The sequence below is a fragment of the Pelophylax lessonae genome (assembly GCF_965119305.1).
Source record: "Pelophylax lessonae genome assembly, chromosome: 11".
Lineage (NCBI taxonomy): Eukaryota > Metazoa > Chordata > Amphibia > Anura > Ranidae > Pelophylax > Pelophylax lessonae.
The window spans coordinates 231,448,264-231,502,967 of NC_138778.1; the positions used below are offsets into that span (position 1 = coordinate 231,448,264).

At 47.9% G+C, this 54,704-nt stretch overlaps 1 protein-coding gene across 1 annotated transcript; it reads right to left on the minus strand.

Annotated features, from left to right (window-relative positions):
* Positions 1 to 19,466: 19,466 nt before the first annotated feature.
* DDX5 (DEAD-box helicase 5) lies at positions 19,467 to 34,500 on the minus strand. Its single transcript, XM_082271888.1, has 13 exons — positions 34,348 to 34,500; positions 28,120 to 28,282; positions 27,211 to 27,307; positions 26,989 to 27,122; positions 26,652 to 26,717; positions 25,400 to 25,541; positions 25,150 to 25,310; positions 24,898 to 25,070; positions 24,437 to 24,547; positions 24,217 to 24,278; positions 22,964 to 23,023; positions 21,644 to 21,865; positions 19,467 to 20,166 (listed from the first exon to the last, which is right to left on the minus strand). Exons 1-13 carry the CDS (start codon positions 34,374 to 34,376, stop codon positions 19,781 to 19,783), a joined length of 1,806 nt encoding a protein of 601 aa, XP_082128014.1. The 5' UTR covers positions 34,377 to 34,500; the 3' UTR covers positions 19,467 to 19,780.
* Positions 34,501 to 54,704: the final 20,204 nt, after the last annotated feature.

The window sequence follows — 54,704 nt, forward strand, 5'->3', positions numbered from 1 at the left end:
ATTGCCACTGTCGCCTTCTGCTAGATGCAGCGTGTCAATTGCCACTGTCGCCTTCTGCCAGATGCAGCGTGTCACTTTCCACCATTGCCTGTCCCCAGATGTAGCGTGTCACTTGCCATCGTCACCTTCTGCCAGATGCAGCGTGTCACTTGCCACTGTCGCCTTCTGCCAGATGCAGCGTGTCACTTGCCAAGGTCGCCTTCTGCCAGATGCAGCATGTCACTTGCCACCATTGCCTGTCCCCAGATGCAGCGTGTCATTTGCCACTGTCGCCTTCTTTCAGATGCAGCGTGTCACTTGCCACCGTCGCCTGCCATCAGATGCAGCCTGTCACTTGTCAATGTCGCATTCTGCCAGATGCAGCGTGTCACTTGCCACCATTGCCTGTCCCCAGATGCAGCGTGTCACTTGCCACCATTGCCTGTCCCCAGATGCAGCATGTCACTTGCCACCATTGCCTGTCCCCAGATGCAGCATGTCACTTGCCACTGTCGCCTTCTGCCAGATGCAGTGTGTCACTTGCCACTGTCACCTTCTGCCAGATGCAGCGTGTCACTTGCCACCCGCAGCTGGCTACCAGATGCAATGTGTCACTTGCCACCCAAAGCCTGCCACCAGATGCAGTGTGCCACTGGCCACCCTCAGCCTGCCACCAGATGCAGCATGTCACTTGCCACCATTGCCTGTTCCCAGATGCAGCGTGTCACTTGCCACTGTCACCTTCTGCTAGATGCAGCATGTCACTTGCCACCATTGCCCGTCCCCAGATGCAGCGTGTCACTTGCCACTGTCACCTTCTGCCATATGCAACGTGTCACTTGCCACCCGCAGCTGGCCACCAGATGCAGTGTGTCACTTGCCACCCGAAGCCTGCCACCAGATGCAGTGTGCCACTGGCCACCATTGCCTGTCCCCAGATGCAGCGTGTCACTTGCCATCATCACCTTCTGCCAGATGCAGCATGTCACTTGCCATCATCACCTTCTGCCAGATGCAGCATGTCACTTGCCATCATCACCTTCTGCCAGATGCAGCATGTCACTTGCCACCGGCAGTGTGCTACTTGCCACCCTCTCTGTCCTTTCTCTTCAGCTGGTCATGCTGGGGCTGCAGTTTCCCCCAGTCCTCGGGACAACATGTCCCACCATCCTCTCTGCTTCTTTTTTTTTTCCACTTGACAATAGGAGAGGAAAGATATATAGTGAGTGGCTGTTCTAGCAAGCGCCGCTCCCAAGAACACAGCAGCAGCAGGAGGAGGAGGAGGGGTGGGGGGAGAAGAGCTTCTTCTCCTCCTCCTCCTCGTGCTGCTGTGTTCTCGGGAGCAGCGCTTGCCAGAACAGTGTAAGACACAGTCGCCCCGATTCTCTGCATTCTCTTCCCCACTGCTGACAGGAGGGAGAATGGGCAGGAAACAGAGCCCTCTTCTGACAGTGGTGGTTTGGGGGGGGGGGGGGGGGCAGCACAGTTTTTCCTTTTTGAAAGGGCAGTCCTGCAGCTGCTAAAGGGAACAGCATTCCTGCTATGGAAAAAGTACAGGAACGCCGTTCCCATGCATTCCTGCAGGACTCGAGCCCTGCCTGTACCCCTCTATTGATGATCCTGATCCAGAGGGTGGCCTGGAGTATTGGTAGAATGGAGGATGGCCTGTGATATTGTCCAAATATACTGGAGAATGAAGTGAAGTGTAAATGGCCATAATTGGGTGGTAGTCTGGGGTATCAGCAGATACTGGGGGGTGACTTGTAGCAAAGACATTGTTAATAGATTAGACTTTACCTCCGACCGGTGCAGCTGATTAGTTTTGATCCTCAGAGCTTCCAGTGGTGTCTTGGCCTTGGATCTGTTCATGGTGACCGGTCTTCTCTGAGCCCCGGATTCTGCCTTTCGGGACTCCTCTTCTCCTTCCTGTGATCATTCCTATTCTTCCACCTTCATTGGCTGTGCCCTTTTATTCTGCCCTTCCACAAACAACTATCTTTACCAGAAACAAGATGGAAGACAAAGAAACAACTCTGTAATAAAACATAAAAGTAGGCCAATGGGATGAGTGGCAGTAGAGATGGGATGGGATGAGTGGCAGTAGGGATGGGATGGGTCAGCAGGGATGGGATGGGATGAGTGGCAGTAGGGATGGGATGGGATGAGTGGCAGTAGGGATGGGATGAGTCAGCAGGGAGAAATTGGGTTCAAAACTGCTCTGCCTAATTTCTTACAGTCAGGACAGTGCTACATGAATAACAAGATACCATCCTAATCTTTGCCAGCTTTTTTACTTCTATCTAAAAGTTTAAAGATAGAAGTAGAAAAGCTGACAAAGATCAGGATTGTATTTGTTTATTCATGTCTAGTGGCTGCATAAAAAAAAACAATTTTTTAGAGACATTTTTGTTTTAACCTCCATGTTGCTCTCTGCCCCAGAATAACCACGCGATCGATCATCCCTAAGGACAGCTGCACCGCCCCCACCTCCCAGTCACAGGCAGGATCCCCCCTTGGCTGGCCACGCCCCCTCACGAGTCCCGACCAGTGACACTGAAGGAGGCGGGCCAGCTCCTCTGCATCAATCAGAGCCCAAACTGCTAAACAGCTCTGCTGCTGGGAGAGCCAGAGGAGGGATCTGTCACTGCATTAGATTGTTCCCATCACGTGCCCCTGCACGATACCCCCTGTAGGGGACATTCCCTCTCACGCTGGACCTCCGGTACACTCCTGCAGACCGGCCACACGGTCGGCGGCCCTAGACCGGAGGTGACATCCATCTGGGGGTGAGGAAGCGACAGGCCATGGCTGCGCTCTAGGCGGCTGCCTAGTTCGCCTAGCGGTAGCGCCGGCCCTGAGGCCAATTACATCCATTTTTCAAGTGAAAGAAAATTGAACCACTTTACATCAGGTGTCTCCATGAGAGTACCCCATAAATCGGGAACCCCAATCAGAGTAACTTTATATATCAGTTGCCACCGCATATCAGATGCCCCCATCAGAATATTACCTTAGATCAGTTACCCCAATCAAGGTACCCCTTTATATCAGGTGTCCCCTTAAGACTGGCCCACTTTTATCCAGTGTCCCCATAACAGTGCCCCCTTACATCAGGTGTCCCCATAACAGTGCCCCCTTACATCAGGTGTCCCCATAACAGTTCTCTCTTACATCAGGTGTCCCCATAACAGTGCCCCCTTACATCAGGTGTTCCCATAAAAGTTCCCTCTTACATCAGGTGTCCCCATACCAGTGCCCCCTTACATCAGGTGTCCCCATAACAGTGCCCCCTTACATCAGATGTCCCCATAACAGTGCCCCCTTACATCAGGTGTTCCCATAACAGTGTCCCCTTACATCAGGTGTTCCCATAACAGTGCACCCTTACATCAGGTGTTCCCATAACAGTGCCCCCTTACATCAGGTGTTCCCATAACAGTGCCCCCTTACATCAGGTGTTCTCATAACAGTGCCCCCTTACATCAGGTGTTCTCATAACAGTGCCCCCTTACATTAGGTGTTCCCATAACAGTGCCCCCTTACATTAGGTGTTCCCATAACAGTGCCCTCTTACATCAGGTGTCCTCATCAAAGTACCCCTAGAAATCCAAAACCCCAAGCAGAATACCTTCATATATCAGTTGCCCCTTTCAATGCGCCCCCATATATCAATACCTCATAAGGGTACCCCCATAATACAACCTCTTCATAGACTAACTGCCCCATTAGACTGCCCCTTACATAAGGTGTTCCCATCTTAAGTACCACCGTAAATTAGGAGCCCCATCAGAATACCTTCATTGGTTATCCCAAACAGAGCATCCCCATAGATCAGTAACCCCCATCAGTGTGCCCCCTTACATCAGGTCTTCTTCTTCACAGTGCCCCCTTAATCAGGAACCCCAATCAAAATACCCTCATATAATATTTCCCCAATCAGAGTATGCCCATAGATCAGTTGCCCCATTAGGGTACGCCCATAGATCAGTTGCCCCATTAGGGTACGCCCATAGATCAGTTGCCCCATTAGGGTACGCCCATAGATCAGTTGTCCCATCAAAATACTCCCATAGATCATTTTCCCCATCAGAGTGCTTCCACAAATTACTTGCCCCATCATAGTGCTCCCATAGATCAGTTACCCCCATCAAAATGTCCCCTTAGGTTAGTTGCAGCCATAAATTATCCATAATATACACTATATTGTCAAAAGTATCGGGACACCTGCCTTTACACACACACATGAAATTTAATGGCATCCCAGTCTTAGTCCGTAGGGTTCAATATTGAGTTGGCCCACCCTTTGCAGCTATAACAGCTTCACCTCTTCTGGGAAGGCTGTCCACAAGGTTTAGGAGTGTGTCTATGGGAGTGTTTGACCATTCTTCCACAAGAGCATTTGTGAGGTCAGGCGCTAATGTTGGATGAAAAGGCCCTGGCTCACAGTTTCCGCTCCAATTCATCCCAAAGGTGTTCTATAGGGTTGAGGTCAGGACTCTGTGCAGACCAGTCAAGTTCCTCCACCCCAAACTTGGTCATCCAAAGACTGGGATGACATTAAAGTTCATATGTGTGTAAAGTCACGAGTCCCAAAATGTTTGACAATAAAGTATATATAGATTAGTTGCCCTCATCACAGTGCCCCAATAATGTTAGGTTGTCCCCACAAATCAGTTGCCCCTATCACAATACCCCCATGAATTTGTTGCCCCATCAGAGTCTCCCCATAGATTAGTTGCCCCAATCACATTGCCCCCATAGAGTAGTTGCTCTCATCACAGTGTAACCATAGATCAGTTGCCCTATCATAATGCCCCATGAAAGTTTCCCCCCTAGATTAGTTGCCTCATCATAGTGTCCATGTAGATCAGTTGCCGCCCATCAGAGTACCTCCATAGATGAGTTGCCCCCCATCACAGTGTCCCGATAGATTAGTTGCCCCCATCCGAGTACCCCCATAGATCAGTTGCCCCATCACAGTGCTTAGTGTACCCTATAGCCTGGCAGGCAGGAGGTAGGAACTAGCAGGAGAAACGTGCTGCAGGGCACACAGCACGCATGTGAAGTCATTGGTTGCTAAGGACGCTGGCATCCCTAGCAACCAATGACTGCTACTCACTGGACCGGGAATTGTGGGTGGTCCACCGAGTTAGTGAAGGCTCTATGAACTGATGAGCCTGTGCAGGAGGTGGAGCCAGGGACTTTATGTGGGAGGAAACTCCTCTAATCTCTCGGCCTATGAAAGAAGATAGGAGAAATCAGACTAAGGAGTGGGTGGAGCAGAATAGTTAGGGGAGGGGCAGAGGAGTATGATGTAATTCCTCTACTGTAGTGTTGTGAGGGAGGTGATAGGAGCGAGGGCCTGCAACTGTCCCCTGTGCCCTGCCCCCGAGCATAGTGCCCAGGTGATGTGACCCTTCTCCCCCCTTGTCTTGGCCCTGCTTCCAGTTATATACTCTATTCATCTACTGCAGGGGTGGGGGACCTTTTTTCTGCCAAGGGCCATTTGGATATTTATAACATCATTCGGGGGCCGTACAAAATTATCAACTTATAAATTAGCCTGTTATATTTGGTCAAACATTGAATTAACTCACCCCTAATGTGATGGCTGGAGGTGTGTGATGTTAGCTGGTATTGATGATGTTGCTACTTGCAACTGGATTTCCAGGTTTGCGTTGGTCAGTCGGGAGCGCAGTTGACTCTTTGCTATGGTAAGTTTTAAAAAGAACTGCTGGTAGGTACTGCTGGCTAGTACTGCTGGTGTGTACAGCGGGCTGGCACTGCTAGTGGGTACAGCTGGTGAGTGCAGCTGGCGGGGACTGCTTGTGGATACTGCTGGCAGGTACTGCTGGCTGGTACTGCTGGCTCAGGCTGGTACTGTGGGTACTGCTGGATAGTACTACTGGCTGGTACTGCTGACTCAGGCTGATACTGCTGGCTGGTACTGCTGTGGGTACTGCTTGCTCAGGCAGATACTGCTGTCTGATACTGTGCTGTAGGTACTGCTGTGGGTACTTTTGGCTCAGGCTGATACTGCTGTGGGTACTGCTGGTTGGTATTGTGCTGTGGGTACTGCTGGCTGGTACTGCTGACCGCGCAATTATCATTCAAAGAGTGACAGTGCTGAAAGCTGGCCTGGACAGGAAAGGGGTAAAGTGCCCAGTAAGGAAGTGGTTAAAGCTTTGCCTATACAGAATTGTAAGTAGCGTAGTTTGCCGCCATTTTGACGGGTGGACACAATTAAAGCGGGACATGTTAGGTATCTATTTACAAGGCGTAACATCATTTTTTATATAAAAATGAGGTATTATTTTGTGTTTGTGTGCAATAAAATAAAAGTGTATTTTTTCCCCAAAAGTTGCATTCGAAAAAAACGCTGCTCAAATACCGTGTGACATAAAATATTGTAACACCCGTCATTTTATTCTATAGGGGCCTCTGCTATAATGTTTGAGGTCCTAAACATTTTCTAGCCAAAAAAAAAGTCTATTTTTTCATGTAGGAGAGAAGTGTCAGAATTGGCCCAGTTGGTTAAAATAACGGAAAAAAAAAAGCTTTTCCTGAAAAATCTGCAGCTTCATTCCAGAGACAATACTTTTTCCTGCCACTAGATGTCCTCAGACTGATGTCCAGCATCAATAAATCCAGGACAGTAAACCCCCGTTATATCGCAGTTCAGTTTTCCTGGTCCCGGTATTTTGCGTTTTTTTCTGTAAGATCTATTAATATTGTTTTATTAAATAAATCTTTGTTAATTCAATATTTTTGTGTTTCCCATTGCTCTTGCTCTGTCTCTCAATATCTTTAATGTGTTTAAATGAGTTTCCATTGTTTTTAAAAGTGCGTTTAAAGACCTTAAAATGCTTTTAAAAGTACTGTAAAAGTTATAAAAACCTGCCTAGGGTGTATTTAAATAGGGGATTTCTATTTTGCGGATTTTCACTTATTGCGGGGGGGGTCTGGAATGTAACCCCCGCAATGGAGGGGGGTTTACTGTACCCATGAGTGCAGGTTGTCTTGAATCTGCCCCCAGCAACAGTGAAATGAGAAGCAACACGGGGGTGAGTTCATCTCTCTGTCACTATGCTCTCTCCTCCTATCAGCATGCCATTGTCAGTACATAAACTGATTGGCTGCTTGTGCTGCTTCTTTCTTCTCCAGCCGTGCTGTACAGAGGATGACACCAGGTCACATTCATGTACTTACACTGCTTGCATGTAAAAAAATAAATGTAATCATGTATCAATGATTAGGATTCTTTCTGTGTTTATAACTGCTTAACCACTTAACCCCCGGAGGATTTGGCTGCTCAATGACCAGGGCCTATTTTGCGATTCGGCACTGCGTAAATCTAACGGACAATTGCGCGGTCATACAATGCTGTACCCAAATAAAATTGATGTCCTTTTTTTCCCACAAACAGAGCTTTATTTTGGTGGTATTTGATCATCTGTGCGATTTTTATTTTTTGCGCTATAAACAAAAAAAAGTGTCAATTTCGAAAAAATAACAATATTTTTCACATTTTTTTATATGAAATCCCCCCCCCCCAAAAAAAAAGTAAAAATCTAATTTTTTTAACATTTTAGGCCAATTTGTTTTCTGCTACATATTTTTGGTAAAAAATAAAATCGCAATAAGCGTATTTTGATTGGTTTGGGCAAAAGTTATTGTGTTTACTAACTACGGGAAAGATTTATGTCATTTTTATTGTTTTTTTTTTAACTAGTAATGGCGGCGATCTGCAATTTATTTTGCGGGACTGCGACATTTGCGGCAGACAGATCGGACCCTTGACTGACATTTTTGGGGGTACCAGTGACATTACTACAGTAATTTGTGCTATACATATGCACTGTTACTGTAAAAATGACACTGGCAGGGAAGGGGTTAACTTTATTAGTGATCAAGGGGTTAAGTGTGTCCCTAGGGGCGTGATTCTAACTGTGGGGGGCGTGGCTTGTGATGTAACCACAGAGACATACGATCCTACATAGCAGATTCGTATGATCTCTGCAGTTACACCAGGGAGAATGACAGGCGGCTTTGTTTACATCAGCCGCCTGCCTTTCTCCCTCTCCAGTGGGAGATCGCGCGTGGCCGGCGGACATCGGAGCCGCCGGTCACTCGCGCGGGGATGGCAGTGAACGAGCGGGGGCGGGAGCGCGCCTCTGGCGGCACGCGCTTGCCCCCTATTGGCTCGCGGGCGAGTGACGTACCGATACGTCACTTTGCCCAGGAGGGGCTGACCGCCGCAGTAAATATACTGTGGGCGTTCGGCAAGTGGTTAAGGAGCGTCCTACGTACATATACTGCAGCAGGGCGGACCTTAAGCGCAAAATGATGTACCTGTACGTGATTACTTTATTTGGCTCTGGGGCGCACGCACGCGCCCTGCCAAAGTCCCGCTGTGATTGGACGCAGAAAGAGCCAATCAGCAGGTCTGGCAGAAGGCGATTAGACAGAGAGAGGCAGAACGGCGGTCTGCTAGTAACAAAGACAGAGATCTTGTGTATCTGCTAAGCAGGAACACGGATCTCTGTCTTTCTTCAGTTAAACCATCCCCCGCACAGTTAGCAAGCACTCCCAGGGAACACAGTTAACCCTTGATGTTAACCCCTTCCCTGCCAGTGTCAAAAGAAATTTGTGGTGCTTGGCACCTTACTCCTGCGCTCAGAAACAGGGCCCCCAGACTACTCCTGTCACGGGACTCATACTTGGCATTCCCAATGGCTAGACCTTGCTGCCCTCTACGACTGGGGTGGTCAACATAACACTGCAAACAAAAACACAAAAAAAGGGCGCACCAGCCTAGCACATTATCCTCAATAAGGACTTTATTATTGACAAAATAAAAGATGTCTACTCACAAACAGGTGAGTTCAGGCTCTGAGGAAGAGGCGAGACCTCGAAACGCGTTAGCCAACGTCATAAACTGAAACTGCGGACTCTGTAATCATGGACTTCGCTGTTTGAATCTGTTATGCTGGTTTACATCACCTGTTTGTGAGTAGACATCTTTTATTTTGTCAATAATAAAGACCTTAATGAGGATAATGCGCTAGGCTGGTGCGCCCTTTTTTTGTGTTTTTGTTTGCAGTGTCATTAGTACAGTGACAGTGCATTTTTTTTCTTTTTAGCACTGATCACTGTATTGGTGTCACTGGTCCCCAAAAAGTGTCAGATTTGTCCGCCCTAATGTCGAAGTCCTGCTAAAAAATTGCATATAGCGGGGGGGGGGTACCGCGCTTCAAAGGTGCTTCTGTGTTAAACTAATACTGTGTTGGTCTAATTAAAATAAATCGTATAAATCTTATATGTAAAGTGCCTAAGTGCTTCAGGCTCCGTTCACATGTAGGCGTTTTGGGGCGTTTTTCTGCTCTAGGATCAGCTCTCAAAACGCCCAACAAGACAAATCCTATTCATTTCAATGGCCCCTGTTCACATCTGAGCGTTTTGAAGCTGTATACAAAACGCCCAACGCTCAAAAAAGTACATGAGCTTCTTTTTGGGCAGATTACAGGCGTTTTCCATTGATCTCTATTGAATCTAAAAACGCCTGCACAAAAATCGCGGTAAAAATCGCGGTAAAATCGCGGTAAAAAACGCCGCAAAAATCGCGGTAAAATCGCGGTAAAAAACGCGCGAAAAACGCTACGCTCAGGTGTGAATGTAGCCTCAGTGATTCATATAGTGTATGTAATGACTCTTATACATATATATATATACCATTCATGTGTACATCAAATATAAATTAATAAATAAATAAATTATTGTGCTCTTAAATCAACAATAAAATCTAAATAATAGGTGGTATAAATATATAAATATATTAAAGTGCATAAAAAATTGCAGATCGCCGCCATTACTAGTAAAAACAATAAAAAAAAACAAAAATTAAAAAGTCCATAAATCTATCCCATAGTTTGTAGACGCGATAACTTTTTGCGCAAATCAGAATACGCTTATTAGGAATGTTTTTACCAAAATTATGTAGCAGAATACAAACTGGACTAAATTGATGAAGAAATTTGATTTTTTACATTTTTTTATTGGATATTTTATAGCAGAAAGTAAAAAATATATATATTTTATTTTCAAAATTTTTGGTATTTTTTTGTTTATAGCGCAAAAAAATAAAACCCGCAGAGGTGATCAAATACCACTAAAAGAAAGCTCTATTTGTGGGTAAAAAAGGATATCAATTTTATTTGGGTACGACGGCGCAATTGTCAGTTAAAGTAACGCAGTGCCGAATCGCAAAAAATTGTCTGGTCATTAAGGGGGTAAAAGCTGAAGTGGTTAAAGTAGATGTAATCCCTGGCTGGATTTAGCTTTGCTCTGTGCACTAAATAATCTCCATGCTCATTTCTTACTAAAATAGGATTTTTTTTAATTTTTTTTATTTACTGTAAAATCCTTGGAGTCTATTGGAGGACATAGGCCCCACCCCTCTGTGTTTATGCTCATGCACTGGTTGCTGCTTTGCTGTAAAACTGAGGCATGCTGGGAGTAGGCAGGGTTATATCCTGGGCTGGACTTTTTTTTTTTTGTTTGTTAGTGTCCTCTGCTCCTGTAGGTTGCAGTATAACCCAAAAGATTTGAGGAGCTCCGACCCCCCCCCCCCCAAAAAATAAAAAAATTAAATGTCAGCAGCTACAAATGGCTGTGGATGCTGACTTTTACCTACTTCCAGCCCAAACCAATTCTGCCATTCCTCTACGACATGTAAAAATCATTTATTTTTTGCTAGAAAATGACTTAGAACCCCCAAACATCATATATATATATATATTTAAAAAAGACCCTAGGGACCCTTCTGCAGTGTAGTTGGGCATCATGGGAAATGTAGTTCCAAAACATCTGGGGTGCCAGGGTTCGCCATCACTGCCCTGAGAAATAAAATGGTGGTCGTTGCAATTTTGTGTTACACTGAATTTGCGAAGCAATTTTTCAAACATGATATTATTGAAAAAAACAATTTCATGACTTAAAAAAAAAACCAAAACACAATATTTACCCCAAATTTTTTTTTTAGAATGTGAAAGATGATTTGTTTTCCGCCTAGTGTCCTACTACTCTAGGGGGCAGCATAAACCCAAGGGTCAAAAAGAGATGAAGCTGTGTCCATCAATGAACGAAAGAGAAAACGTATTTACATTTACTAAAAAAAAAAAAAATTGTCTCTTTAAGGCCGTTAGGCGGAAGTCACGTCAGACGTTGCTCTGGTCCTCCAAGGGCATAGAGACAAGTGGGGGCCATCTTGCCCTCACTTGACTTCCTGCCCATTGCTCCAGGGAATCTGATCTTTGACATCTTAACCTACGGCTTCGGGAAGCGGGAAAACGAACAGGAAGCAGCGGGGCACATATGCTGGTGATTTGAGAAGCTATTAAATGGCTGCAGAACAGAACCCGAGAATGCAGCTTTAATAGTCATAACAAAAAAAAGTAACAACCTGTAATAGTTTAGTTCTACCTACAGGCAACTTGGAGTAAGAGAGGTTAGAACTCCTGTCGGTTTTTACCATCCATATTCCCTTGGGGAGATTTCCCCTAATTTCCTGTCCCATAGACCAAACAGGAAGTGAGGAAATCCCTCAGTGTCTCCATTGGAAAACATTCCCTCTGCTCCTGATCTAGAGTTAAAAGTGAGCGAATCACAAGTTTCGGGTTAATTGTTATCAAGAAAATGGGTGAATCTCTATAACGGGGACAGGCAGCTGTTCTAATCCCTCTCCACTATATACAAATTATTTGAATTGAACTGGTTTGGTCTTAATGTATGGTAGTAGCACAGCATCTTACCTTTGTGCCTCCACTTTCAGGGAGGTAACCATGTCAGGTACTTGTAACTACAATGCTTGAAGAAGCAGCCTTGCATCATGAAGAACTGTGCATGGAAGTTTGAGACATACTGGTACTTCATGTCCCATGACCAGGAAAGCCCACCTGGGTAATCCAGTGCCCTATGATCAAGAAGTTCCCCCAGGTAATTCAGTGACCCGTGATCAGGAAGCCCCCCCTGGGTAAACCATTGCCCCATGATAAGCGATCCTTTCCCCCCCAGGTCATCCAGTGTCCAACAATTAGGAAGCCCCCCCCCAGCTAATCCAGTGACCCATTATAAGGAAGCCCCCTCCACCCCAGTGTAATCCAGTGACCCATGATCAGGAACCCTCCCCAGGTAATCCAGTGTTCCATGAGCAGCAAGCCTTCGCTACAGGTTATCCAGCATCCCATCATTAGGAAGCCCACTCCACCCCAGTGTAATCCAGTGACCCATGAGCGGGAAGCCTCCCCAGGTAATCCAGTGTTCCATGAGCAGCAAGTCTTCGCCCCAGGTTATCCAGCATCCCCATCATCAGGAAGCCCCCCCCCCCCCGGGAATCCAGTGACCCATGAGCAGGAACCCTCCCCAGGTAATCCAGTGTTCTATGAGCAGCAAGCCTTCGCCCCAGGTTATCCAGCATCCCATCATCAGGAAGCCCCCCCCCCCCCGGTAATCCAGTGTACCATGATCAGGAAGCCTCCCCAGGTAATCCAGTGACCCATTAACAGCAAGCCGTCCCCCCCAAGATATCCAGCGTCCCATGATCAGGAAGCCCCCCCTCCCCTCCACCCCTCCACCCTGGTAATCCAGGCTCCTAAGATCAGGAAAAAAATTTGTAGAACAACTGTAAATGAAGGCTTCCTTTCATGCCATTCATTGTGTCCCTGTGATTGTACCAGTTGATCACTGACCAGACAGCACCAGTCACAACCCATCTGTACCATGTGATTAGCTGGGGCCAATAACAACAATACAAACTTAAGTTGAACAGTAATATTCACAGTTAAATAGTGTGAAAAAAATCCTGACCTCCCCCTAGTAGAATGCTACTATAGTAACACCATTTGCTCTGGTCACAGTATGTAAAAAAAATATTAAAATTTCACATACTGTCACCAGTCAGTTTCCCTGATCACCACATCAGTTATACCAGGGATCTTCAAACTACGGCCCTCCAGCTGTTGCAGAACTACATGTCCCATGAGGCATTGTAAAAGATTCAGACTTGATGGGAATCGTAGTTCCTGAACTGGAGAGCAATAGTTTGGAGACTGGAGTTATAAGATGGCGCCATACTGCATGGTGACAGTATGTAAAAGTGAAATCCTCAATCAGGTCTACCTATTTGTTTATCAGGCACACCAGATCAGGCCACCAATTGTCCTCTATGGGGAGGCGGATGTTTGCTGACCCCTGCCTGGATTCTGATCTGACAAGATCTGCTAAAAACAGACAGACGTATGATACATTGCCATTTGGATGAAAAATATAAAGTGGGGGGAGGGCAAACATTTGCACTACCCACACCTATGGGACTGTGACAGACCTGGGGGAGAAGTTTTAAATATTACATGAGCTAATATGTATAAGTGTTTTAATTGGTTGTTAAAATATGTATGCCAGTTATAACGGTTTTTGCACAAGTTGCAGGGTATAAAAGGCTTTGACCTGCGTCATCAGCCTGACAGACGGCGGGGACAGCAAGAGAAGATTGTACTGCTGGTTACTATGCAGTCATTACTTCGTCAGCTGATGGAGAGAGCAGGGGCGGCGGGAGGCGAGTGGATGTGCTGCTTCCTTTCTATTCCTTTAGATTTGGATCCTTCTGGTTCTTACCACTCCTCTGCATCAGGAAACATTACCTCCGGTCAACCCCCCTCTACTCGTTCCTGCTGTGTCGGCCCCCCTCTCGTCATCTAGCCTCCCGAATGTCCGTTCGCTTCCTCCTCCTACGGATCCTCCTTCCGTCTGCCTGTTTCCGGAGGGTCGCCCGGGTCCGTCTACCTCCGCCGGCGCAGCTTCTTCGGCGGTCAAAAGATCTTCAAAGTTACCTCACCAGTTCGAATCTTCACCTCGTCGTTCTGAAAAGGAAAAGAAGAGCAGGGAGAGGCAACAGACAAGGGGACATTGTTTTAAATAAAAATGTTGAGTCCATTCTTCAGGACTCCCCCACGTAGAAATTATTTTAGAAGCTTATAAGAACTTTAATGGTTTTTCATGACAAATCTTTTCATCAAAAACTTGTGATTCATAAATCTTTACTTTGCGGTATGAAGGATGTTGGTTTATGGCTTAATCTCTTGATTCCTCAGAAGCCCTATCCGAAGCCTGCTACCTCTTCAGTGGGGTCTTTTCAACGTGGTTTGTGCTTTCGTTTTAATGAGGGTCAGTGTAAAAGGCCAAATATTTGTAAATATAAGCATGAATGTTCACACTGTGCTGGCGCTCATTCAGCATCTCGTTGTTTTAAAAAGTTAGCTCCCGCCACCTCACATTCCAAGGAGATTTTTCTTAAAGATGGTCACCCCAGTAGGGTTAGCAAACATGTTACCGTGGCTTCGCATATGGCCAAATCGTCAGATGGCGGACCTGTTGTCTGAAAGTTTTCGTGAGAGTTTCCCCTTGCCTTCCTTTTCCGGTGTTGGTTGTTTGGCCTGTGATAACTTGCCTTCTGTCCGTAAACACTCTGCTGTGGTGTCGCACAAAATTTATAAAGAAATCCAAGAGGGGAGGGAGGCGGGCCATTTTTCCTCTCCGCCTTTTTTCTAATTTTTGGATTTCGCCGTTGGGGATTGTTGCAAAAGAAAGAACAAAATTCGTTTAGGATGACACACCATTTATCCTTTCCAAAAGGTCTTTTATTAAATGATGAGCTTGATTCCGAACTATGTTCGGTTTCCTCTGCATCGTTTGATGATGCTTTGAGAAAAATCCGGTTGGCAGGTAGATCAGTGCTTTTGGCGAAGGCTGATATTAAGTCGACTTTTCGGTTGCTGCCCATTTCATCCCAGTGCCTTTAATTCCTTGGGTTTTCAGTTTGGTGGGCAATATTTTTTTGATAAATGTCTTCCGATGGGGTGCTCTTTGTCATGTAGATATTTTGAAATGTTCTCGTCTTTTTTGGAATGGGTTGTTAGCTATCGTACGGGTTCCTCTGGTTTATTGAATTATTTGGACAATTTTCTTTTTATCGGTAAAGCTGATTCCGTTGATTGTCTGTTTAGATTTACTGAATTCCAAATTGTTTGTTGTGAATTTGGGATTCCGTTAGCACACGGGTGTCAAACACAAGGCCCGCGGGCGGAATGCGGCCCACCAGGCCATTTTATGTGGCCCTCGCCCCTCTTCTGAAGCTGCGGCACCCCCCTTGTCTCTGTAGCCGGCAGCAGAAAGGACAGAACTCCTTTGCCAGATTCTGCACTCCTCTGTGCAGCTGCAGAAAGGCTCATCTTTGACCCCCCCCTCACAGCAATTTGCAGCAGAGAGGAGGGCAGAACTCCTACAGATCCTGCACCTCCCTGTGCAGCCACAACACTGCCTTGCTTTTGTCTCCCCTGGTCTCAGCAGACTCTGGAAGCCTACTCCAGCCCTCCTCTGGTTCTGCAGATCCTGCATCTTTTTTCTGGCAGCAGCACAAGATAAGAGAGTGCATTGTGATGCAAGGAAGGGTGGGTGACTCTTGATGGTGGTGGGGGGTTCTTGACATCTCATGTAAGGGGGCGTGGGGTGCAGTGGATATCTAATCCTACAGATATAACTGGCCCTTTGAGGGAAACCATAATGCTGATGCTGCCCGCGATTAAATTGAGTTTGACACCGCTGCTTTAGCATATGGGAAATCGTTTTTTCCTACTTCTTGTTTGGAATTTCTTGGCATTACCATTGATACAGCAGCGATGGAATTTCGTTTACCTCCGGATAAGGTAGGGAGGTTATATTTCTTGGATGACTGTTTTTGTCTAAGAAAAAAGTTACTTTAAAAACTCTTCAGTCTCTTTTGGGTCTGCTGGTGTTCGCTTCTCGTGTTATCCCGATGGGTACGATTTTTTCTAAGTGTTTGTATCGCTCCATTGCTGGCATTTCTTCGCCTTTTCACTTTATCCGGCTCTCTTCTTCTTTACGTGCGGATTTATTGGTGTGGAAACAGCTTGTTTTCTTTTAATGGTTGCTCAATATGGTGTAAGCCTTTCTGTTCTTCCTCAGCCCTTAATTTATTTACTGATGCTTCCAGTGCTTTAGGTTATGAGGCATTTTGGCAGGGCCACTGGTCTGCATGGCCTTGGCCTGCTTCTTGGAAGGATAAGGGGTTTTACAGGAAATACTGTGTTGCTGGAAATGTTTCCACTGTTAGGAAACTGCTATTGGGAATTCTGTGGCTTTCCACGTGGGCGCAATACATGGCCGCGTGGCATACGTGGTGCTGCTTTTTGGAAGCTCAGGAACACGTCTGGTTTATCTTTGGAGGATTTCGTTTAGTCTTTTAATGTCCCGTTCTTATTCATATTCACATGTCCATAAGGCATTGTGTGGCATTACCTTATCAGGCATTCCTTCCTGCCTGGGTTTTTTCTCTGTAAAACAAGCTTTGCGTGGGTATCGTAGGCAACATTTTTCAGTTGATTCTAGATTTCCTGTTTCTGCTGCCATTTTAGAAAGTATTTCAGCAACAACTGACAATGTTTGTTTCTCGCCTTATGAGGCATTGTTTAAGGTTGCTTTTAGACTGTTTTTTATGGGGGGCATTTAGGATTTCTGAATTGTTGCCTGGCAATTCCCATGGCCTTCTGGGTTTTTATATTCTAATTTGTGTATGGGTGCGGATTTCGTTCAACTTCCTTCATCGCAGTAAGACTAATCAATTGGGTCGTGGCTGCTGGATCACCCTTCGCAAGCTGCCTGGATCTTCTATTTGTATCGTTTCTTTACTTACTAGATATTTGTCTGTTCCCCCAGATTCTGGTTCTCTTCTTATCCATTTATCTGGCCATCCGCTAACTATTTATCAATTTAACTGTTATAAAAGTGCTTGCTGAAACAAAATATTCAACACCTCCATATAACTTCCCATTCTTTTCGTATAGGGACAGCTACTGAAGCTGCCATGTTGGGTTTGTCTGCCTCAGTATTAACCACTTCCCGCCCGGCCTATAGGGAATTGACGGCGGGAAGGTGGTTGTATTATCGTGACATACCGTCATATGATGGCGGCAGGATAATGCGCTCTGCGCACCCAGATGCAGCGTGTCACTGACACACCGCATCTCCGATCTCGGTAAAGAGCCTACTGACATAGGCTCTTTACCATGTGACCAGCTGTGTCCAATCATGGCTGGTCACATAGTAAATAGGAAGCGCTATTGATTGGCTTTCCTCTGACAGGCACAAGTAGAGAGCCAATCTGCAGCTCTCCTGAAAAGGGGGGGGGCTGAGTCAGCACAGGTAATCAGAACATTGATTACCAGTACAGACCCTTGGGGGGGCCCACTAGAGCCACCAGGGATGGCAATCAGGGCTCATGAAGCCCGCCGGTGCCCTCCCCATCATTGCCGCCTATCAGTGCCTCCTCAATCAGTGCCTGTCAGTGCGGCCTCAGTGCAGGAAAAAACTATTTGTTATAAAATTTTGTAAATAATTTATTTTTTCTCAAACTTTTCAGTCTTTTAATTTGGCAAAAAAGAAAAAACGTGCAGTGATCAAATACCACCAAAAGAAAGCGCTATTTGTGGGGGGAAAAAATGACAAATTTGGTTTAGGTAGAGTGTTGCATGACCGCGCAATTGTCATTTAAAATGCAACAGCGCTAAAAGCTATAAATTGGCCTGGGCAGGAAAGGGAAAGTGCCCAGTATTGAAGTGGTTAAACATATTGGTGGTTGGAGTTCTAATTGACCTAATTTTTTCTTTTTAATCTCCAGATGTTAAGCAACATGTATGGATTGTAGGCCATTAGTCCATTTTCTGGGCATCAACCTGCAGCTCAGAATTTATGGTTCCAAGATGGGCCTGCAAAGTGATCCATTTCAAGTTTGGTGGTATGGGAAACGGGATGAAATGGTGTGAATCCTTAATCGCTTTTGTATTTACACTGGCCTGCTCCTTCTGTATATTAGAGGGGGTAACGATGTTTGCTCACATATGGCTTTGGATATTTTCCAGATTAAATTTGATTATATTTCCTGCTTCCTAATACGGTCTTGTTTTTTCCCAAATTGGTTCCATATTGGCTCATATTGCCAGCATTCCAGCATTATCAGAAAAAAACTTAAGCAAATAGGGCGATTGCAAAATTTATGCCCACTGTTCAGGGTTTGTCTTATGGACATTGATCTTGAAGGTGATTTGCTGGGATTTTTTGCTCGGATGCTGTTCATCTTTGACATTGCTTTGAATATTTTCAATTTGGATATGCAGAGTTGTATTCAACTGGCTTCGGTTGGGGTGCCAGATTCTCTAAAAGCAAGCCTGGCGTGTGGGATGTTTTTAGTTTTAATGGTATTAACTCGAGCTTTAATGGCCGAGTTAAAATGGTTATTTGGCATTAAATGGTTTATGTTAATGTTATTACATATTATCGGTTTATTTTATTGCCAATAAAGGGCTGTGGCCAGTTCAATCCAATTACTGGTATATATATATATATATATATATATATATATATATATATATATATATATATATATATATATATATATACACATTTCTTGTCTACAGTCCCAGACAGGCCTCCCAATCCGATCTCCCCATAGAGGAGATCAGGACTCTGCAAGGTCCATCGTTGCACAATGAGTGGAGATGTACCCGTCAACCGCCTGCTCAGCGGATGGGGCGATAATGAGAAACAGCAGATCCATCCCTGCTAAACAAGTGGAGTCTGTCAAAATGGATTGACCTGTGAGAGGGCCTAATACACAGATTTGGGGTTTAACAAAGCATTTTGGCCTAAATTAAAGGGAACTATTCAAAACGCTCAAGAAAAATTAGTTTCTCAAAACTGTCTTTATTTAGCAAAAAAAAGTCATGAACCCATTTTCTTTTAGCACTGATCACTGTATTGATGTTACTGGTCCCCAAAAAATTATCAGATTTCTCCGCTGCAATGTTGCAGTCTAGGAAAAGTTGCTTGCAATTAGTAAAAATAAAATCCTACATCCAATCCAGTTTGTAGATGCAAACCACTCAACATGCTTTTGGGGATTTTTGAACTTCGAAATACAAATTGCCCCACAAAATGTTCCATTTTTTATTGGATAGGTTTTATAGCAGAAAGTTAAAATTCTTCAAAACGGTCCTTTGATACCACTGGGATTTTATATTTTGTGCTATAAATACCAACAAAGAAAGCCCTTTGTAGGGAAAAGGAAAAAACAAATTCAAAGTGCCATGTGGCAAAAAAATGGCCTGGGCATTAAGAGGGTAAAACCTTCTGGGCCACTAAAAAAAAAAAAAGCTCCATTTGTGTAAAAAGAATTTGAACAAATTTAATGTGTTGTATGACCGTGCAACAGCGATGAAAGAAACATGGCGGGGCAGGAAGAGGGTTGAAAGCGGTACTGGAATTTAAATGCGCTTCATTAGATTTCCTTATCCAAAGTCTTGTCCTCTCCCCCCATGGAGAATCCATAAGCCCCAATGAACACACTTACAAGCCACAGAATGAGTTAAATGATCTTTATTGAAGGCCATGCACTGCCCCCATTACAGTACTGGAAATCACTGTACAATAAACTTTTGAAACACTGGCTGCATTTTCTAGTACAAAAAAAGAACTAAAAACATCTTCCGGAATGTCGAGAAAAACAGTCAAACTTAAATAGTGAAAAAGTGCACTACAGTCGCTGCCATGCAGCGGACATTAACTCTCTCCTGTAGAGACTTCTTAAATAGCTATCCTGTTCCTTTTTAAACACAATATAAAGAGCAAACATGGGAAAAAATAAAATTAAAGACACTAAACTGTGCGTTTTTTTTTATTGTGTGTAGGCTGCCGGCATAGGATATCCTATCAGGGCAGGAGGAGCTGTTGTGGTGGCAGTGGCTATTGGTGGATATGCTGTGTATGGCTGTTGTGCCATCCCATTGGGCATTGGTGTGGCATTGTATTGCTGTCCGGCATTGTAGTTCTGGTAGGAGCCGTTTTGTGGGCCGCTCCGGTACCCTCCTTGGTTGCCTTGCATTCCGTAGCCGTTGCTGTAGGAGTTACTGTTTCCATACCCGCCCCCAAATCCGTTCTGGGGCTTGTTTCCAAAGTCTCTCTTAGCACCAAACCCTCGGTTTTCCCGGTCCCACCCGCCCCGCTTGCCTGAAGAGAACCTGTCACGACGGTCGTTCATTCCTCCACGGCCTCTGAAGCGCCCTGCGTGCAAAATAAAAAAAAAAGGTTTTAGTTGTGTGATGGCAACATTGAAAACCACTAGTAAGAGTTGCGATACAGTGAAGAGCTTTCTACACAGCCGACTTCCTACCATTGAAACCCACAGAACAGGAAACGGTCTTGTTTCGTGTTCCAACAGTCATTGCCTTGCCCATCTGCCCTCTAGTGGCAAAGACAAGGCACTGCCACCATTGGCCTATATGTACAAAGCTCCACAAGCCCTCTAAATTGTCATTCGGTCCCATATGTAAAAATCTAGTTCTGTAACTGCAAGTCTACAACTAGATAGTGCCACTGGTGTTTAAAGCTAAAAGTTATTTTATTTTGCATTACCCGCTAAGTCCTTTCCTTCTCAATAAGCTAACTGACATGTAGCCTCACCACTGTGCTTCCCTATGCAATGCAGGCTGATTATAGCTGTGGGAGGGGCCAGCAGGGTGCAGTACACGACTTCCAGACGTGACAACACCCCGACTTTTATTTCAGGAGCCACACTGCTTCCAGACATAGCACCGACTCAACATTTCAGGAGCCCTCAGCCTTGATGCAAATGGAGGCTCTTGGGAGTTATGCAAAGATCACAATACTTTGATGGGTGGACAAGTTAAGTAGTGGGTGTTTCTAGACATTTGCATGGCAACCACCCTATGTTTATCAAATGGGATGCTGGGCCTCCACTTGTGAAAGCTGGACAGAAAGGACAGGCTAGCTCAAGGGTGGCAACTCTGCAGCCCTCCAGCTGTTTCTAATTACAAGTGCCGCCAGTGCCACAGACCCCCCCGGTAACCTCCCCGTAGTGCCACAAAGACCCCCCCCCCCCGATAACTGCCCTGCAGTGCCACAGAGACGCCCGGTAACTAGTCCGCAGTGCCTCATGACATGCAATTTAGACAAACGCCAACACACCCTTGGTCTTACTGCCAGACATCCAACCATAATTGTGGTGAGCTCTGACTTGAGGATTTTTTTATCTTTATGCATAGAATGCACCTTCTGCCTTTATAACTCTTATGTAGCAGCCACCCATCCCTTTCTAGCCGGGGAAGTCCACAAGTCCCTCGACTGTCTGGGACTTTACCTAATGATTGACAGAAGCAGGAGCCAATGGGTGCCGCTGCTGTCAGTCAGCCAATCGAGAGAAGCGGGGCCAATCCATGTCTGAATGGACGGGGCTGCAGCTTGGCTCAGATGGCCCCCATAGCAGAATGCTTGCTGTAGGCAGCACACCACTGAAGGGAATGGCCAGGAGGACCGAATAGTGACCCGAGAATAGGATCCAGACTGCACGATGCAAAACCACTGCACAGGGCAGGTATGGAAAGTTTAAAAAAAAACCACAGGAGACTTTACTATCACTTGAAGCTGTTAGGTACACGGAAATCCATAAGAATGTCACATCTATGCCATTTTAAGGCCAGGTCTGGTCATTATCTCATGCTGAACCTCAGAAGACGCTTACCTCCTCTGTCTTCAATCATCTGGAGAAGTTTGGGATTGATTGTCTGGTTGGCCTCCCTCAGCACGGAGATCAAGTCGTTGACCTGTTTGGCGTTGTTGGGCGTGAAGAAGGTGTAGGCTGTGCCCGTGTTGGTGCTGCGGGCTGTGCGGCCGATACGGTGGATGTAATCCTCCGAGGAGTTTGGATAGTCGTAGTTGATGACAAATTTAACATCTTCCACATCTGTAAAGTGTTGTAGCGTGGCAAGCAGGAAAGGCAGATAAAGATTTGCACACCACCACAACCAGACCAGAAAGACAAGTTAGAGAGGGGAGCCCAATCATGAGGGCAAGGCCTGAAAGAAGAGACGTTAGAAGCACCACAGCTAAAAAACAAAACAGTAAAGACTAGTCTGCAACCCAAACAAGCTTACCGGGACGCAGTCCCCACCGTCTCCCTACTCTATGACATCTTTAGCTTCTCCGCAGTAAGGCTCCAGCCTCCTCATGTGCACCAGTCGAGGACCGTCCTGTGAATTGGCCGCGGTCCTCACACACTCATTAGAAGCTCACACTGGCGAACCACTGCTTTGTTTTGTCTTGCCAAGACCCTCTTACAACCACCGTCTCCCCATCTCTAAGCACGGGGAACTCACCGGTTGTCAGCAGGCTATTATATGAAACATGTCATCTAGGCAAGAGATTCCAAGAAGCCAACGTGTGTCCCCCTCGGGCTGGTCTCGACATGACGACTACGGTACAGGTGAGGGAGGATCGTGAAAGATATTTTGCAGAGGCGAGAAAGAGTGCTGCTCCGCCTGCCCACTCTATATAGTCATGTGCCAGTACTCACCCACCAATCATTTCACTACAAAAGGCTTAAAGAAAAAAAAAATTGCCACTCTCCCGAGACAGATCCTCACTGAAACTCTCCTCATGTGCGCCAAGAGTTACAGTGCTGTACAGTGAGTGGCATGCAATGCACGGGAGCACAGAGCAAGGGCTGAATAATCACTTCTCGTTTTTAGAGTAGTCTATAAAAAACAAAAAAAATTATCAGGTCTCTGCTGTTTGAAGACTACTGGCACACGAAACTCAGCTTTCCACCTCTCTACCCGACTGGCAGACCAGCCGATTTTCCACTAGTCCTCCGTCCCCCTCGAGTCCTCCAAATGTCATGCCTAGGCCAGGCCTCAAAGACCGCACCTTTGTGAAAAAAAACACTAAGAAAATTGCAGAGGTTAAAGAAAGCAACAAACTTTCTTTAAAAAAACGATAACAAAAAAAAAAAGAAAAGACATGGTGCAATGCAGACACCTCACATTGAAGGGTTCATACTGACCTAGACCGCGGGACGCCACATCTGTGGCAATGAGGATTGGCGACTTGCCATGTTTGAACTCTGAAAATCGAAAAAAGCACATGTCAGTATCTACAGAAATCAAAATAAAAAAGTACAGAAACATTCAATGATCCTACAGTGGCTATAAACTGATTTAAAACTTTCCTGCAGACCATAGGGAAGCATGCTTGTGGCAGTACAGTGGTGGGCATCAAGTTCACCTAAAGGGATATGTCTTGCTTAAAAACATACTTCCCTGCTCTAATGATTCTGCGCAGAGTAGCCCGGATCCTCTTGTGTCCATCCGCCCTGACAAATGCCTCCACAGCAAGCAGCTTGCTATAGGGGCGTCCCAGGCCGCCGTGTCCAAACACTAAGCCACGACTAGGCTGACCCCTCATTAGCTCAGTAGCAAGAGCCAATGGCACTCCTCTGCTGTCTTAACCAATGGGGGGTAGGGACCTGCCTGTACACAGACAAGAGGGAAGGAATCTTGTCCCAAGGTCAGCCATACACTGTTTTGAATCTCAGCCAAATCAGCAGAAACTGGCTGAGATTCAAACCATTAGTGGGGCAGGCTGAATGTACCAAGTATCGATCAACTTGTGTACAACCAGCCTGCTGGATTTGCAAGGGACTTCCATAGCCGATAATAATCACATCTCTTGATTGGGACCAGAAAACAATGGCCCAGCAGGATGGATTCCCGCATTACTGTCCGTGTTGGAGGGAATTGAGTGAATATGTTTCCTTCAAATTTGCTGCGTATATGGCTGACCTAAGAGGAAGGTAGGAATTCCATCCTGAGGCAGGTGGGTATGTGTACAGGACTGCTGTTCTGCAGTGTAGAAAAGGGTGCCGCTGCATTAAAGGCTAGACACGTGTGCTTTTATTGTAGGTCTGATTCAAATATCCTATGCGTGCAAGAGATGTCCGTTACACATAGCTTTATTGTATCATCCAGGAGAGAAAATATCCTATTAGCATTAACAATGTTGCTGGCCTCCTTTGAAGTTTGTCTACAGTATGGACAGCTGTGGTCTGAGCACAGGGGTGCCTTCCCTATTTGCACTGTATTTGGAAGGGTTGGTAGGATCACATTGGCTGCCCACTGCATTAGGCCTAGACAAGTTAGGTCAAGTGTTTAAACACAGCCATAAGGACAGGGATGATTACATGCATGTTACGGATTCTGGTAAAGTTAAGCCAACATACAGCAATTAGATGAAATCTAATTGTGGCAGAATACTCACCATTTAATACCCAGTCTCTCTCCTGCTGGCTTTTGTCACCATGTATCCCCATTGCGGGCCACCTGCAGTAATAAGACAAACCGATTAGCACTTTATCCACCATTGTTTCCCCAGAAACATTCCAAAGTGTCTCGTGGAGCCAATGTTACCAAATGCACTGACGTGTTCTGTTTTATGCACACCAGGTAATCTCAGATTTAAATACACAAGCTGCACTTACCCATCTCTGCGTAATCTCCTTGTGAGGTCATCACAGCGCCTTTTTGTCTCTACGAACACAATGGTCTTATTTTCCTTCTCACTCATGATCTCCTCCATCAGACGGACAAGCCTAAAGATTCAGATATAAGCAGGACTTGGGTAAATTCAGGACCAAGCAATAAGGAGCCCACCTTCCCTTTAGATGGAATCGGGGGAACCAAGAAATCAGGAGCCCACCTTCCCTTCAGATGGCATTGGGGAAACCAAGCAATCAGGAGCCCACCTTCCCTTCAGATGGCATTGAGGAAACCAAGCAATCAGGAGCCCACCTTCCCTTCAGATGGCATTGGGGGAAACCAAGCAATCAGGAGCCCACCCTCCCTTCAGATGGCATTGGGGGAAACCAAGCAATCAGGAGCCCATCCTCCCTTCAGACAGCACGGGTGGGGTGAGGTTTGAGAAGCAGAAGGCAGTACATACTTGTCATCCTTTTCTCCATCGTTGCAGACGTCTACGATCTGCAGAATGTTGTGGTTTGCGCTCAGTTCCAGTGCACCGATGTTGATGTGTACGTAGTCCTTTAAGAAGTCTTCTGCAAGCTGCCTGACTTCTCTAGGCCATGTGGCGCTCCACATCAGGGTCTGTCTGTCAGGCTGGAGGAGAGAGCACTGATTAGAGAAGAACTAAAGCCAAAAAACATTTGACTGTAAACAGAGCGGTTCCAATACTCACCCTAATCTGATCCACAATCTTCCTGATCTGGGGCTCAAAACCCATATCAAGCATTCTGTCTGCTTCATCGAGTACCAAGTATGTGCATCTGTCCAGGTTGGTCTTTCCGGCTTCCAGAAAGTCAATTAGTCGCCCGGGTGTTGCGATACAAATTTCAACACCTGTAAAAGAGGACAGGGGTCATCGTCAAGCCATCATGCAAGCTAAGAGGCAGTCCAGTGCACCCCAGTTACCAAAACCCCCACCTTACCTCTTTCCAAGTCACGAAGCTGTGGTCCTTTGGGTGCTCCTCCATAAATACAGGTAGATCTTAAACGGCAGGCCCTGCCATACTCAGCTGCAACTTGCTGTACTTGTTGCGCCAGTTCTCGGGTAGGTGCCAGCACCAGGAGCTGCAGGAAAGAAATTCAGACTTTAGACAATTCCAAGATGTTACCCCAGAGCTTTCCACCAATTAAATCTAGAGAGCAATATTCCTATCTGAGTGCCAGCTGTAATTAAGGCTGCATTCACACCAGCGTTTCATTTTGATGCGCAGGCAGATTTGCCACGATTTTGCCTGCTATTTCAAAGCACCGAGATGTGAATGCCCATCAGAGCACATTTGAGATGCCATTCATTTGAAATGGTGGTGTGGTTCTGCCACGATTGTCGCGCTGCAATCGCAAAAGCCCACATTGCATGAAGCACGGCGTCCAAAAGTAGCTTCCAAACTTTTGGACAAGCTTCACCTGATTGGGGGTTGCGATTGCAGCACGATCCATCGTATGACTATCGACAGAACCATACTGCGATTTTAGGTGCCAATTGGCATCTCAATGGGCATTCTAAGATTTGTCATTTGCACCTCTGCGCTTTGAAATGCTGCACATCTGCCAGTGATTCAAAAGATATTAAAGGACCAGTTGTGTTTTCTATGTTAAGGATGCACCGGTCATTTAAAACTGGCATCCGTGCATCCTTTAGAGAGGCTGCCAATACCCGTTTTTAGCCCCGGTTCGCAATACATGTGAACCAAACCAGCTTTCTATGATTTTAAAAGTCTGCTACGATTCTGTCCACTTCAGGTGCGATTTCAAGACTTGCCGCTGAATGAAATTACCCCTGCACACATGTGAACCCAGTCTTACAGACTTGAAGGTATCGGTTTTAGTATTGGAGTATTAACAGGACTACAAGTAGTCATGCAAATGCTTAGTATAGGCACTGATGCAACGCTACGTCTGAGACCATGTAACATAAGAGCCTCCAAGCAAAAGAACCTTTGCTGTATATGAAGCACCTATTCCAAAAAGGGAATATAGAACTTGTTCAGGCCGGCATGTGACGGGGGGTAGCCTGTCATTGCTATAAGGGTCAGCATAGCTGTGTGACTTTAGCCATGAGGGTTACGCAATGAGCATATGCCACCATGGTTTGTACAACTACCATCTAGCTATGTCTGGTTAACACTCCCTTCAATATCAGAAACCATTGCCAGGATTCAAGATGCAGGTACTTACAATTGGCCCATCTCCTCTCTGTAGGAATGGTTGGTGATTGATGTGGACGATTCCAGGAAGTAGGTACTGAAAAAGAAAGCCGACTTAGAACACTGTATACACACACATTGCGCCTATTTTATAGATTCATACATATATTATATACAAGAAGCTTTGATCACTAGCAGTGTCCTCATTCCGTACACCGTTCAGCAGGGTGCTGCATGCACTGGTCAAAAGCAGCGACTATGCATCACCCACAAAACATTGTACAGTAAGAATGAAGTCAGCTTCAATTTTAGCCCCACCAGGACAATTAATCAGTCTAAGCTGCAGAATGATCAGGTTGGAAACTTACAGAAAGTGTTTTTCCAGATCCAGTCATGGCGACGCCAACCATGTCCAGTCCGCTCAGGGCAACCGGCCAGCCCTGGCTTTGGATAGGTGTGGGTTCGGTGAAATTCTGGTGCCTGATCACTCCCATGAGGTTGTCTGGAGGGAAATCGATAAGATTAGTATACACATCAGTGGGAAGAGCCGGCTATATACACATACACAGGGCGGTGTACAAGGTCCTTACCAGGGAAGCTAGCTTCTTGGAAGTGAAACACAGGCTTGGGGCAGTTGAAGCCTCTGACGGTTATTTCTTTGCTCCTTCTGTATTCCTGAATTTCTTGCTGTAGGTTAAAGAGAAATATTAGAAATCCACAATCTGAGCCAAGAAAGCATTGACAAACCTGCCAGAACCTGAACTCCCAATATATGGCAGAACTAAATGAAGGTGGCTATAGATTGTCAGATTCCATCTCTGCCATACTGTAGAGAAGCAACACTATTCTGACTGCAGTGCCAGGCAGAGCTTGGCTAGTAAGGTGTTGACAGCTGTCAGGACCAGGACCTGAACCCCAAGACCTCTGCTGTATCTGGTAGTAGCTCATACTGAACCACCTGATGGCGACAGCTCTGCCTAATCCCTCGACTGTCCCATCCATTTTCTGGTGAACTTTGACCTATTTGCACCTCCCATGAACTGCCTATATTTAAGCCTCATCTTGCACTTCATGTGCCAGGTTAGCAGCCAAACTCTTGCTCCTTACACTCCTGCATCTTCACTTCCATTCATAGCTGACCTTAGGCTTGTTAACTATGCTTCTGCTTGACCTCCTGCGACTGCCCCCCCCCCCCCCCCCACTGGTTCACCTCCTGGTGAGGAGATCCTGAGCACTGCAAAAGGCATTAAAACCCATACCCACCATCAGGAACTGAATACTGGTTAGTGCTTAGACCCCCATATCAGCCGTCAGGGGAATCTGCCTGTATATTGACCCTGCTGCTCTGAGCACCTTTCCACTGCTACAGCCACTGGCTGAAGCCTGAACCCCAAATGCTACAAACCCTAAACATCCGACTTATGGAGTGCACAGGTTTCTAGTAGGCCTGGTTCTGCTATAAGCAGCAATATGCATGGACGTCCCATCAGCAGTCTTACCGGTGTGCGTCGGACTAAGTCAGGGTGCTCTTGATAGAAATTCTTCTCAAATTTTGGTAATAATTCCAAATTCCATTTCTTCTTGACAAGCCGCTCACCCGGATTTCCATACTTGCCAGATGAACCATTTCTGTTTCCTCCAAATCTGGGTGCTCCTCCAAATCTATATAAAAAAAAAACACCATGTTAGAATACACATCGCCTCTAGGGGGCACTGCAACTCCAGACAGCACTGCATACATACCACCATGTTAGAATACACATCGCCTCTAGGGGGCACTGCAACTTCAGACAGCCCTACATACATTCACTGAGGGGGGACACGTTGAACCATGGACACCAAAGGTCAGGAATTCTCAACATGACTTCAGTCAGGCAACAAGCCGGGGGGGGCGCCCCCCACAGGAAGAAGCCAGTCCTCATAGGGACTGCGCATAGAGGAACGAGGGGTACACCAGCCCTCAGAGCCCTATAGAAGAGCGAGGAGCCCCCACTACAGGAAGAAGTCAGTGCTCAGGGATTCCCATAGAGTGAGAGGTACCTATCCTCGGGAAGAAACCAGTCCTCATAGGGATTCCCATAGAGTGAGAGGTACCCATCCTCAGGAAGAAACCAGTCCTCATAGGGATTCCCATAGAGTGAGAGGTACCCATCCTCGGGAAGAAACCAGTCCTCATAGGGATTCCCATAGAGTGAGAGGTACCCATCCTCGGGAAGAAACCAGTCCTCATAGGGATTTCCATAGAGTGAGAGGTACCCATCCTCGGGAAGAAACCAGTCCTCATAGGGATTCCCATAGAGTGAGAGGTACCCATCCTCTGGAAGAAATAGAAAGGGAGTGAGGAGCCCTCACCCACCCTGGGAAGAGACCTGTACCCCCATGGCAAAGAGGAGTGAGGGGTCCAACCCAGGAAAAAGTCAACCTTTATGTGGGGCCCTTAGGAGAAGCGAGTGCCCCCCCCCCCCCACACAGGGGGTGTCCAATCAGCTCCTCCAATCCTGTATATCTGGCCATAGACAGGTAGAACGTCTATATTCTTAAAGCGGAGTTCCACCCATATTTGAAGCTGGGATATTTGCTTCATCAATCCCAGAAGTACAAGGAAATCACCCGATTCTCTTTTGACTGGCAGGTTGCCATGGGGGGGAAAGACTTCTGCTGCCACCACTATGACAACCTGCAATCAGAAAACTGCGCCGTGCAGTGTTGTCACTGCAGGCGTGAGATCAGGGGGGTGCATGCTGGGTAGCCAGCTGCACGTAATCCTGGAAATAGACAGGAGTGGGCTTCACATGCCCAGAACTGCGATGGCCGCCGCCTGCTTGAGATCGGAAATGTAACTTTTTAATCTGTAAAAGGTTCTTAACAGTCTCCAGATAGTAATGATCAGCCAATCATGGGGCTGCTTTTAGAAAAAACTGATTATGGCGACTGGAGCTCCACTTTAATGTTCCTGAGAAAGTTTGCCTCACTGCATTCAACATTAATTTTCACCCACAGGGACCATAAAATGACAGAATATTATTGGACAGATTCAGTCTGATTGATCAGTAGAATTTCATTCATTTTAAAATATAAAACTGTAAAAAGCAAAAATTTCCAACATTGAGAATTTTCCTAAAACTTGATAGAAACTCATTTAAAGATCTCCCCATCTATGGTCAGCGTCACGTTATAAGATTTCATTGGCTGTGATAAGAGCTCCCCCCAATACACTACAAACTACCAATCCTGTTCTAGTAACCCCCCACACACCAATCATTAGCAGTTCTCTATTACAGACGGCTCTTTATAACAAATGTTTACTGGTTGTTAGGAAATAACTGAAACCATATGAAGCTCCTCCAACCAGAAGACACCCCCCCCTCCAAATCTGATTTCCACCCCCACTGTATAGAAGCTCCATTCAGGAAACTTAGCTTTTGTTAAAGCCGCTCCTGCAGCCCAGCTACACCACCCCCCCCCCCTTTGAATGCCCAATCCCCCCCCCCCTCTACAAAGGCAGTAAATTAGGTAAAATTGTGTAGAAGAGCTCAGACCGCCCCCGGACAGACAGCTGTAGGATGTAGAAGTGACTGATGCAATGTGTGGTGACATCATGGAGGACGGCTCAGACTCTGTGCCTCAAAGCCCAACCCTTTCCAAGAAAGCCGTCCACACAAAGACTTCACAGAACACAATGTACCCGACTACCTGGAAGAGGGGGGACAGTACAGGGACGACACTGCACATAGGGGGGTCATAGAATGTACCGGAGGGTACTGCACATAGGGGGCCATAGAATGTACCGGGGTCATAGAATGTACAAGGAAAAGACTGCACAGAGGGGGGGGGTCATAGAATGTACATAGAGGGGGGGGTCATAGAATGTACCGGGGTCATAGAATGTACCGGAAGGTACAAGGAAAAGACTGCACATAGGGGGGGTCATAGAATGTACTGGAAGATACTGCACATGAAAGGGGGTCCCAGAATCCTACCACTATTCCACCTATTATAATGGGGCTCCTTCATATCCATTCTACCATCTATCCTACAGACTGATCCCTACATTGTCCTATCATAGCAGACAGATAGGAGTGGGGACACTGACTCACCGGATGCTGCAAGAGAATGGAGACTCCTCCCATCATACATGACTGGGTGTAAATTCCCAGTAACTGGAGGCAGTGAGTCACAAGCCCCACGTCATACATGACACCCCCTACATGTAAATGGGTCCTCCATCATATAGATCACCATGACACCGAACAAGGGACCACAGGAGGCAATCTGAGCAATACAGCCAACTACAGCCTGTGATCTGTATGAGAATTATCCCAGGAAACTGCTTCAAGATGTCTCCTGATCACCCAGATGTACAGATAGAGCTCTGTACCAGAGACCTGGAGGATCCACACCAAATACCCAACACTCCCCACCCCGATCCATCCACACCGATACCCATCCACACCAATACCCATCCACAAGACTTCACACCGATACCCATCCACACTGGGAGGAAACTATACATCCAATCCACACACTGACAGTGGAGAAGATCAGAATAGTAACCAATCAGCTTCAGCTTGTTAAGGTGGAACTTCTCTCCCAATCCATTGATATGTAATCCTCATGTTACCATTAGTAGATCCGTGTACACATTACCTTCTACATCTCTTCAGTTACTTCCTGGTTTCTAGGCCTAGGAAATATCACATCCCAGGACAGCGGAGTGATGTCTGACACCACCATACACCGACATCCCCGTCCTCATCTCCATTCCTGTACTACCCCTGACACCGGGGTAAGATGTCCCCTCTGGTAACGGGGCGATCTACACCTCCCATCCATCCAGATTATTGCATGTTACCAGAGGGGACATCTTACACTGCGTCAGGGGGGGGATCTACACCTCCCATCCAGATTATTGTATGTTACCAGAGGGGACATCTTACACTGCGTCAGGGGGGGGGGGATCTACACCTCCCATCCAGATCATTGCAAGACACCGATGTGTAAGATGTCCCTAGGAATGCCTACAAGGCTCCAGATGGGATGTATGGAGCAGATCGCCCCCTGACTCTGGTGTAAGATGTCCCCCCCAGTAATACAATGATCTATTAGGGAGGTGTAGATCGTCCCCTGACTCTGGTGTAAGATGCCCCCCCAGTAACATACAATGGTTTGGGATGTGTAGATTGCCCCCTGACACCGGTGTAAGTGGTTTCCTCCGGGAGTATATAATCTCTACAATGGTCTTTGTCTGGGAGAACTTCCACCGATGTGAGGGGACGATCTACACCTCCCATATACAGATGACTGTATATTACTGGAGGAAACACTGACCTGGATGGAAGGTGAAGATTGCGCCCCCCGGTGGAAGCTGTGCTCCCCTTTCAGACAAAGGCCACCATGTTGGCACACAATAGGTTCTCTCCGCCATGACGTCAATAGAGTTATATCATCACCGGAAGTGTTGGGAGGAGCGGAGTACCACTGTTACCATGGCAACCGCCAGGACAATAGAAGTAGTGGAGAGATCACACTACACAGATCAGCCTCCAATCACAGCTCACAACGATCGTTCTCTCCCACCTCAGGACAGCAACACCGATTGGTGCGATAATGAGGGAACGCAGCATATTGTGTCTAGCCGAGCCCCTACCCCAGGAAGAGGCTGGTCCTCAGAAGAGCCCTATAGAAGAGGATTGAGCGCCCCCCACAGGAAGAAGCCAGTTCTCATAGGGCCCTACAGAAAAGTGAGGTACCCATCCTTGGGAAGAAACCAGCCCTCAAAGTAACCCTATAGAAAAGGAGTGAGGAGCCCCCACCCACCCTTGGAAGGGGCCTGTACCCCCATGGAGAAGAGGAGTGAGGGGGTCCCCCTCCAGGAAAAAGCCAACCTTTATGGGGGCCCTCAAAAGTGAGTGCCCCCCCCCATCCCGGGTAAAAGCCAGCAATCACAAGGAAGCCCCCAATGAAAAGAGAAGGGGCCCCCACCCTGGGAAAAAGTTGACAATCATGGGCCCTCAGATGAGAAGTGAGGGGTCTCCAATAACATGGAACCCAAATGAGGAGAAGGGTCCTCACACCGGGAAAAAGCTCGACAATCACAGGGGCCCTCAGGAGACGTAATGGGGCCCCCACCCTGTGAAAAAGCTTTCACATGGTCCCTCAGAGGAGAAATGAGGCTCCCAATCACATGGAACCCCCAATAAGAAGAGAAGTGCCCCAGTCCTAGGAAAAATCCATCAAAGGGGCCGTCAGACGAAAAGTGAAGGGACCCTACCCCAGAAAAAAGCCAACAATCACACGGAACACCCAATGGGAAGAGACGTAAAGGGCCCCCACCCTGGGGAAAAAAACTGAAAATCACAGGGACCCTCGGAAGAGAAATGAGGGGCCTCCACCCCAGGAAAAAGTCAGCAATTACATCAAACCCCCAATGATAAGGGAAGTGAAGGGCCCCCATCCCTGGAAAAAGCAGACAATCACAGGAGCCCTCAGGAGAAGTGAGGGCCCCCAACCCCGGAGAAAGTCAGCAATCACGGGCACCAACCCTAGGAAAAAGCCGGCAATCATGGACCGTCCCCATAGAGAAGCGAGGGGCCCCAATGCCGGAAATCACCGGGGCCAACCCAACAAGGAGAACTGAGGGGCCCCTACCCAAGGAAAAAGACAGCAATCATGGACCGTCCCCATAGAGAAGCGAGGGGCCCCAATGCCGGAAATCACCGGGGCCAACCCAACAAGGAGAACTGAGGGGCACCAACCCAAGGAAAAAGACAGCAATCATGGACCGTCCCCATAGAGAAGCGAGGGGCCCCAATGCCGGAAATCACCGGGGCCAACCCAACAAGGAGAACTGAGGGGCACCAACCCAAGGAAAAAGCCAGCAATCATGGAACGCCCCTATAGAGAAGTGTGGGGCCACATGCCAGACATCACTGGGGCCCCCAAGGAGAGGAGAACTGAAGGGCCCCTACCCCAGGAAAAAGCCAGAAATCATAAGCCATTCCCCACCCAGAGAAGTGAGGGGCCCCCACTCCAAGAAAAAGCCGGCAATCGTGGACCGTCCCATAGAGACGTAAGGGACCCAATGCCCGAAATCACTGGGCCCCCCCCCCCCCCAACAAGAGAACTGAGGGGCCCCTACCCAAGAAAAAAAAAAAGCCAGCAATCATAAGCCACCACCCATAGAAAAGTGAGGGGCACAACCCCAGGAAAAAGCCGGCAATCATGGACCACCCCCATAGAGAAGTGAGGAGCCCCCACCCAAGGAAAAAGCCGGCAATCACAGGGGCCCCCATAGAGAAGTTAGGAGCCCCCACCCCGATAAGAAGCCGGCAATCACAGGGGCCCCCATAGATGTGAGGAGCCCCCACCCAGATAAGAAGCCGGCAATCACAGGGGCCCCCACCCCGGGAAGATTGCGGCCCTCACAGGCGCTATATAAAGTAGGAGTGAGGCGCCCCCACCGCGGGAAGAAGCCGGCCGCCATCTTGTGAGAAGACAAAGAGCCGCCATCTTGTGTGCGCGCCGCATGGTGAGGAGATTTTTCTCCACCCCCCGCCGGGTGTACACCCGACTAACACCCTAATCAGCCCCCATCCTCCTCACAGACACCCGGCTTCCCTGTCCCCCCATCTCAAATAATAAAAAAAAATAATAAAGATAAAAATTCTAATAAAGATATAAATCCTGAGGTAAGGGGGGGAGGGGAGACGCATTTCCCGGAGACTTACCCGCGGCCTCTGTCGTTGAATCCCGGCATGTTTAATCGCTGTTCTGGTCTCGGTGTTCGGAGAGGACGGAGGAGATGTGTCTGGTTTGCCGGCCGGTTATATAGAGAGACCAGAGCCGGCTCACCTCCGCCTGATGAGGGCGCGGCGCGTGACGTCACCAGATCCCTCCACCCTCCGGATCTACATCGCCGCCATCTTTAATGAGGGCACGGCACGTCGCTCCCAGCGACAAAGAAAACGTAAAATAACCGCTCTGAGTGTTCTCTGAGGAAACAAGAATATCAAGGAAGACTATGATATTTTTGAGGAGAATATGAGCTTAGGAAAGGGCTGCGCTGACCCTCGCTGACCACAACAAACATGGCGGAGGAATAGGCAGCGGTCATCACGTGGAGGGGCGGGGACATTATGTAAAGAAAACCGCCACTTGACGTCACTGAATCCCTCCGCTCTCTGGATCTGAGAGCCGCCATTTTGACTGAGGGCATAGCGCGCCGCTTCCCCGCAAACAAAACGTGAAAATCCCCGCTCCAAACATTCTCTGAGCGACAATATGGAGGAGAGGAAAGAAGACAGAGACACTTCTGAAAGGGATCTCAGGTCGGAAGGGGGCTGCGTGCGAGGGGTGACCATAACAAAGATGGCGGAGGGGAGAGGTGGAGGCAGTCATGTGGTGGGGCGGGGTTACAAAATGCCGGGAGTATATAAGGGGGGGAGTAGTTACCGGTTGAAGAGTTTGGTGAGCCGTGTGAGAACGTGGAGTGTGTATGATGGAGGATGGCGGGGCCGGGGACTGTCAGGGGGCTCAGGATTTCATTATATTTTTATTGTACTTAATGTATATACAGTATTGTGATTTCCTCCCCTCACAGGCCCGAGCCTGTTGTCCTCTGGGATGTCTGGCTGTGTGTGTGGATGGCTCTTCCAATTCAATTTTACACATTGATCTTATTTGATCCTCCCGTCATGGCTGCCGGCGGTGAGGAGATGATAGGACTCCTCCAACGAGCCCCCACCTGGGACGCTGTGTGTGGAGATGGCGGTACAGGCGGTCACCGGGAAATGATGATTTGATCAGATATACTAGGCCGGGTTTCCGGTCTGTGAGTATAGAGGCGATTCTGATCCCACCGACTGCCATGTTCCTGCTGTTTCCCAGGTCTATGATGTGGCCCCTCTGACTGCCATGGTCCTGCTGTTTCCCAGGTCTACGATGGGGCCCCTCCGACTGCCATGTTCCTGCTGTTTCCTAGCTCTGCAATGGGGCCCCCCCTGACTGCCATGGTCCTGCTGTTTCCCAGGTCTACGATGGGGCCCCTCCGACTGCCATGTTTCTGCTGTTTCCCAGGTCTACGATGGGGCCCCTCTGACTGCCATGGTCCTGCGGTTTCCCAGGTCTATGATGGGACCCCCCTGACTGCCATGTTCCTGCTGTTTCCCAGGTCTACGATGGGGCTCCTCCTGGCCATGCAAGCTGCAAGGGGGTCCTTACCACTGCCCAGGTTATATTTGAGGTGAACTTCTCTTCAGTGTACTTATGAGGAGCTCCTATCGCTTTCCAGGTGGTTTATGAAGAGCCATATAGTTAATGTGGTCTGAAGAGCTTCCATCACCTTTCAGGTGGTTCATTGGAGGCTCTTAGATAACCAAGCCAGGAAAATGGAGCTCCTCAGACAACTTGGAGTGCTAAGAGCCCCCCCCACTGGACACCCTGAACAGTGATGAAAAAATATGGCTCTTCATAGACCACTTGGACAGTAAGGACCCCCAATAGATCACCAAGACAGGAAAAAGGAGCTCCTCAGATAACTTGAAGTGCTTTAGGGGCCCTTACTGTCCAAGTGGTATATGAAGAGCCATATGTTTTCATCGCTGTTCAGGTGTCCCAGTGGGGGGCTCTTAGCACTCCAAGTTGTCTATGGGGAGCTCCTATCCTTGACTGGGTGAGTTATTGGGGGCCCTTACTGTCCAAGTGGTCTATGAAGAGCTATATTTTTTCATCAATGTTCAGGTGGTCCAGTGGGGGGGGGCTCTTAGCGCTCCAAGTTGTCTATGGGGAGCTCTTATCCCTTCCTGGGTGAGTTATTGGGGGCCCTTACTGTCCAAGTTGTCTATGAAGAGCCATATTTTTTCATCACTGTTCAGGCGGTCCAGTGGGGGGCTCTTAGCACTCCAAGTTGTCTAGGGGGGGCTCTTATCCCTGAATTGGTAAGTTATTGGGGGGCCTTACTATGCCAAGTGGTCTATGAACAGTGTTGGGGGTAACTAGTTACAAAGTAACAGATTACAGTAACTACATTACTTTTTTGGTAACGTAACTAGTTATGACTCGTACACACGCACCGATTGTTGGCCGACCGATCGGCCGTCTTTTGTCTAGTATTGTTGTGTTGGTTGAAATGTGCTCTAGACTGCACACAAATTTTGTCGGCCAACAAAAACCAACTTCAGAAGTGATGTCATGTGCTGGTTTACTTTCTGTGTGTTTTTTTTCTTCTCTGAGCATGCCCAGTCTTGCTCATCTGACTTTTGTCTGCCGAAATCTGTACTGACTGACGAACAATCGGCTGTTCTGTTGACGGCCAACAAAAATTTTATAGCCTGCACACCAGATTTTGTTTGGCCGAAAAGTCGCAGTCGGTTGTCGGAAGCATCATACTAACAAGCCGACAATCGGACGTTGGCCGAAAATTTACGGCCAACAATCGGTGTGTGTACGAGGCTTTACAATACTAATATTGGTAACTACACTACTTTACTAGGCTATAGGAACGTGCTTTCCTGTGTTACCCAAGCCGTGTGATACAATCGTTATTTCGAAGAATAGAGAGGGATGAAGTTTATGACTTTTTGTTGCACTTTATGTTCTGTTTTTTTCAGGTTTTGTTCTCATGTTTCCCAAAGCCTGTGTTTATACAATTAACTCTATGCATAAAGAGTGTCGTGTATCTTCTTCTACACGGTCAATTAAGAAAGAGGAAAGTAAAGTAATAAGTAGTGAAGTTACTTTTCAAATACAGTAACTAGTAAAGTAATCTCGTTACAATTTACAGAAGTAACTAGTTACATTTTTTGAGTAACTACCCCAACACTGTCTATGAATAATAAAATAAGTCAAAATAATGGGGTGGGCAACTACATGGTAGATGAGGTTTAGAGCTGGGTCACACTGGGGCGACCTGGTCGCTGTAGGTCGCCTGCCATAGAGAAGCTGTGGACCCGTTCTAATAGGAGAGACACAAGTCGCTCCGACTTAGAAAAAGGGTCCGGAGCTTCTTTGGGGTGACCAGGAGCGACCTGCATAGACTTCAATGTTATGAAGTCCGTGCCGGCCGCTCTGAGGTCGCTTGTGAGGTTGCCCCGGCAAGTCGGATCGCTCTAATGTGAACCGGCTCTTAATGTTAAATTGTAAAGTAATGCACTTGGGTGTCAGAAACATGAAAGCAAGCTACTCACTAGGGGGGGGGGACCTCTGGGTGAATCTAAGATGGCACTCTAAGATGGGGGTACTAGAGAACAACAGGCTTGGCAGTGGCATGCAACATCAAAAAAATACTGGCATGTTTAAAAAAGGGGATTCACTCCAGAAATAGATTATTCTCTACAAGACTCTGGTCTGGCCACATCTGGAGTATGCTGTCCAGTTCTGGGCACCGGTCCTCAGGAAGGATGTGCTGGAACTGGAGAAAGTCCAGAGAAGGGCAACAAAAATAATTAGGGGAATGGAGGACATCGGCTATGAGGAAAGACTACAAGCACTGAACTTATTCTCTCTGGAGAAGAGACGATTGAGGGGGGATATGATATCAATGTACAAATACTGTACTGGTGACCCGAGCATAAGGAACAAACTATTCAGAGAAAGGAGATACAATAAGACTCGTGGCCACTCACTAAAACTAGAGGAAAGGCGGTGTCACTGTTCAGTTGGAGACTCTTAACACTCTCCAAGTTGTCTATTGGTGAGCACCAATCACTGACTGGGTGGTCTTCTATTTGGGGGGGGGGGGCACTCTTACCCCTTGCTGGGTGGTCTTCTATTGGGGGGGGCACTCTTACCCCTGTCTAGGTGGTCTATTGGGGGGGGCACTCTTATCCCTGGCTGGGTGGTCTATTGGGGTGGGGCATTCTTATCCCTGTCTAGGTGGTCTATTGGGGGGGGGCATTCTAATCCCTGGCTAGGTGGTCTATGTGGGGGGGGGGGGGCATTCTAATCCCTGGCTAGGTGGTCTATGTGGGGGGGGGCATTCCTATCCCTGGCTGGGTGGTCTAGTGAGGGGGGCACTCTTATCCCTGGCTGGGTGGTCTAGTGAGGGGGGGGCACTCTTATCCCTGGCTGGGTGGTCTAATGAGGGGGGGCACTCTTATCCCTGGCTGGGTGGTCTAATGAGGGGGGGCACTCTTATCCCTGGCTGGGTGGTCTAGTGAGGGGGGGCATTCTTATCCTTGGCTGGGTGGTCTAGGGAGGGGGGCATTCCTATCCCTGGCTGGGTGGTCTAGTGAGGGGGGCACTATTATCCTTGGCTGGGTGGTCTAGTGAGGGGGGCACTCTTATCCCTGGCTGGGTGGTCTAGTGAGGGGGGGGCATTCTTATCCTTGGCTGGGTGGTCTAGTGAGGGGGGCACTCTTATCCTTGGCTGGGTGGTCTAGTGAGGGGGGCACTCTTATCCTTGGCTGGGTGGTCTAGTGAGGAGGGGCACTCTTATCCCTGGCTGGTCTAGTGAGGGGGGCATTCCTATCCCTGGCTGGGTGGTCTAGTGAGGAGGGGCACTCTTATCCCTGGCTGGTCTAGTGAGGAGGTGCACTCTTATCCTTGGCTGGGTGGTCTAGTGAGGGGGGGGGGTACTCTTATCCCTGAGATAAGTGCAAGGTCCATAGACATGGGTGAGCGCGTTTGGGGTGGAGGAACTTGACTGGCCTGCACGGAGTCCTGACCTCCACTTGATAGAACACCTTTGGGGTGAATAAGAGCAGAGACGGAGCTACGCCTTATCACATCAGTTCCTGACCTTACAAATGCACTTCTGGAAGAATGGTGAAGCATTCCCATAGACACTCCTAAACCTTGTGGACAGCCTTCCCAGAAGAGTTGAAGCTGTTATAGCTGCAAAGGGTGGGCCAACCCAATATTGAACCCAACGGACTAAGACTGGGATGCCATTAAAGTTCATGTGTGTGAGTTTCTGGCTTGGTGGGCACACCACTTCTGTTGTGGTAAGTCCCAGCAGAAGCCGATCCGCGGGTGTGGGCCAAGAGAAGACCCACTGATCAGCGAGGAGAAAGACAGGACAGAGCTCAGTGAGAGTAAATCATGCAGAGCTCTGTCCTGTCTGTGGGGATGTGCAAAGCAGGAAATAAAATAAAGTACAGTGACAGTGCATATTCTTTTTTTAATACTGATCACTCATCGTGTCATTGGTTCCCACAAAGTGTCAGATTGTCCGCCGCAATATCACAGTCCCGCTATAAGTCGCCGATCGCCGTTTTTTTACTAGTATTTAAAAAATAAAATTTCCACTATGTATCCCATTGTTTGTAGACGCAACAATGTTTATGCAAACCAATCAATATACGCTTATTGGGGTTTTTGGTTTTTACCAAAAATATGTAGCAGAATACAGATTGGTCCTAAATTTATGAGGATATTAAATTTTTTAACCACTTCCTGCCTGCCCACTGTGTGTATATATAAAATGACTTTGATGTATATACCAGGGGTCTTCAAGCTATGGCCCTCCAGTGGTTCAGGAACTACAATTCCCACCATGTCTATGAATGTCAGAGTTTTGCAATGCCTCATGGGATGTGTAGTTCCGCAACATCTGGAGGGCCGTAGTTTGAAGATCCCTTTATTTTTAACGGTGGGCGATCCTCGTTCACATAAAAGTGATCCGGGCGGAACAATCGCTGCGAGATCACTGTTTTAGGCAGCGATGGGCAAGATGGCCTCCACTCAACTCTATGCCCTTGGAGGACTGCAGCAACATCTGATGTCACTTCCACCTAACGGCTTATAACCACCCGCTACACAGTTATACTGCAGCAGGCAGCCCCTCCTGCGCCAACCGATGTAGGTATACGTCGGTCGCATGCCTGCAGCAAGGGGGCGCTCGTCAGCGGGGACTCCGATGCACGGGGCAGGCGGCTCCGATTGCTGCCTGACACCTTCGATCGCTCCCCGCTGAGAGAGAAGAACGGTCGGCTGTTGTAAACACATCTGACGGTTCTCCCTGGAATGATCATAGAGCGCCTGGGATCCTTCTATATAGGATCACATGTCTCTATGGTCATTTCACAAGCCCTGCCCCCATACAGTTAGAAACACTCCCCTAGGTACACATTTAACCCCTTGCGCACTTACCGTGTTAACCCCTTCCCTGCCAGTGTCATTATTACAGTAACAGTGTATATTTTTATCACTGATTACTGTAGTAATGTCACTGGTCCCCCCAAAAATGTCAGGGGTCCGATCTGTCCGCTACTATGTCGCAGTCCCACTAAAAATCGCAGATCACAGCCATTACTAGTAAAAAAACAATACAAATGACAGAAATCTTTCCCGTAGTTTGTAGACGCGATAACATTTGCGCAAACCAATCAAAATACGCTTATTGCGATTTTTAAATATGTAGCAGAAAACAAATTGGCCTAAAATGTTGAAAAAAAAATATTTTTTTAGTTTTTTTATAAATTGGGAATGTTATATAGCAGAAAGTAAAAAACATATTTCTTTTTTCAGAATTGTCGCTCTTTTTGTTTATAGCGCAAGAAATAAAAATCGCACAGGTGATCAAATACCACCAAAAGAAAGCTCTGTTTGTGGGGGAAAAAAAAGATATCAATTTTATTTATGGGTACAGCGTCGCACGAATTGTCAGTTAAAGTAACGCAGTGCAGTATCGCAAAAAAATGGCCTGGTCATTAAGGGGGGAAACCTTCCGGCCTGGAAGTGGTTAATTTTTACTTTCCGCTATATACCATTCCCAATTAAAAAAAATATTAAAATCAATTTTTTTTTTCTTAATTTTAGGCCAATTTGCATTCTGCTACATATTTTTGGTAAAAAAAAATCCCGATAAGCGTGATTTTGATTGGTTTGCGCAAAAAATATCACATCTACTAACTAGGGGAAAGATTTAGGGGTCATATTTATTTATTGTTTGACTAGTAATGGTGGCGATCAGCGTTTTTTTTTTTTTTTTCTTCTTTTAATATATTTATATATTTAGCGGGACTGCGACATTGCGGAGGACAGATCGGACACCTAACTGACATTTTTTTACACTTTTGGGGGGACCAGTGACATTACTACAGTAATCAGTGCTAAAAAATATGCATTGTTACTGTACTAATGACACTATCAGGGAAGGTGGTTAACACCAGGGGGCGATCAAAGGGTTTAATGTGTCCCTAGGGGGTGCTTTCTAACTGTGTTGGGGGATGGGCTTGCTGCATGAACAGAGACCTGTGTTCCTAAAAGAGGAACACAGGATCCCTGTGTTCATTACAGACAGAACGATCTGCTGTGTTTACAATGGCAGCCCGCCGTTCTGTCTCCACGGGAAGCGATAGCGGGTGTCAGGTGGCAATCGCAGCTGCCGGACCCACTGATTGGTTCCCCCTGTGGCGAATGGGCACTAGCGGTCCCACAAAACGGCGTAGAGTTACGTCGTCTCACGGGACAGAGTCGACCCGCCACAGTAAAATTGCGGCGGGCGGTCCTTAAGAGGTTAAGTAGGGTTTGGTGACTGTATATATAGAGTGACACCCATAGAAGGAAATGGTTAGTTTAATCTCAAGCTAATGCTCTTGGTGTCACCAAGACAGGAAATTGATATTTTTTAAGCCAGTGGTGTGTGTAACACACTCAGACTAACACCTGGTGAACACAAAAAAGTGCACAGGGTGTACACATGGTCCTCCTCCGAAGATGAAGGACCCTGATCCCCTGGGGCGCAAGGCTTCCAACAGGGACTGAGGTATTCACTGGTCCACCTGGCCGGAACCAGGCGGACCCCGTTCTCTGGGAGGACTGCCGAAACAGTCAACCCCAAGTACTGGGTGGTGCTCTGCCAATTAGAGACCCCCATGAGAGAGGGCAAACCAGACCAGAAGGCAATGCCCACCTCCTCCCAAGACTTTCAGGGTAGGCCCGGAAGACCTACACCCTACTGATCGGAGTAAGTAAAGTGCAAGTGATAAAAATACATAAAAAAGTGGGGAAAAAGAAGTGCAGTAGTTAAATACCATGGTAGGCCCTTCGGCCAGGGACCAAACATTACTCTGGTCCCAGCCCTAGAGGCAGGTGCGAAAAAAGTGTGATGGTGCAGTGACCTTGATGCTGAAAAGACTCCGCACCTGTGAGATTTACGGCACCCCTGGACTGCCAACCCCATTTTTAAGCCCGTGGTGTGTGAACACACTCAAACTAACACCCGGCGCATAAAAAAGTGCACACACGCAAGCGTGAAGAACACATAAAGTGCACAGGGTGTGCGAAAAGTCCACCTCCGAAGAGGACGGACCCTGACCTTGATCCCCTGGGGCGCAAGACTCCTGACAGGGACTGAGGTACTCACTATGGCCTGCCCAGCCGAAACCAGGCAGACCCCGTTCTCTGGGAGGACTGCTGAAACAGCCCACCCCAAGTACTAGGTGGGGCTCCCCCAAAGGGAGACCCCATGAGCGAGGGCGAACTATGCCAAAAGGCCATATCCACCCCCTCCCAAGACTTTCAAGGTAGGCCTGAGGACCCACGCCCTACTCATCGTGAAGAAAAGTGAGAAAGAAAGAGGTGACACACCACAAATAAAAAAACACACAAACACAAAGTGGGGGAAAGGGAAGTGGAGAAGTGCTGGAGTGTCAAGGTGCAAGACCGTGACAGGCCCTTCGGCCAGGAATAAAAAATTCCTCTGGTCCCGGCCAAAAGGCCCATCCTTAGAGGCAGGTGCGAAAAAAAGTGTGTGTGGTGCAGTGACCAAGGTGCCAAAAACTCAAGGTGAGCTCCCCCACCAGTGAGAATTATGGCACCCCTGGGCTGCCACCCCAGGGGCACATACACCACGGGCTTCCTTCGGCCAGACCAGTGCACCCCAACCCTACCAGGAGGCATCAGAACTTAGACAGCTTAGGGAGAGCCTGCCTTCAACTGGGGACAAGCCTTTTGCAAGGCCAGATTCAACCCAGGAGGAAAGGCCCTCCCATCACCATTCCTTACCAATTACATCCAGGAGCAGTACTAACCGACCCCAGGACGTACCGGCTTTCTCGCTCCCTTCAAACTGATAGGAACAGATCCAATTCCAATCAGGAGGCAATGGACCCTTCTAGCTTTCTCTGACAGGGCTTACTCCCGGCCCCCAGTTAGGCCGAGGCTCTCTGGTTCCTTCAGTCCCTGCCGATACTAACCTTCCAGGTAAATACCAACTGATAAGAACAGATACTACACTTGATCTTAGCCTAAAGGACGAGAAGCGAACCCCAGGGACACATACACCACGGGCTTCTTTCTCAGCCTGGCCTTCCATCAGATCACTGCCTCTCCATCCCCCAGGAAGGTATCAGAACTTAGATAGCTTTGGGAGAACCTTGCCTCCAATTGAGGACAAGCCTTGTGCACAAGGCCAGATTCAACCAAGGAGGAAAAAGGCCCTCCCACTGCCACCACCTAATTACATTAGGGAAATACTAGTTGACACCCCCCCCCCCAAACTGGCCAAGGGAGTTGGGGTTCTTTCCCTAACAACGGATAAGAACAGATACTACATTTGATCTTAGCCAAACGGCCGAGAAGCGAACCCCAGGGACACATACACCACGGGCTTCTTTCTCAGCCTGGCCTTCCATCAGATCACTGCCTCTCCATCCCACAGGAAGGTATCAGAACTTCGATAGCTTAGGGAGAACCTTGCCTCCAACTGAGGACAAGCCTTGTGCACAAGGCCAGATTCAACCCAGGAGGAAAAAGGTTCTCCCACTGCCACCACCTAATTACATCAGGGAAATACTAGCTGACCCCCCCAAACTGGCCAAGGGAGTCGGGGTTCTTTTCCTAACAACGGATAAGAACAGATACTACACTTGATCTTAGCCAAAAGGCAGAGAAGCGAACCCCAGGGACACATACACCACGGGCTTCTTTCTCAGCCTGGCCTTCCATCAGATCACTGCCTCTCCATCCCACAGGAAGGTATCAGAACTTCGATAGCTAAGGGAGAACCTTGCCTCCAACTGAGGACAAGCCTTGAGCACAAGGCCAGATTCAACCAAGGAGGAAAAAGGCCCTCCCACTGCCACCACCTAATTACATCAGGGAAATACTAGCTGACCCCCCCAAACTGGCCAAGGGAGTCGGGGTTCTTTTCCTAACAACGGATAAGAACAGATACTACACTTGATCTTAGCCAAAAGGCAGAGAAACCTCACCTAGACAGGAAATAAGGGAAGTGCCCCGGAGTTATTATATAAATAGGACATCCTATAACCCCTTTCCCTGAGTTTTGTTGGAGTTCCCCTTTTCTTAGAAAGTTTTGGGAAGATGATTTTTGTTTTCTGTAAACGGATTGGTTGCTCTGTCCAGCCACAGTAAACGTTATCCGTCTTCTCTTATGATAATTGGCTCCATTGTAGGAAGTATTGGGGTGGGTGGAGGGAGACTCGGGGACTTATTTTACATAGTATTATCTTCTGAATGTCCTCATTATGTTCACTTAATAATGACAAAAGGAAGCCTCCCAGGTTGGACCTCACCCGAATATCGCCCTCCACCCCACAGGTTGGACCTCACCCGAATATCGCCCTCCACCTCCCTGTGGACACTTTCTATACGGACTCCACCAACTCCAATACTTGTTATTGGTTGTAATTCTGGTTTTAATTTGATGAATAAAATGAAGTAAAATAAAACCTTGATGTGACTTCTTATCTGCGTCTGTCTAAATGTTGTTAATTTGTTTTTTTTTGAGTGGTTTGGAGAGTGGGGGAAGGTTGACATAGGGGGTTCTTATTGAAGAGGTCTACACCTTAATTTCCTGTCTTGGGGTGACCCTTAGTTATGGGCCTTCATTTCCTGTCAGGGGGAGACCCTTACTGGTGGGCCTTCATTTCCTGTCAGGGGGAGACCCTTACTGGTGCGCCTTCATTTCCTGTCAGGGGGAGACCTTTAGTGGTGGGCTTTCATTTCCTGTCTTGTGGAGACCCTTAGTGTGGACCTTCATTTTCTGTCATGCTAAGACTCTTACTGGTGGGCTTTAATTTCATGTCTTTGGGAAACCCTTGGTGGTTGGCTTTCATAGGGAGACTCTTAGTTGTGGGCCTTCGTTTCCTGTCATGGGGAGACCCTTAGTGGTGGGTCTTTGTTTCCTGTCTTGGGGAGTTCTTTAGTGGTGGGCTTTCATTTCCTGTTTTGTCAAGACCTTTAGTGATGGGCCTTCTTTTCCTGTCTTGGGAAGACCCTTAGTGGTGGGCCCTTGTTTCTTCCCCTGGTGGAGACCCTTAGTGTAGGGCCTTCATTTCCTGCCTTGGGGAGACCCTTAGTGTAGGGCCTTCATTTCCTGCCTTGGGGAGACCCTTAGTGTAGGGCCTTCATTTCCTGCCTTGGGGAGACCCTTAGTGATGGGCCTTCATTCCCTGTCTTGGGGAGACCCATCGTGGTGGGCCCTTGTTTCTTCTCTTGGGGAGAACCTTAGTGGAGGGCCTTCATTTCCTGCCTTGGGGAGACCCTTAGTGGTGGGCCTTGATTTCCTGTCTTGGGGAGACCCTTAGTGGAGGGCCTTCATTTCCTGCCTTGGGGAGACCCTTAGTGGTGAGCCATAATTCCCTGTCTTAGGGAGACCCTTAGTGATGGGCCTTCATTCCCTGTCTTGGGGAGACCCATAGTGGTGGGCCCTTGTTTCTTCTCTTGGGGAGACCCTTAGTGGAGGGCCTTCATTTCCTGCCTTGGGGAGACCCTTAGTGGTGGGCCTTGATTTCCTGTCTTGGGGAGACCCTTAGTGAAGGGCCTTGATTTCCTGTCTTGGGGTGACCCTTAGTTATGGGCCTTCAATTCCTGTCAGGGGGAGACCCTTACTGGTGGGCCTTCATTTCCTGTCAGGGGGAGACCTTTAGTGGTGGGCTTTCATTTCCTGTCTTGTGGAGACCCTTAGTGTGGACCTTCATTTTCTGTCATGCTAAGACCCTTACTGGTGGGCTTTAATTTCCTGTCTTTGGGAAACCCTTGGTGGTTGGCTTTCATAGGGAGACTCTTAGTTGTGGGCCTTCATTTCCTGTCATGGGGAGACCCTTAGTGGTGGGTCTTTGTTTCCTGTCTTGGGGAGTTCTTTAGTGGTGGGCTTTCATTTCCTGTTTTGTCAAGACCTTTAGTGATGGGCCTTCTTTTCCTGTCTTGGGAAGACCCTTAGTGGTGGGCCCTTGTTTCTTCCCCTGGTGGAGACCCTTAGTGTAGGGCCTTCATTTCCTGCCTTGGGGAGACCCTTAGTGTAGGGCCTTCATTTCCTGCCTTGGGGAGACCCTTAGTGGAGGGCCTTCATTTCCTGCCTTGGGGAGACCCTTAGTGGAGGGCCTTCATTTCCTGCCTTGGGGAGACCCTTAGTGGTGGGCCTTCATTTCCTGCCTTGGGGAGACCCTTAGTGGAGGGCCTTCATTTCCTGTCTTGGGGAGACCCTTAGTGGTGGGCCTTCATTTCCTGTCATGGGGAGACCCTTAGTGGTGGGTCTTTGTTTCTTGTCTTGGGGAGTTCTTTAGTGGTGGGCTTTCATTTCCTGTTTTGTCAAGACCTTTAGTGATGGGCCTTCTTTTCCTGTCTTGGGAAGACCCTTAGTGGTGGGCCCTTGTTTCTTCCCCTGGTGGAGACCCTTAGTGTAGGGCCTTCATTCCCTGTCTTGGGGAGACCCATAGTGGTGGGCCCTTGTTTCTTCTCTTGGGGAGACCCTTAGTGGAGGGCCTTCGTTTCCTGCCTTGGGGAGACCCTTATTGGTGGGCCTTCATTTCCTGCCTTGGGGAGACCCTTAGTGGAGGGCCTTCATTTCCTGTCTTGGGGAGACCCTTAGTGGTGGGCCTTCATTTCCTGCCTTGGGGAGACCCTTAGTGGTGGGCCTTGATTTCCTGTCTTGGGGAGACCCTTAGTGGAGGGCCCTTGTTTCTTCTCTTGGGGAATTTCTTGGTGGTGGGCTTTCATTTCCTGTTTTGTCAAGACCTTTATTGAGGGGCCTTCATTTCCTGTCTTGGGAAGACCCTTAGCGGCAGGCCCTTGTTTCTTCTCTTGGGGAGACCCTTAGTGGTGGGCCTTGATTTCCTGTCTTGGGGAGACCCTTAGTGGTGGGCCTTGATTTCCTGTCTTGGGGAGACCCTTAGTGGTGGACCTTTATTTCCTGTCTTGGGGAGACCCATAGTGGATGGCTTTCATTTCCTGTCATGGGGGAGACCCTTAGTGGTGGGCCTTCGTTTCCTGTCTCGTTGAGACCCTTAGTGGTGGGCCTTCGTTTCTTGTCTTGGGGAGACTCTTTAGTGGTGGGCTTTCATTTACTGTCACGGGGAGACCCTTAGTGGAGGGCCTTCATTTCCTGCCTTGGGGAGACCCTTAGTGGTGGGCCTTCATTTCCTGCCTTGGGGAGACCCTTAGTGGAGGGCCTTCATTTCCTGTCTTGGGGAGACCCTTAGTGGTGGGTCTTTGTTTCTTGTGTAGCGGGGTCTTCCATTATACAAGTTCTAAAAGACTGCTGCTTGACATTTGAGAGGAACTCGGCTCCATCTAGTGGCCAAAAGGACACATTGCAGCGGCTATGGAATGTCTTTTGATGTTATTTTCCTTTCAGGAAGTTGAGCAGTCTTCATCGCCCATAGTGCTTTGAGAATACCAGGGTGCACTGCTGCACCGCACAGCCTTCTGGGGGAAGCTTTATAAAGGAAGGGAGGAGCCAGGCTCACTCTCTTGGGAAAGACACAGTGAGACAAGCAGGATGCCAGTGCTGTGGGCTGATGCTGTATGCTAGGCCGAAACTCCTGGGCCTTAAGTGACTAAGTTGCAGTGTTTCATCTCCAGTGGAGGATCCCTCCTGGAGGTCCCATCGATGTTCTACAGAGACCAGACTCATCCACCCCAAATACCTAGCGCGGCTGGTGACAGAGGCCGGAGACTGAGACAGCAGCGGAGGCTTCCTGGGAGACAGTCCTGTTGGTGAGAGGGCACCTGCCCAAAAACTGACTATATCTATCAAAGAAGTAACTTTAGTCAGGATTAGCCTTAGAGTAGTAGAAGGCAATATACCAGGTGGCCCAGTACATCTCTCACAGAAGTTTTACCGGCAATCCTGCACAGACACCCCGCGGTGATTACTAACTGTTTGCTGCCATTCTCTCTATTGATCACCCATCCTCAATGTGGATTACAAATTGCGAGTGCACCAACGTTGCTAGCGAAGATATAGAGAAGAAACAGCGGACTCAGATAGGTCTGACATTCTGATACTGTGTCTAACTGAATGCTGAGCCTTATCTCCAAAAGTATAATAGTGATTAAGATGGCGGTCCTATAGGCTCTGAGACATTTCCTGAAACAATTAATGTGCCCTTGAGGAGTGATATCACAGTATTTATCTTATCTTTGATTAATTAATTAGTATATCCTTTTACAAAGTCATATTTTACTGTATCGAAACTGTTTATTTGATTCACAGTAAATAACTTTCCTGTTTAAAAGCAAGCTTGTGTGTGGTCACCTTGTATTACCCAGAAGGACTGCAGCTGGAGAGAGGTAACAGGTCATTATTATTTATTGAAGTGTTATATTCCAATCTGTGTAGCCATTTGGTATTCCAGTCCTAGTCTGGGTCAGTTGTGCCTAGGGAGGGTTCGAGCCAATTCTGTGGGTTGTTAGGCAGGACGTAGACCCAATAATCTAATCAGCAGCTCCTGCGGGGGTGGTGCTACACGTGGGGGCTCGTCCGGGATTATCTACAGTCCTGCAACACAACCCTCTCAGCCACAGAATCCCCCTCAACGCAGAAATGGATCCTACCGCTGCAGCCGAGTGGTGCAGGGAAGAGAATGTCGTAGTGGAAAATGGCCTGGTGGTTGAAATCAAGGGAGAGGTCTGGACTGAGGAAAAACTCCTCCCAGTTTTAAGGGCACTGTCCACAGACAGGAAATTCTGGGTGACTGACATAAAGACAGACACCACCGTTCCACACACGTATGCATTGTGTGAGTGGAGGAAGGGGGTCCCTGATTACTTTAAGGGAACCAGTGTAAAGACTACTGACCAAACAGAACTTTTCTTAATACATCCAGAAGTCCTTACTGAAGGTCCCTCATCCACCACTCCTGGGGGATCCAGCAAAGAAAAAGGTGTCCAAGAAGGGAGTCCAGAGTCACCACCTTTGTCTACCTTTAGCTCAGAACTGTGTGCTGTTCTCGGGGAAATCGTAGCAAAATGTAGTAAGGACTCCCCAAACTATCTGATGACTGAATATAGGAAGCTGAGGACATTCTCTGGGAAACAGCCTGTGCCTTCGACAGAAGATGGGTTTGAAGAGTGGTTAGATACCGCCACTCAGGCTTTGGAAGAGTGGGAGGTACCAGAACAGCACAAGAAACAGAGAATCACAGAAAGTTTAAAGGGACCTGCACTAGAGGCCGTACGTAATCTCAAGCTAAGCAAAAAGAACTGTACTGCACAGGATTATCTAGACATTCTACAAGATGTATTTGGTCGGACGGAGAACGTGGCTGAACTTCTTTACCAGTTAGACCACTGTTACCAAGAAGAGGAAGAGAAGTTGTCCGAATTTATTAGACGCCTAGATAAGATCATCCACCAGATCTTGATAAAGAAAGGGATAGACCCCCGGAAGGTAGATGAGACTCGTGCACGGCAGGTGCTGAGAGGGGCTCAACCCTTAGATCCCATTGCCATACTGTTGCGAACTCGCCAAGATGGTGGCATTCTGGAATACCCTGACCTGATCCGAATGGTCAGAGAAGAAGAGGTCATGTTAGACAACAAAAGGAAGAGTCGGCAGTTTGACTCAACTGCTCGTGTCAGAGTGATAAGTGCAAAAGAAAGTGACTCGCAAGTTGAACTCCTAAAGACCCAGGTGTCCCAGTTGATAGAAATGGTGTCCATCCTGACTAGTCAGGCATCTACTCTACCTGATGGGAACGTGTCAGAGAAGCCGGATAAACCTTCTAACCTTAGAGTAGACCCGGAACCGAGACCTAGGAGATCGCTAACTTGTTTCAACTGTGGGGGAGTAGGACATGTTAGAGGAGTATGTCCCAGCCCAGGAAATGTCGCCTCAGAACCTCGCAAGCCAGCGGAGAAACTTCAGAGGGCACCCGTGAAGGAGTCGACCGGGTGCCCGCCAGTTTCAAGGGAATCCAAGAGACTCAATGATTCAGGGAATCTGAGTCAGGGAGTCAGATCCAGGTACAACGCCCCTAGTTCTATACTCCAGGCTACTGAGAGAAGGAAAATCAATGCACACCGGGCCCAGAGGGGACTGAAGTCCAGAAGAAAAAAAAAGAAAAGAGCCTGGGTGCAGAGAACTGAATCAGACAACAAGGCCACTTCAAGAGAATTCCCAACTAACTTGGTCGGGCCTTCCCCTGTAGTCTCTGTCCAGGTAGAAGGAATTTACACAAGAGCCCTCCTTGACACTGGGGCCCAAGTGACTCTTCTGTATAGAGACTTCTATGATAAACACCTTACCCATCTACCTCTGCAGAAGTTGGAAGATCTGGAGATATGGGGTATCGGGACTCAAAGTTTTCCCTATGACGGGTATCTGCCAATCAAGTTGACCTTTGACCCATCAGTGGCTGGTGAAGCTGAAACCTTCGACACCCTAGCGGTGGTCTGTCCTCGTCCGCCAGGGGCCAACAAAAGCTCTCTCATCGTAGGGACCAACACTGACCTAGTAAGGCGCCTCCTGACACAACTGGTCCAGGGACAGGATGCTCCAGCGCCAAGGATTCACCCCATGCTACGGCAGGCCTATCAACGATTAGTATTGGAGCAAGAGACTCCTGCAGAAGGAGTTGGAAGACTCTGGAAGTTGGACAGAACGGAAAAGGTCTTGCAGCCAGGAGAGGTGGCTTGTCTGAAAGCTTCCGTTAAACTCACATGGAAACAGCCGGGCCCTTTTATCATCTTTGAATCAGGTCCACAGGAAGAGGAGAGAGGGATAGAAGTAATCCCTGAAGTGATCCCTTTGAAGGTGTTACAGAAAAACCATGGAAGGGTTTTAGTGAGTGTCAGAAACACCTCTACTACACCGGTGAAGGTACCGGCCAGAGTGCTGTTGGGCCAAGTTAACCCGGCTACCCCAGTTGTCCCATCTGATCTTAAAGAGGAGGGAAGGGGTGAAGATGTTATAGAAGAGCTCTGCTCTGGAAACGCTGCCCTCCCACCAGAATGGGTGAAGAGGGCCAAGGCACAACTTGCTGGATGGCGAGGAATATTTTCTAGGAATGAGTTCGACGTGGGATGCGCCAGGAGTGCCACTCATAAGATCCGCCTGAGTGAGGACAAACCTTTCCGAGAAAGAGTCCGGCGAGTTCCCTTAGGTGACTTAGAAGATCTACGTCAGCAGCTGGCGGAACTCAAGAAGACTGGGGTTATTCGAGAATCCAGGAGCCCATATGCTTCTCCGATAGTGGTAGTCCGGAAGAAAAACGGATCTCTGAGGCTTTGTATCGACTACCGAACACTGAACAGAAGAACCATCCCAGACCAGTATACCACTCCTCGAATCGAAGACGCCCTACAGAGCCTGTCAGGGGCGAAGTGGTTCAGTGTGATGGACTTAAAGAGTGGGTATTATCAGATCCCCATGCACCCTGAAGATCGGGAGAAGACAGCCTTCATCACCCCTGTGGGGTTCTTTGAGTTCAATCGCATGCCTCAGGGATTGTCAGGGGCCCCTGCTACCTTCCAAAGGCTGATGGAAAGGACCGTTGGAGATATGAATTTGATAGAGGTACTGGTATACTTGGATGATGTTATCGTGTTTGGCAGAACTTTGGAAGAACACGAGGAGAGGTTGGAAAAGGTCCTGAAGAGGCTACATGAAGAAGGCCTGAAACTTTCTCCTGAGAAGTGCCAATTCTATCAGTCCTCGGTCCATTACCTGGGCCACATCGTGTCTGAAGAAGGGGTGGCCACCGACCCGGACAAGCTGGATGCTGTCGCCTCCTGGCCGAGACCTACAAATGTGACCGAACTTCGGTCGTTCCTGGGTTTTTGCTCCTATTACAGGAGGTTTGTAGAGGGGTTCGCTAAGATTGCCCGACCCCTCAATGAGTTACTAAAGAACGAAGAAGATGACGTTCCTGAACTGGTCAAGCCAATGAAGTCCACCATGGGACCCCGGAAGGCCAAGGAGTCCATCCAGGATCAGTGGACCCCAGAATGTGAAGGGGCTTTCATTCAGTTGAAAAAGAATCTAACCACTGCCCCTGTGTTGGCCTACGCAGACCCCACGAAACCATATGAACTACATGTCGATGCCAGCCGAGATGGGCTGGGTGGGGTACTCTACCAGGAACATGGGGGCCACCTGCGACCCGTAGCCTACGTGAGCAGGAGTCTACTACCTGCTGAAAGGAATTATCCTACCCACAAACTTGAATTCCTGGCCTTAAAGTGGGCAGTGGTCGACAAACTGAAAGATTACCTGTACGGAGCTGAATTCATTGTCAAGACGGATAATAATCCCCTTACCTATCTGTTGACTACAGCTAAGCTGGATGCAACAGGACACAGATGGTTGGCTGCCCTCTCTAGCTTCAACTTCAGCCTGAAGTATCGGCCAGGAATCGGGAACAGGGATGCAGATGCCCTATCCAGAAGGTTGCATGCACCACACGAACCTGATGAAGAATGGACCCATTTGGCTCCAGAAGGGGTGCGTGCCCTATATCAGGGAACTGAACTTCGATCCAGAGGAGGATCAAGAGCCGAAGAGATTGGGGTTTCGGCTGTCGGAGTACCCAAATACTATTGCAGGGTGACCCAGGTTGAAGGGGAAGATTTACCCCGGCTGTCCAAAAGGGACTTGAGGAAGGAGCAGCTGGAAGACCCTCTGGGAAAACTTCTTTTGGAAGCCTTGGAGATCCAGCGCCCTGAGTTGCTTCTCACCGACTCTCCTCAGGGGGCCCGTCTGTTGCATAGAGAGTGGACCCGGTTACAGATCCGAGAAGGGGTGGCCTACCGAAGAGGCCCATCTGAAGATCTGGAGGAGAAGTGGCAACTGTTCTTACCAGCTAAATACAGGGAGAGAGTTCTGGCTGCTCTTCATGATAATCATGGCCATCTGGGACCTGAAAGAACTTTTCAGCTTGTCAGAGACAGGTTCTACTGGCCCTGTATGAGGGCCGAAGTTGAAGGATACTGTCATTCTTGTGTCCGATGTATACAAAGGAAGACTCTGCCACGTCAAGCAGCCCCAATGGGCCATCTGCAAAGCCAGGGACCCATGGAACTGGTGTGCATTGATTTCCTTTGCCTAGAGCCTGATCTGAGTGGCCAAGGGAATGTCCTTGTGGTAACAGACCATTTTACCAGATACGCCCAAGCATTCCCAACAAGGGATCAGAAGGCCTCTACAGTAGCCAAAGTTCTTGTAGAAAAGTTCTTTGTACACTATGGGTTACCACAACGCCTCCATTCAGATCAGGGAAGAGACTTTGAAAGCAGACTGATCAAGAGACTGTTAGATCTGTTAGGCATCCAAAAGACTAGAACTACTCCCTACCATCCACAAGGGGATGCCCAGCCGGAACGATTTAACAGGACTCTTTTGGACATGTTGGGGACTTTAAGCTCAGAGAAGAAACAGCATTGGGGCAAACATGTAGCTGCCATTGTGCATGCCTACAACAGTACTGTCAGTGATGCTACTGGATATTCCCCTTATCGTCTAATGTTTGGACGAGAGGCTCGATTGCCAGTGGATTTGGCCTTTGGCATCTCGCCCGATCACACCTCTTCAGCATCGCACAAGGGATATGTGGACCGACTGCGGAAGAGTCTGAAATCGGCCTATGATAAAGCTCAGGCCACATCTGATCAACGTGGACTGAGGAATAAAAGGAATTTCGACTTAAAAGTTCGGATCCAAGACTTGCAACCAGGGGACAGGGTATTGTTGAGGAACTTGGGTGTCCCAGGAAAACACAAGTTGGCAGACCGCTGGAAGTCCCAACCTTATGTTATCTGCAAGCAACTACCAAACCTCCCTGTGTATCAAATTCGGCCTGAAGGAAGTGTGGGTCCATTGAAGACTTGGCATAGGAACCATTTACTGCCTCTCTCTGAAGCAGTTCGCATGCCTCCTGTCGTAGATTCGCCAGAGACC

Coding starts and splice junctions, on each gene's coding strand:
- DDX5 (XM_082271888.1), bottom strand. CDS start 34,376: ATGCCGGGATTCAACGACAGAGGCCGCGG. Junction 27,308..28,119: donor ACTTAGTCCGACGCACACCG/GTAAGACTGCTG, acceptor TTTAACCTACAG/CAAGAAATTCAGGAATACAG. Junction 25,542..26,651: donor AGAGAGGAGATGGGCCAATT/GTAAGTACCTGC, acceptor TCTTTCCTGCAG/CTCCTGGTGCTGGCACCTAC.